This window comes from Adiantum capillus-veneris, chromosome 16 (assembly GCF_014529385.1).
Source record: "Adiantum capillus-veneris isolate H3 chromosome 16, ASM1452938v2, whole genome shotgun sequence".
NCBI lineage: Eukaryota > Viridiplantae > Streptophyta > Polypodiopsida > Polypodiales > Pteridaceae > Adiantum > Adiantum capillus-veneris.
This window is the reverse complement of record NC_140946.1, coordinates 133,494,304-133,566,392: the sequence shown is the minus strand read 5'-3', so window position 1 is coordinate 133,566,392 and position 72,089 is coordinate 133,494,304. Positions and strand designations below refer to the sequence as shown.

The 72,089-nt window shown below is 43.7% G+C and overlaps 1 protein-coding gene across 3 annotated transcripts; it reads right to left on the bottom strand.

The window, feature by feature from the left end:
- Positions 1-17,369: 17,369 nt before the first annotated feature.
- LOC147439899 (Cobalamin biosynthesis CobW-like protein) lies at positions 17,370-66,936 on the bottom strand. Of its 3 annotated transcripts, none has more exons than XM_086485621.1 (9): positions 66,644-66,936; positions 29,419-29,636; positions 28,556-28,670; positions 28,357-28,446; positions 18,961-19,140; positions 18,762-18,878; positions 18,574-18,681; positions 17,896-17,968; positions 17,370-17,813 (listed from the first exon to the last, which is right to left on the bottom strand). In XM_086485621.1, the coding sequence occupies exons 1-9, from the start codon at positions 66,782-66,784 to the stop codon at positions 17,731-17,733; spliced, it is 1,125 nt and encodes a 374-aa protein (XP_086341747.1). In that variant the 5' UTR covers positions 66,785-66,936; the 3' UTR covers positions 17,370-17,730. The 3 variants fall into 3 exon arrangements, with proteins under 3 accessions (XP_086341747.1, XP_086341746.1, XP_086341748.1); XM_086485620.1 differs by having other exon boundaries at positions 17,896-17,977; positions 66,644-66,931; XM_086485622.1 differs by lacking the exon at positions 28,357-28,446 and having other exon boundaries at positions 17,896-17,977; positions 66,644-66,931.
- Between the last annotated feature and the right edge of the window lie 5,153 nt (positions 66,937-72,089).

Below are 72,089 nucleotides of genomic sequence, written 5' to 3'. Positions count from 1 at the left end.
GAGTCGCCATTGTATATGTGTGTGTACTGAGAGAAGAAGAAGAAGAAGAAGAGTATTTTAACGTCGTAGGAAACTATCCCAAGAGACCTCAAAGATCTATCCAGAGAGAGAGAGAGAGAGAGAGAGAGAAAGAGATAAGAGATCAGTCACCATATCAAGTGCTCAAAAAGGCCATGCCAAAGATGTGTGTGTGTGTGTGTGTGTGTGTGTGTGTGAGAGAGAGAGAGAGAGAGAGAGTCGCCCCCACTGTATATGTGTGTGTATTGAGAGAGAGAGAGAGAGAGAGAGACAGAGAGAGAGCAATTTGGCGGGAGGGGGGGGGGGGTAGTGTGTTGTTGTTTTTGGACACCACATCTAATGGATCCTTGACTTGAGCAATCCACCAGACAATCGCCTGCATCCATCTTCACATTCGCAGAAGAAATGGGATTGTGCGGGCTGTGCTTCAGGCTGCTCATAGGTCGGCCATGCACATTGCATGAGAGAGAGAGAGAAAGAGAGAGAGAGAGAGAGAGAGAGAGAGAGAGAGAGACAGAGAGAGAGAGAGAGAGATGAAATGTTATACTAACGTCTTCAAAAGGAAAACTGGAATGTTGAGGGGGAGAGAGAGAGAGAGAGAGAGAGAGAGAGAGAGAGAGAGAGATGAAATGTCAAATTAACGTCTTCAAACGGCCAAAGGACCTATAAGATTTAAAAAAAAGGCCAAATGACCTATGAGATCAAAACGTATAAACAAACCCCCCCCCCCTTCCCCCCTTTCTCTCATCTCTCTCTTGGGATAGTTCCTACGACGTTAAAACTCTCTTCTTCTTCTTCTTCTTCTTCTTCTTCTTCTTCTTCTTCTTCTTCTCTCTCTCTCTCTCTCTCTCTCTCTCTCTCTCACATTAAATAGTAGGGTGGCATTGATTGGATCAAGATAGGTTTGGGAAGGCTACCTAGCTAGCGGGGCGTTGAATCAAGGTCGATAATATGAAAGAGATTAGAGGAAATTACAGGAGGTCGCACAACAAGTAGCTTATTACGAAATGGTCGATCGAGGGGATTGACCTTGATAGCTGCAAAGGTCGAGGTAGGAGCATGTTGGTCATGCTGATAAGCATTGTTTCTAGGGAGAGAGCAGCTTTGCCAGCTTCATAAAGCATTGTAGTATACTTTGATCAGTCGAGCGCAATTCCATGGCAGCCAAACCGGCAAATGGTGTGTGTTGAGAGAGAGAGAGAGAGAGAGAGAGAGAGAGAGAGAGAGAGAGAGAGAGAGAGAAGCCTTTAAACGCTCACATTTTTTTGTTTTAAAAGCTTAGGTTGGGTGATATCCTGCAAGCAAGATAATGCACACCTTTGGTGGCACTCAAAGACTGCAAAAGAGGTACATGGTATAATATCATTAGATAAAATTACAAAGGGGAAATGGAGAATGTCCAAAAAAAAGAAGTATACATCTATATCTATACATAGATAATGGGGTGCAGCTTCGACGACACAACATGCGACTGAGAGAGAGAGAGAGAGAGTGAGAGGTGGCAGCGTCTTGAGCCATGTCATTGGGCCGCTTTGAATACGACGTCTCGAGCCATGCCGTAAGGGCGCATTGACTCGCAGCAATGCAATAATTCACACACACACACACACACACACACACACACACACACACACACACACACAGAGAGAGAGAGAGAGAGAGAGAGAGAGAGAGATAGTTCTACTATCATCCTCGGAGGTCAAATATGACCTATGGGACCAAATGAACATGTCACGTGGTGTGAGTGGAGGTCATAAGTGACTCTTGATGCTCAAAAATGGCTAAAATGAGTGTCGCAATAGAGAGTCCACATCTTGGTTGGGAGAGGAAGGTATGTAGAGAGAGCTCATGGTTGAATATATGGAGAAAAGAGGACCTAATGTGGTCAAAAGCTGAGCACTCAAGTAGTGTGTGGTACTCACTCTCTCGCACTTGACAAGAACATAAGGTGCAAAGTCGATGAGACTCCTCGCGAGTGCCCCAACGTCCTATCTCGCAACGTGAAGAATGGTGGCTAAGACGAATGGAGGCAATGGTGCACATCGCACTCAATGGGATGGGCTCAAGGACGTAGGGATGGGTTCGGTTACCGCGTTCAGAGAACAAGAGAGATTTGTAGTTTGGGGCAATGTATGTGGTGTAATGGCTGAAGCAAGAACCTCCAGATTTCTCCCAAGCCGTGATACATTGGCATTGTAAGAAGTCCTCATTAACATGGGAGTCGATCGACACGTCCTTGAACAAGTGACATGCATCCCATCTTCCAAACCATTTCTTGATGTCAAGCATCCACCCCGAACTTAGTATTTTTCTCTTGCATGTCGTTTGGACCTTTTGACTTGCTTCATATGCGATTCTAGGAAGTCCATACAAAGGGCTACGTTGTGTCTTAAGCATGTACTCCACAACCCTTTGCATGACGAAGACCTCAATGGGAAGCGATCCAGACTCAAGAAGTAAGAGCGTGTAGGGTGTTTGTGTCTTGACTTGGAGAAAGTTGGTGAGAAAATGTTTTTGGACATTCTCAAACTCTTTCCAAGTAGACTTCCCGATGCTACCACCTCACACCTCCACTCCATAAAGGAGCACCGGTGTCACCAATGTGTCAAAGAGGTACTTTTTGAGAGCCCAACACTTTATCTCTCCAGCATTTCACATGTTCTCAAATGTATAATAAGCCCTCTTTCCGACCTCCAAGCGACGCATTGCGCAATCCTTCCATCTATGATTGGATAGAACCTCAAGGCCAAGGTATATATATATATATATATATATATATATATATATATATATATATATATATATATATATATATATATATATATAATATACATATATATACATAGATATATATATATATATCTATATATATATATGTATATTTATTTATTTATTTATATAATATATACATACATACATATATATATAATATGTATATAGATATATATAATATATTATGTGTGCTATTATATATATATAATATATAATATATCTATATAGCTGTTTTTTGGCTATTCGAAATTGTCATAGTGAGCTACCTCACCCTATCAAATCACTCAAACACTGTGGTTATCTTCACCCTTTCACTGTACATAGTTGTGTGTGAGTTAAGAGACTTTCCCCATATCTTCTTTAAAAACCCTCAATTAGCTAGTCACTATACTAGTTGAGCTACCCTCACCCTCGAGAAACAAAAAATTGATTTCTACTTTCTTAGTCACGTTTATTATATTATTTTCATTTACTTGCATACCTTTTTCTCTTTCACCCAATATAATACAAAAGAGGGACCGTATCATATGATTTCAATATCTTTTTTCATATCCATATTTTTTTCATTATATACTCATATTTCTAACACCATATGCTCATTGAGCTAAAATCCATGAATGGTCCATACACTAGTCCCACCATGCATATATTTCTTATTTCATCAATAATCCTCCTCCATGCATGTGTAAACATAACTTGGATGCTTTGTATCATGATATGACAAAAGAGGGGCTTACTCTTGGATGCATTGTGCAAATTCAACAAAAGAGTGGGCCACTAAAAGACTTTTGCAGCATAAAAAATGGTTTTTTTGTGAGATTTTTGGCACCTATCTCCACTCGGAATTTGAAGATGTGGTCAACAGAGAAAATGTAGCCCATAATCTGAATAATCATCTCAAATGTTTTCATGATTTTTGGAGCTACCACCGGTGAGATAGGATTTTTTGAGTGGACCCCAGTCTGCCCACTTTTCTCACAAAGTAACCCATAGTCTTCTCTCACCTCCTTTCCCACTTCCACACACACACACACACTCATTCCTCTCAATCCCTCACTCAAACCTGCACCTTCCATGGTTTCTCTCACTTTCTTCACCATTAACCTCCCCTCTTACTTCCATAGCTCTCATATGAGCTCTACATGTAAATACACCATCTCTATGCCTCTCTCTATTACTTCCAAAGTACAATTCCATCTTACCCCTCTCTATATACATAAAATTCAGCATGTAAACCATGCTTAACCTCTACAAATTGAGAGATTTTATCAACTTAATTTCTATTTTCATCGCGATAATCAACCTTGACGACGGTGGCATAAAGAAGAGAAGAAGACGAAGAGGATCGATAGTCATTTTGAGAACCTACACAATTACAAAATTACGTTATTCCCTAGTTCCCGAAATTGTCTTGGCCGAATGGCCGAATTTGGACTTGTCTTATGGTTATTAACACATATCTTGTGGGCTTTCATAGCCAGACGTCATGTGGAAAAAATCCCAATACTTGAAATGGGCTCGACAATAGCTTCCCCCAAAGCCTACCGAGGATACCCACAAGGTTGAGCTGGACGCCTTGGTGGATCCAATCCACTTGGCAAGGGATGTAGAAGTGATTATGCCAACCATCAGGTTACGAACCTTACATAGGGAAAGGGTGCTCTGGTAGGGGTCTGTAGTATGAAGATCTTGTCTGCCTAGAATTAGAAGGGAGATGTGTCCATGGGTTCCCGGAAGAGGCGAAAGACTAGGATTCTAGAGGCCTAGTAATGGTAAATGTACATATGCAAGATACTAAATTCATGAAAAGTATGTAGGAGAGTGTACATTGGTTTTCAATTGTTTGCTATTAAGAAAGTGTCTTAATGTAAAAAGTTTTAAGGGTTTAATAAAGGAACCTGCTTTTACATGTGAATAACATGGTAGTAATTAGTTAAGAATAATGGATCGAAGGAAAGTGGGAGAACGGTCGCCCTAATAGCCCCGTTCTAAGGCACGGTGGACCCGATCAGTCAGGTAAACTTTTCAATATTTACTTTTTCTATTAGATAGATTATACCTCACCTTAGGGGAAGAAACTCTCGGCCCATTTCAATGAGAAAAAATGTGACGAGTTTTGTGAACTAAGGTAGACCTTAAGGGAAGGAGTTCACAGTCGTGCCCTCTCATCTAGGAAAAATAATGAGAGCTCTATGAACCAAGGGTCACTTACGGGATATTTGACTATCTTGTGACCATAAGGCTACTAGGTTTCAATGTTTCCTCTATGATAAACTCACACATCCTTTTTATCGGACACCACATGGGAGAGCACATTGGATTGTTGGTATAGAGGAGCATTGTTTGCAATAAGAGAGTGAAGCTAGCAAAGGCACTAAAGATGATTCGACCTATAGTATTTGAGAAGACCAAGGATCCTGAGGCTACAGTGATAGTGAATGGCCAATCGATTTCCCAGAATTGGTGGGTCTATGACGATTTCTTACCTCCTAAGCATATATGCCAGTGGGATGACTCTATTCCAGGATAACCTCCATCACCAAAGGTCTTTTGGTTGCTAGAGAACTTGGAAGGAGCACCCCACTTCAAGGAGCTTAAGTCCTTAAGGATCTTGAGTAGTAGGAAAGAGTTGGGCAAGTACTTCATATAGATCCTTCCTATAGGTACCTATGTTTTCATCTAGTTGTCTTATTTGAAGTGATGGTTGAATTAGGTGTTCTCTGGACAATGTTCACAAGGTGTGAAATACCTTATAGTGTTGGTATTGTGTTTGCCTACAAATCAAATAACGGTTACTCCTAGTGTTTACATGAAAATTCCACTTAGAGCCGATGATAATTACAAACCCTACATGTTGTTTTATATATTCAAGATTATGTTTTTCCAAGCTTGTCAATCCACAAATGTGTTGTTCCAACAGAGTGTGATGAGTATTGTTAATAAGTGATTTCATTCTTTCTATAACATGGCAGGTATGGAATAAGCTTATTATGATCTATGTCCAATGGGAGACTACATTGAGATCTATGTAGATCATCTAACAAATCTCCAAATTGACCTGAAGAGGATCAAGATTGTTGAGAAGCTAAAAATGATTTGTCTTTATTGGTTCAAGAGAATAGCAGATCCAAATGCTCAAGTTCCTATGGATGGAAAGCTAGTATCTCACAATAAGTGGATATATGATCAAGGTAGAGAGAGAGAGAGAGAGAGAGAGAGAGAGAGAGAACTAAACTGAGTCTTGAGGCTTGACCATGCAGTGGTGTAGGCCACCGCCACCTCCGGACTCCGGAATTCAAAAGGAAGGAGGGGGGCGGGGGGAGAGAGAGAGAGAGAGAGAGAGAGAGAGAGAGAGAGAGAGAGAAAGAGAGAGACTCTCTCTTTGTCGCTGTCAATCGCCTACTATGTCACTGGCTGCAGTGCTTCCTGGATTGAAGATAAAGTGCAAGGCTTTAGAAGATGAAAATCCAAAATTTTGAACTACCATTTAATCTTTGAATCTAGGCAGATTTATCCCCATTTCTTTTTCTCTGAATTGTCATTTTTGAATGTGAAAGTGACTCAATCGTATGTTTCATGGGGATACTTTTTCTCATACCAAGGGAGAAGGAGACATATAAAATTCATTTCCTTGAATTTGCCAAAAGGAAATTTATTTTGCCGGTTGTTATACTATTCTTCTCTATTTTGGGGGGCAATTTCTTCTTTTTCCCTTGCCCTCAACCAACACTTTTGAAATTGAAATGGCACAAAATTAAGCTCCAGATGCAATCACATACACTCTAGGATATACAAAGGAAGGGTGTCTCTCTAGATGCAATGTTGTCTCAAGGTGTGCATTGATTACTGGAGATGACCAACATGGTTAGGTTAGCAAGAGAGAGTTGTTTTCAGTTGATGCAGAGAGAGAGTATCTCTCCAAATGCAATCATGTACACTTGGACCTTGAAGGCATGTGGCGTTACAGAAGATGTTGATATGGGCAAAAGAATTCACTATGACATTGTTTGTTAGTGGTTGTTAAAACAAAACATCATGCTTGGCACTATCTTGGTATGCCAAATGTGGTACACTTCAAAAAGTGCTCAAAGAGCTTCCTGTCTAGGATGTTGTCTCTTGAAATGCACTCATTACGGGATATACCTAACTTGGGAAGGGCCAAGGAGCTCTCAGCTTTGTTCAACGGATGTGACGTTGTGCTTAGCACTGCCTCAACAAGCATTTTTGAATTTCAAAGTGGTGCAATTGTAGTCTAGCACACATTTTTCTCAAATATTGGTGAGTAGCCTTTGGCAAACAAGTAAATCTATGGAGCTTTGGGCACTTGAGGGGCTAGTTGAGGTTGGAGAGAGAGAGAGAGAGAGAGAGAGAGAGAGAGAGAGAGAGTCTTGTGTTGTGGTTTGCAGGTCGAGGCAGAGAGAGTGGTTGGCATACTATGTTTTAGAGTGGTGCTTATCAACTCACCCCATAGAGAGAGAGCTTGAGGTGCCGTGTGGTTTGTAGATATCGAGGCACATAGAGAAAGAGAGAGTGGTTGACCGTCGTCGAAGGCCTCACCGTTGTACCATTGGTAAGAGCGAGTACGACCCGCCGGTAGGGGTAGAGAGAAAAGGATAAATAGAGGTGTAGAGAGAGAAATAGGGATATGGATAAGAGAGAAATGAAGGGCAGGAGCGATAGATATGGTGGTATAGGGAAAGAGATAGAGAGAGAGACAGAGAGAGAGAGAGAGAGAGAGAGAGAGAGAGAGAGATTTGGTGAGTATGAGAAATAGAGAGGTAGATAGAAGAAAAAGAGATATAGAGAGGGGGATTCCTCCCCTGACATGCGGCGCTTTTAGGAGCATTTGGTGAGTGGGACGATTGTTAATGACCGCATTGGGTGAGAGTAAGAGTCGCAACCGGCAAGTGAAGTGAGAGAGGGAATTTATGGATAGAACTAATGATGGGCGGCGTTCAAATTTACTTTGCACGATTGCTTCAAGTATAGAGAGAGAGAGAGAGAGAGAGAGAGAGAGAGAGAGAGAAATTTTTTTACTCTACTTTTATGAAATTTTTCAAGGGCAAGGGGTTTGAGGGTAAGAGGGGCCATGCCACCGCCGAAGCGGCACCGTTTTACTAGTTTTCATTGTGTAGAAGACTCACTCTCTTTTTCGTCTTTGCACGTTCTCCCACAGTCGCCATGGTTCCCCGTCTTCATCCTCCATAGGCGTTTCTACAGAGCACAAGCAACATCTCAAGGTGCAAGTGTAGTGGATGTCGTCAACACCTTTCAAAACGCTGCCGTTTTGTGGCGGTGACAAGGTGGGCCATGGGCTCTATTGAATCGGACTAGCATTCTAAAACGCAGTCAAATTTGTAGGCAGTCCTAGGTGGCCAACTACGTATTCGATAGGCATCTCAAAACACCCTATAGGCAGTTGCATTCGATAAGATTATTAAAACGTTGCTCTTGGAGCAGAGAGTCCTATGCAGAGCTTCTCAAAATGCTCTAAATTGTAGCTATTGGTGGTGCCACTAAGCAATTTTTGCAAGGCATATCAAAACGCCTCTTTGCCAAGACATATTAAAACTCCTCTAAACGACAAGCAGTGGACGATGCTTGTGAGCAATTTTTTGCAGAGTAGAGGTTTTTTGAGTTTACCATAGCCTATCAAAAAACACTACAAAGAAGTTAATTGACAACGGTGCTGACAACTTATCACCACATCCTCCCTTTGACGTGCATGTGTTACTTGAAACAAAAACAAAGCTGTCAATGTGCCTTGTACTTGGTAAAAATCGAGTCTTAAAGTTTTGCAAGCCCTCTCAAAAGGCGACTTTCTATTTTACTTCAATATTGCGTTGAAAGTCGAGAAGTTCAACGGATCTCGCTTTCACACTTGGCAAATAAAGGTAAAGTGTTATTTGATGCGCAAAAATATATGGAACGTTGTAAAGCCCCTATCAACCGACGAAGCAGGCACATCGGCTACAGGTACCATGGCATTTTCTGCACATCAACAACACAAGGACAAACAAGCATTAGGTATTATTCTAACGTCTCTGGAAGACGACTTTATTGATTATTTGGATGATATCAATTCTTCTAGTGTTGCTGGATAGAGCTAGAGAAGCTTTTTGGTGAATACTCTATTATGAGTCTAAAAATGGAGTTATACTCTCTTACTATGCGTACTGAAGAAAATGTAACATCTTTAGCTAATAGACCGAGAGTATCAGAACTCAACTTTGCATACCGAAGTCCTAGTGCTAGATGAAGATTTTGTAAAAAAGCTTTCCGGATGAATTCCGTCAAATTGTCACTATTTTAAAAGAGAAAGATCCACTGCCCTCCTTGGATGGTATCATCAATTCATTGTAGGAAGAAGAAAAAAGAGTATCCCATACCAATTCTTCCATTATTCCTAGTGCATATGCAATATCCCCTACCAGTTCTTTTGATATTCCCAATGCGTATGCAGTCAGTGATTGTGCTTCTACCTTAGCTTCATCCATACCATCCACTGGTACTACCCGATCTTGTGCCATTTGCAGGGCGCAACAATCATCAGACGAAGGATTGTTTCATAAAAAATCCTTGTACTCATTGCAGTAAGACGAATCATCCCTCCAATAAATGCTTCAAAAAGAATAAAAATGAACTCCATGTGGTTGACGGTGATACAGAATCTCAAGCACTTTTAATTGTCAGTGACGTTCTTTAGATCAACTCCTTTTGTGTTTTTCCTAGTCAAAAAATTATTGTATGGGTTATAGACACTGCCATAGACACATAAGTGGTAAGACCTCCCAAGTTTTCAGTTTTTGTTCAAGTCCTGATTTTTTGTAAACCAATCCTCATGAGGTTATTGGGTAAACCCAAACCCAAGGTTTGGAAGTCAACCAAAAACTCAATTTGTTAGTGGCTAACTTTTTGACATATACTCTATCAATTCAAGGGGGGCTTCATTTGTCATAGCACCATGTTATGGGTGTACCAAAACCCTTGGTTGTGAGAGAACCTAAAACTTACGACTGACGAGTACACCAAAAACTCGAAGTATCATGAGAATGGTAAATCTAGTTCGGGCTTGAGGGAGGGGTTGTTGGGTTTCAAGCCCTCTAGCATACAGGAAGACCCATTTATTAGTGGAGTTTGCATGGCTACTTCTTCACTTATAAATATGTAAGCCTTTTTTTAGCAAATTAGAACAAGCATTATTTTCATTCTCTCTCTCTCTCTCGCTCTCTCTCTCTCTCTCTCGTTCATCTTTGTACATTCTCCTCAGTCACCATGGCTCCCCGTCTCCATCCTCCAAAGGCGTTTCTCCTTTCAGTCTGTGTCTTGGTTCCTCCATTGCATTAAAGAATCACCAATTTGCTTTTATGAGACAATGAGTTTTGTGCCCAAATAAGAGAAATGGCAATACCCGCAACCTAAGTATTTCCTACTTCTCTCTTCCCACAAGCAAGTTATCTTTGTACATCAAAGACGATTAGTGTGTCACACATATTCTTGCGACATTTGACATATTTCATCACACGGTAATAAAGCCATGTTTTCTTTCTTAAAAAAGGTTTGATATCCACCAACCAAACAAAAGAGAGCAATAACATAGAGAGAGAGAGAGAGAGAGAGAGAGAGAGAGAGAGTCTCTATGTGAGAGAGAGAGAATATTAATGATTTATCATCAGTAAAAACGATTAAAATTGCTATTGCAAAAGATCTTAGGTAGGTTTGATCTCTTTTGTGCAGTTATATGACCAATCCATAATCACAATAAGAAGCAATAAGTAAAAATACATTACAAAGAAAACAAGGTGAAGGATGTTAGGGTTTTGGGGTTTAACATATACTTGTGTGTAACACCTCTAGTCTACTCACATGCATAGGCGGCATAGAACCATGTGGTAGCATCTGGAAAAGGGACCTAAGGGGTGTGGATACCCATGGGGGTCATCACTACAGGGTGTCACCTAGAGATCGTTACGGGGCTCCTAAAGTGCCTTAAAAGTGTTAGGTTTCAAGCCCTACTCAAGGATTCTTCTACCTGTGGGAACTCTCCCCTATAGCATGCACTCCAGTTTGCATGTAGTTTGCATGGCCAAATCCTTATGTATGTAAGGCTTCAACACAAAATTAAAAAATATAGCATTGCTTTTATTTCATATTGTGTCGACTATCTCTCTCTCCATCTCGTTCTGTTCTCTTGCCTCTTCCTCTGCTCTTCCTCACTACGCCATGACCCTACTGCGGCTCCATCCACCATAGCTACACCCAACACTGGTATGAGAGCCAGCCTGATGCTCTTGGTGGCCTCGACTCGAGTCGATACGGTGCGGGAGTTGCCGCTTGTGGAAGGGACATGGAGCTCGTTGACTTGCACGGATCTTGTCATAGCCACCGTCATCAGCCTCGCCCTGACCTAAAAAGCAACCTTCGACACTACATCGTCTCCTAGTTCGGCCTCCTCAGCCCGTTGCGAGAAGAACTCTCCATCCACGCTATCATCTGTGCTACTGCCATTACAAAGTTTGAGTTTTCCACACTACTTATGAAGTATCAGAACTTGGTATAGAGAAGGCGATGATAAATCAAGGACAAGAAAGCAGTAATGTTGAAGAATGGATAGAACTGCCAAATGGTTGTGTGTGATGCAATGTAAAGCATAGCCTTGTGCAAGCGCTCAAGCATCTGGAAAAACGCCCAGAAAGATTTGATTACATCTTGTTGAAAACCACAAGATTGGCCAATCCTGGTAGTTTAGCTTCAATTCTATGGGTAGATGACCAGCTAGAGTCTATGATTCACCTCAACTCTATAATTACAGTTGTTGATGCAAAAAATATTGATCATCAACTACATGGACACAAGGAATGTGGAAAAGTTTCCGAAGCTTTTCTTCAAATTGCTTATGCGGATATTGTAATACTCAACAAGATCGATCATTTATGTAGTGTAATAGACAATTTCTCTAGCAAACCTATGATGTTGGAGAGTGATATATAATACTACCAACATTCAAAGATACAGATTGAAGACTATCTCTACCAGAAGGACCTTTATTTTCCCCTATGCGGTCTTGCAAAGAAGCCTGCAACGATGGCAGATGAAGCATGGATTTTCCTTGACCAAAAGGCACTGGGAACAATCAGGTTAAGCTTGGCGTCGACGGCGGCCTTTAATGTTTCGGAGATGAAAACCACGGAGGACTTGATGAAGTCACTTGATATGTTGAAAAAATAAACCCAATTAAGCTTGTCTTAAACCTTGTGGCTGCTCATGATTTAAATCTCGAGCAAATGGATGTAAATACGGCATTCCCTCACGATGACTTAGAGGAGGAAATTTACATGCTTCAACCAAAGGGGTATAAGGTAAGGGGTAAGGAGAAAATGGTTTGCAGATTAAAGAAGAGCTTGTATGGTTTAAAGCAAGCATCAAGACAGTGGTACTTGAAGTTTGATCGATGGATGTTGGATCATGGATTCACAAGATGCAACTCATATCACTGGTCTATACAAAGAATTTGGGAAATGGAAAGTTCATCATCCTAATGTTGTATGTTGATGACATGTTGATTGCAAGTGCTAACATGCAGGACATCAAAGACCTAAAAGAGGAGTTGTCTAAATCTTTTTCAATTGAAGATTTAGGTGCTGCAAAGAGGATACTTGGTATGAAGGTATCAAGGGACATGACGAAGGAGACAATAAAGCTATCTCAAGAGGATTACATCAAGACGGTACTAGAAAGGTTTGCAATGCAAACAAAGAACATGACGAAGAAGACAATAAAGCTATCTCAAGAGGTTTACATGAAGAAGGTACTAGAAAGGTTTTCCATGCAAAATGCAAAAGCAGTTTCTACACCTTTGGCTGGTCACTTTAAAGTAACCAAGGATATGTGTCCAAAGACACAAGAAGAGATAGCATATATGTCTAAAGTTCCATATGCTGCAGTGGTAGGTTCTCTTATGTATGCTATGGTCTGGACAAGGCCAAACATTGCACATGTAGTGGGAGTTGTAAGTAGGTTCATGGACAACCTAAGTAAAGAGCACTGGCAAGCTGTGAAGTGGATATTTAGGTATCTGAAAGAGACAACAACAAATACTTTGTATTTTGGAGGAACTAATATTTTTCTTCAAGGGTATGTTGATGCAGATATGGCAGGTGACAAAGATACTCGAAGGAGCACTACTCGCTATGTCTTCACGATTGGAGGCACAGCAGTAACCTGGGCTTCAAAGCTCTAGAAAATGGTCTCACTTTCTATCACGGAAGCAGAGTATGTAGCAATGAGAGAGGCAAGCAAAGAAATTATGTGGCTTCACAGATTCTTAGAAGAGCTTGGATTCAAATAAAACAATTGTGTGTTGTACAGTGATAGCCAAAGCGCTATCCATCTTGCAAAGAACTCAGCCTTCCATTCAAGGTAAAGCACATTGAGGTGAGATATCACTTCATACGCGCTCTTTTGGAAGAGAGACAGCTAAAGCTAGGAAAGGTGCATACAAGTGAAAATCTTGCAGACAAGTTTACAAAGGTGGTCGACAAGGAGAAGTTGAGCTTTTTCTCATCTTCAATCGGCATTCAAGGATAAGAAGCCAGGATGGAAAGCAATCACAGGTATATTTTGCAGATCAGTCTCCAAGTGGGAGATTGTTAAGTATGGGACCTGATTTACCCCTTGTAATTTTCTGCATAAAAAACGTACATTTGTGAGGCCCCCGTTATGAGGAGAAGCCATCGTGCCCTTTGAAACCTACTTTTTGTTTGAAGTACTGAAACCATTAAGTGACTGCTTTCTCGTGGATGTAGCCCACATTGGATGAACCACGTATATCGTGCTCTCTCTCTCTTTCTCTCTCTCTCTCTCTCTCTCTCTCTCTCTCTCTAATCTCTCGTGTGTGAAAATTTCTCTCTTTCCATTAAGTAAGCTACTCAAATATCTATTTAGCTACGTCATATTTTCTAACAGTAAAGAGGTGGTTGGAGTAGCTATTGTGGGAGCAACAAGATTTCAAAATTCTTGGAGCACTAGGTACATCAACAACACATCATACAAAAAGTGTTTTTCCTTTATTTTTAATTTGGTATGTTGTTAATATCAAGGTCAAAAGCTTTATTTTATCCTATCATTTATCAGTTACTGCCATGACACATTTGTATGGGTTAGACACTACCACACATGAATGGTAAGACCTCCCAAAAACATTTGTTCTCAACCCATTTTTTTTATGCTTCTCATGAGGTTGCTGGGTACACGTTAAAACCCAAGGTTTGGCAGTGAACCAAAAACTCCATTTGTTGGTAGCTAATTTTCAACCTACACCCTATTTGTTCAAGGGGGGGTTTACTATCATAGCACCAAGTTAAAGATACACCAAAATATTTGATTGTGAGAGAACCTAAAACTCACAATTGCCGAGTATACCAAAAACTCGAGATATCATGAGAGTGATGTAGTTCGAGCTTGAGGGGGGGATTGCTAGGTTTCAAGCCCTACTCAAGGATTTGTCTACACGTGGGAACTCTCCCCTATAACATGCACTCCAGTTTTCATATTGTTTGCATGGCCAAATCCTTATATATATAAGGCTTCAACACAAAAATCTTTGGTTGTGAGAGAACCTAAAACTCATGATTACCGAGTATACCAAAAACTCGAGATATCATGAGAGTGATGTAGTTCGAGCTTGGGGGGGGGATTGTTAGGTTTCAAGCCTTACTCAAGGATTTCTCTACACATGGGAATTCTCCGCTTTAACATGCACTCCAATTTTCATGTTGTTTGCATGGCCAAATCCTTATATATATATAAGGCTTCAACACAAAATTAAAAAATATTACGTTGCTTTTGTTTCATAGTGTGTCGACTATCGCTCTCTCCATCTCGTTCTACTCTCTCATCTCCTCCTCTGCTCTTCCTCACCACGCCATGGCCCTACTACAGTTGCATCCACCCTAGCTGCACCCCACAAAAAGGTCACCCACAAGTTTGCAAGATGGTTGGATTGATTTGACACCTATGTCATGCAATATGCTAGAGGAGATGCCTACATTAGCTCTATATAATGAGCCTCTTTGTACACACTTTCGCTTAATCAATCAACTTGTGTCTACATTCTACTCTACTCCCATTCAAGTGTCATTTTATCATGCAAACGCCATGAATGGTTCTCTAATGTACCCTCACTAAACCTATCATAAGGTAATAGAGCTTGCACGAGATTAACATCTCCCTAATCTCTTAGGTCCTAAGCATTTCTCCATACTAGGGCATCTTGCTCCTCGCCATTGTAATTGAATCAACCTCATTTGCATCACATTTAGGTTACATTTGCATTCACCCACTAAGTACTCATTGTGATGAGATATGCATACTCATGTGTGCCACTACTCACGCTATGAAACTAATTAGTGAAAGGGATTTCATAAAAAGAAATCTTTGTTTTGGATTGATTGAATGCATGCGCTTTTAGCTTCTACAATAGCTCCTGGATGAGTCATTAATCACTAAATTCCAAGGTTATTAACCCCCTAACCTTTGCCTAAGTTTGGATATGTGTATAGCTTTTCTCTCTCCCAAGAAAAAATGAAATAATCTAACTTCAAGTGCTCTCTACAAGCATTTTATGTGAAGACAAGTAGCCTACGATACTTCAAATGGGATATTGAGTCCTTCACAAGGTCAAGGGTTCAATATTTGACTCCATTTTGTGTGAGGAACATGGATGAATTTGAATTTTATGCCAAGGCGTAGTTAATTTGTATTTCAGGTTCATGACTGCATGGTGATCATTTGGTATTGATTGGCCGACCTCGGACTGCTGTCAACTCTCCTTTTCCGGCCACAAACCCTACAAGGGGTTAGTTCCCGCGAGGAGACTGTTGCAAAAGGCGCCGACTTAAGTGTCCTTTCTTGCCAAGGCTTCAAGTGCCTCTTTTTCGCACCAATTTAAAGGAGCAAGTAAGGGGTATTTCTTGCAGCAAGGGAGACTTTAAGGACCAAAGCGAGTCAAAGAAAAATCAAAGCGTGAAGAGCGAATTCAGCCCAAGTGAAGAGGTACTTCACATCTCTCTCTCTCTCTCTCTCTCTCTCTCTCTACCATTTTGTATCAAAGAATTGCATCTTTACACAACACAAATTTATTACTTGAGTTATAATACTCTTGTGAAAGAGGTAGACACTAGTGCTTGCAAAGTCTCCAAACACCAAGACCCCTTCGATCTTGCACAATGGACAAGGAAAGACTTAAAAAATTTAACAAAAAGGACTTTCACACTTGGCAAACCACGTTGAAAGGGTACGTCATGTAAAACGGCAAGCTAGCTATTAATAACCCCTCATCTAGTGACAGAGCACACGTACATACACGGGCTATGAACACTCATAACCAAGCAAAAGACAAACAAGCATTAGGAATCATAATCATCGCACTACACAACTACTATATACATTTCACTGATGATTATGAAACCTCATCACCCGCATAAGAGGCACTAGGGAAACACTTCACAACTAGAAAAAGAAAAAGCAAAAAGTGGAACCTATCGAGCTGAAGGAAGAATCCTCTACTTTAGAGGGAGAAGCTTTTACAATAAGTTCTAACAATAAAACTTGTTTGAAGTGTGACAAAAAAGGACACATAACAAAAGATTGCCTAGCATCAAAAATTTACAACATTTGCAAGAAGAGTCGCCCTCCTTTCAAGCGCTTCAAGAAAGACAAAGATAGCACCAAGAACAATCCCAACCCCAGTACCTTAGTCTATCTTTTGACAAAAGAAGACGAAGATGAAGATGAGAAAGAAACCACAGCAACCTCCTAATCTCTTGTGCCTATGACTATGACGTCATTCTCTAAATTTTATTTTTGCCTCTCAATGTATTTTGTTTGGAGATAGCTAAGATTAGCTTGGTCCCAATCTCTATACATCGGATTAGTCTCCTAGATTGCAGTCTCCTAGATTGTGAATGGTCTCTTGGATTAGAGATGTTCTTTTGATCTTGGATTGGAATGTGTAAGAGATTGCAATTTTCATAGTTTAAACCTAGATTGAGAATGGTCTCTTGGATTAGAGATGTTCTTTTGATCGTGGATTGGAGTGTGTAAGAGAGATCAAATTTCATAGTTTAAACCCCAAGGGTTGTTGAGATTTTGTACTTCAGTTTATGCTCGTCTACAACACCTCTTGCCTACTAGGATACATAGGTGACATAGAACCATGTGGGGGCATGTAAAAAAAGCACCTCAAAGGTATGGGAGCCTATGGGAGTCATTACTGGAGGTGTGGACTCATTTAGAGATAGTTAAAAGGGCTTCCTAAAAAGCCTTGAAAGGTCACCCGCGAGTTTGTGGAGCCTCTATGATGTCATGCATGATGTCAAATGAGATGCTTACACTAACTCTATATAATGAACCTCTTTGTATACACTTTTGCTTAATAAATCAACGAAGTTAGTGTCTACATTTTACTCTCCTCCCATTGTGTATGCAAGCGTCATCTTATTATGCGCATGCCATGAATGGTTCTCTAATCTACCCTATCGAAGGCTCATTTTTTGGAAACTCAGAAACAAAATGACAAAAAAAACTCAATGAAGCCCTTAAATAAACTCTAATAGTGCAGCCAAGATTTATGCCAAAATTTAAAGTACTTACCTGGATATATATATATATATATATATATATATATATATGCCCAATTCTGGAGCTTGAAAATTAAGGGCAAATAAATTTACAACCAGGCACTTCCATTTTTGAACCAGGAATTTTACACTACAAACCGGGATATGTGACTGGAACTTCAACTTTTAGTATGCCAAAAAGAGGAGCGACCTCGCCTTTGCGACTGGGAATAAAGACAACCCCCTCTTCTCTTTATAATTCAGCATGCATGCACAAGACTTCACGGCTGGTTGTTCCTCGCAAGTGCACAATCGAAACAATTCAACAGGACTTCACGGCTGGTTGTTCTTCACAAGTGCACAATCGAAACGCCATGGCCAAATTCTCTTCATTCAGATTCTTACCTGAGCCGAAAAAAAGAGATGAAAATAATGAGAATTCAAAATACTCTAAGAACCATGAACAATCCATAGAAAGCTGCCATACCGATGAAGACAATCTTATTGCTCCGTACATCATGCTCTTCCCAGGCATAAACAGGTGTAATCTCGTACACATCCTGAACAGCCTGCCAAAAGAGTAATCAATATGAACTAGAAGAGTTGTAAACCAAAAGCAAAGGCTTTTGCAAGGCGATAGCTTGCAGGATGACAAACCCGAATGATTCTTCCCTTCGTGTATAAAGAATGCCCTAACCAAATCGATCTACCTATTTTACATGATTCGGTTGGTTACGTGTTTTTCATAGCATAATGAACCATACAAGGTTGAGGTCCATCAACCTCTACGACTTAGCCTATTGCTCTCTCGTAGGCCATCATGGCACCCGAAACTTGTTCTGTAGCTCTCAAGGTACTTCGGTTGCTTCAGATTCACCAACAACGATGCCAAAAAGCAAAATGGCAATCCAATATGAAAATTTAGAGAGGGGAGATTATAAAAAATACTATATGTGCTTGGAGAATAAGTTTTCTTGCATGGAAAATAGTCACTTAATTTGTGGATTATCTGTATGTAATTGGTTAAATTTTCAGGTTATCCATTTTTTAACTGGAACTCGAGAAATAACATAATTATAGGATTATGTGTATGAAAGGAACATCTTCAGCTATCAATAACTATCCACCCACAAGACAAAAGCACTGGATGTTGAAAATTCCGAACCTGGAGCATGTGTGAGAATTCTGAACCTCCAATATTTAGAACTCCTTTTGCTCGAAGAATTTTGAAATCTTGTTGCTCCCACAGTAGCTGCTCCAACCACCTCTTTACCTGCAGATACTTCTCGATAACCAACAAAAGCATTGAAACGAAGGCCTACAGATACAGACAGCAGGCAAGACATCAAATACCTCATCAAGACAAACTGGGCGATTCTCCGTGACACACACAGTGGATACTTCTAGATCATGACAAAGTGACAAGGTCTTTGTGTTCACCAAATCTGAAAGCATTTTCCTACTAGCAAACTGCAGCAGAAAGTCATCAGAAAGTAATAAGGCCCCAGTTACTGGTTGCTTGTTTCAATATATAGCATTTATGTGATACAACCTTAGTCTCATACGCTCTGCAATGAAGAACATCATCCAGATCAACACTGCAATACTCTGACCGAACGATTTTTGCTAGAGAGTTGATTTGATGTATATCACTCTCCAACATCACAAGTTTGCTGGAGAAATTGTCCACTACACTACATAACTGATCGATTTTGTTGAGAATCACAACATCCTGCCACATAGACCAAAGCGCTCTCTCTCTCTCTCTCTCTCTCTCTCTCTCTCTCTCTCTCTCTCTCTCTCTCTGTGTGTGTGTGTGTGTGTGTGTGTGTGTGTGTGTGTGTGTGCGCTAATAAAAGGAGGAAAATGGTATAACCTTTCTATCACCCAAGTGTGGTAGATTGGTTATGCCATTTCCCTCTTGAATAACAGGTCTTGAGTTCAACTCTTCTCGTCATATAAGGTCTCATGGGATAGTTTCCTGCGACGTTAAAATATCCTTCTTCCCGGGTGTGTGTGTGGATGTGTGGGTGTGTGCTACTAAAAGGAGGAAAATGGTATAACCTTTCTATCACCCAAGTGTGGTAGATTGGTTATGCCATTTCCCTCTAGACTAACAGGTCTTGAGTTCAACTCTTCTCGTCAGATAGATCTTTAAGGTCTCTTGGGATAGTTTCCTACGACGTTAAAATACTCTTCTTCTTCTTCTTCTCTCTCTCTCTCTCTCTCTCCCCCCCCCCCCCCCCCCCCCCCCCCCCTCGGTTATGCCATTTCCCTTTGAATAACAGGTCTTGAGTTCAACTCTCCTCGTCGGATAGATCTTTAAGGTCTCTTGGGATAGTTTCCTAGACGTTAAAATTCTCTTCTTCTTCTTCTCTCTCTCTCTCTCTCTCTCTCTCTCTCTCTCTCTCTCTCTCTCAAGTGTGGTGGCTTGGTTATACCATTTCCCTCTTGAATAACAGGTCTTGAGTTCAACTCTCCTCGTCGGATAGATCTTTAAGGTCTCTTGGGATAGTTTCCTCAGTGTAACAAGGAATGGGCGGAACACAACCCAAACGACGAGTCCCGTTCCCAAAACGGAGTCGGAATGGAACGTCGTTCCGGAACGAAGTGTTTCGGAACGGAGGGAACATGAGGCGGAACGGCGAAACGCGGGCGGAACAGTCAAAAGTAGGCACTTGGGGGTAAAAAAGTAGGCTTTTCGGGTTGTTTGGGTAACATATTTGGTGCCCTTTGAGGGCAGGTTTGAAGGCAGATTTGGGGGCAGTTTTTGGGTTGTTTAGGAGTTTATTTGGGACTAAGCTGAATGCAGGTAGTTCAAGCCTTACTTTAGCCGACCGTTCCGGCCCCCCCTCCTCCCCGTTCCCGTCGCGTTCTGGACCCTCCCGTTCCCGTTCCCATTCCGTTTAACTATGAGTTTCCTACGACATTAAATTTCTCTTCTTCTTCTTCTTCTTCTTCTTCTTCTTTCTCTCTCTCTCTCTCTCTCTCTCTCTCTCTCTCCCCACACCATCTTCTCCGGACGATAGATGATGGGTTTATCTCACACCCCAAGTATATGGACACCCACCTATCTCATGGCATTAGATGTGTTATTGGTCAACGACGCACCTCATCTCACCAGTTGGAGATAGAGACTCGCCGATACAGAGGTATATCCCTAGAGGAGAGATTATGCTAGGTTTGCCAAGGAGAGCCAGAGAGAGAGGAGCACTATATCTACAAATGCAGAGCATACTACGAGATCTGTGGGCTTTGGCCCCTTTCACACATCATGGATTACTATGATCAGAGGTTCCTAGGTCTCTTCTTGATGGAGATCCATACTCACAGAGACTACCCTTAGGAGCAAAGGACCCACAAATAGAGGATCCATACAGAGCCAGATCATTTCTTTTTACAGAGGGACTACTTGGGATAGCCCACCACAGGTTATCCAATCACACCCTCATCGGGGCAGACTTGTTGATCGAGCCATCCAACTTGGCCCCTCACAACACCTGAGGATGCGAAGATCTTCACACCGTAAACGAGGTCTACATCGGGGGCTATGGAGCATCATTGAGCGACATCGAGACTCCCCCCCCCCCCCCCCCCGAGAGTTGACCATGGAGGACATTGAGGCCATACTACAGAGACCCATGAGAGAGCTCATGGGATGCCATTGTCTACTTCCCCCGCTAAGCACCTCATGTGATTGTACCCCCCCCCATATGTTTTGAGCTAATGTATTATGTGATGAGGACATTGATGATGATGAGGATGTGGGTTAGGCTCACATACCTACCCACTCTAGGTACCCTCATTTATCTTTATCTTATGTTCCCTTGACATTGTACTAGAGTCGCACATGGTTGTAACTTTGGCCTTATAAAGACGTTAATATAACATTTCACATCTCTCTCTCTCTCTCTCTTAGAAAGTGAATCAGATAATGCGGTGCGTATAGGTCACTCTCTCCTCTCTCTTAGAAAGTGAATCAGATAAGTGAAACAAAAAGGCAAGAAGAATGGCGGCGCACTACATGGTCACAAGCAAGAGGATGATTGCCATTGAAAAGGAGTTGAAAGAATGCAAAGCCCACATGGATGAGTGGAAGAAAGAGAAGAATTTAATTCTTGAATGGAAAAAGAGGGAGGAACAGGCGAGGGAACTAGAACGCAAGGAGTTCCGGGATGAAATTCAAGCTCTAAAAGGTAGCATCTCAGCCCTTAGGAAGGAACTCGACGAAACCAAAGAGGGAGGACGCCTTGAAGATGGAGAAATTCAGCCATCAATGATGGATGAGCTGAATAGTATACGAGCACAAGTCAAAGAAATAAAGGAGGAAGGAGAAAAGAAGACCTCATGGGTGGAGGTTCTCTCCAAAACGCAAAAGAAGATGGATGAGGCTGAAAAATGGATTGAAGTTGTCAAGAAGGGAAAGGGCAAGGAAATCCCGACTACACCCGACATCATCAACAAGACACTTGAAGAGGAACAACGAAGAAGGGTACGCGCTCTACACGTGAGAGTGACCGGCCTAAAAGATTCAGATAAGGTGGACCAAGAGGTGAAGAGCCTCATGTCCATGATGGGGGTGGAGAAGCCCTCACACACACAAGCTTGGAGAGTGGGCAAGATGAGTGAAGGTAATGGGGAGAGTTCAAAAGAGCGGGCTCTCATTTTGTGTTGTCCCTCCATGGAAGAAAAGAAAGACGTTTTAAAGAAGAGGCCAACCCTCAAGAAAACAAGTATCTTTTTAGGAGATGATCTTACACTCTCACAGCTTGCACATATGAGAGAGGTCATGCCAGAGATTATAGCAGCAAGGGAGAAGGGAAAGTTAGCTTTTTACAGAAATGGACGAGTAGTAATTACAGAGCACCGCTCTACATGACATTGCGAGACCTATGGGACCACTCTCAAGATGGCGGTTTGGAACTGTAATGGTTCGTATAGACTTGATGTGGGGGCCTTTGCGGACAGCTTCAGAGACAGACATTGTTTTCTACTCAAAGACTCATCAGGCTCCAGGACAGTTGATGCCGCACATGTCAGGATACAGATGGGAGACAGCTTGCCGGACATGCACCAGATCTACGCATGGGACTAGAGGATCAGGAGGTGTAGCAGTTCTTTTCAGAGAGGAGCTCCAACCACTACTGCACATAGTTCGGAGAGATGATCAGGCCAGATACTTGTGGGTGAGGCTGAGGGCAGAGACTAGACGTTTCTTGTACATCGCCATATGCTACTTTCCTCCCAGCACTTCAGTATATGCTTCACCCAGAGGACAGTCTCCTTACTCTGTACTTGATGATGATATCTGGGAGTTCTCCAGAGATGGAGACATCATACTCCTAGGGGATTTCAATGCCCGTACAAGCAGCTCACAGACGGTCTTCTATGACACCTCAGAGGAGATGCTTAGAGAGTTAGAGCCAGAGGAGATGGGACTTGAGAGATGCTCACATGACAGAGAGCATACAGAGTATGGGAGATACCTCAGGGAGATGACGACTACTCACAGTTTAGCCATACTGAATGGCTTACCGACCTTCCCATTGTCTACAGGTTTTACTTGTTTTCCATATAGACATGGGTCCAGCACTGTAGACTATGTTCTCACACATCCGAGCTTTATCTCTCACATTCAGGATTTCACAGTGGGGCCCAGGCCTGTAGGGATAGCAGTAGATCATGCACTTTTGACATTATCAGTCTCCTTTGAGTACAGTACATCTCAGGCCTCACGAGGTGGTAGACATCCACGCTATACTTTTACACCAGAGACTGACTCAGTCTATGCAGAGGAGATACGTAGGCTTTTATGCACATCAGAGCCAGTATACACAGTGGAGGAGATCACATCTATGCTGACAGTGACATTAAATGGAGCAGCGACAGAGACATACCCACACACTCAGCCTGGTCAAAGACGTCGTTCTGGGCACATGCCTCAGAACAACTGGTATGATGAGGAGTGTCGACAGAGTAGAGCTCAGATACAGCGGGAGCTTACATTGGGAGTGATCACCTATAGACAGTCTCGTATTGCTACACGACGACTAGTGCGACGGAAGAAGCGAGCTTTCTTGGTCCAGATGGAGCAAGATTTATATCAGCTCTTCCTTAGTAGAGATTCAGGAGAGGCTTGGTGTCTATTCCATGAGCAATCTCCCCCACCAGTGATTACTTCTACAAAGATATGGGGGCAGTATGCAGCATCTTTATACACTGTACCTGGACAACCACCACTACCAGATCCACCACAGCCATGTCTGGCTACGAGCACCTTCTTTACCACTGAGATGGTAAAGGAGGCCATTGACAGGATGAAGACCAGACGGGCACAGGATCATGAGGGTTTGGTAGCAGAGCACATTATACATGTTGGGGATTTGCTGGCAGAGATGCTTGCACGGTTATTCAACCGTGTCATGTGTGAGGGCTTCCCTGAGTCTTGGAGATTATCTACTATTGTACCTATCTTCAAGACAGGAGACCCCACAATACCGGGGAATTACCGTACTATCATGGTAGGACACACATTGGCACGGTTATATGCATCCATCCTTGAGCATAGGCTGAGCAGTTGGGCAGAGATTATGGGCATACGGGCACCTGGGCAGGCTGGTTTCAGGAGGGGTTTCTCCACACTAGATCATGTCTTTACACTCAGAGCTATCATTGAGGAGGGTCGAGCACATGGTAGACGGATATACTGCAGCTTGTGGATTTCCGCAAAGCTTTTGACACAGTACCGAGGGCCAGATTGATGCACCGGCTTATAGAATTGGGGGTACCCACAGAGCTGATATGGGAGATTATGGCATTGTACAGTTCACTGATGGGTCATGTACGCACATCAGAGGGGATATCTGACATAGTTCACTCCACTATCGGAGTGAAACAGGGATGCCCAATGTCCTCTACTTTATTTGGTATGTATGTTGATGAAGTCTCTGATTATATTGACAGAGGAGGAGATAGAGGTGCTCAGCTTGCGGGGACATGGATCCCTCTTTTATTATATGCTGACGATATTGTGTTGATATCAGACTAACCAGAGGGTATGCAGAGACATTTGGACGCATTGCATAGTTTTGCAGAGGATAGTGGATTGTCTGTCAACCTTGGTAAAACCAAGGTCATGGTATTTAATACCACGCCACAGTGGGTTAGGAGATCAGCACCTACTTCCACATATGGGCAGGACAATATGGAGTACACTGATGCATACACATATCTTGGGGTGGTCTTTAGTGGACCGAGGTTCACGTTGAAAGTGGCAGCAGACACTAGATTGACTCGTGCCTATGCAGCCCTAGGCGGTTTAGAGAGAATTTGTTTGCAAGTTCAGTTCCAGGAACCCCGAACAAAGCTTTGGCTTTTCGACACTTTGGTCGCTTCAGTTATGCACTACGGGGTTCATGTTTGGGGACCGTCTGTTGACAGTGCTGGATGGAGTAATATGGAGAGACCCTTGATATCTATGATTTCTAGGCTGATTAGAGCCAAGGCCTCAGTCCCACATGACATCATACGAGCGGAGCTAGCTGCCCCACCTATGGAGGTTGAGGCTCTCACCAGATCAGTATCATTTGTACACAGCTTATGGGACACCACCAGGGACAGGTATGCCAGGCTTGCTCTTGAGTCATCTAGACAGTTGGCATTACAAGGAAATACATCATGTTGGTATGCACAGATGAGCTCATGGTTTCAGAGGCATGGTTTCAGCATGGACAGGCTGCCCCCTTTCCAGTATTCTCTTGATGCACCATCTTTGGCTCTTACACGGATGGAGACTACTAGACTCATTCGGCAGGATCTTATCCAGCTTGATAACAAGAGGACATGGATAGAGCCATCACGGGAGTTGGGTACGAAGAGGGTTTTCTATAGAGAGCATCTTCTCCAACTCACGACAGATGGATTTGTCACACGGCCCGGTTACATGGACACACATCTATCTCACGGGTTACGATGTGCTCTAGGCCAGATTCGCACATCTTCACACCAGCTTGGGATTGAGACAGGTAGATTCAGAGGCATACCAACAGACAGTAGGATATGTCAGTTATGCCATGCAGAGCCAGAGACAGAGCTTCACTACATATGTCGCTACACAGTCTACTATGAGATACGGGGACGCTTTCATTGTTTATTCACAGATGGTTTTGACTCGTTAGATAGAGTCATGAGATATCAGGATCAAAGATGTCTCGGATTATTCCTACTTGAGATACAGAGACATAGAGATGAGTGGGCAAAGACAGAGACAGTCTCAGAGACGCATCTCAGATTTCTTCAGCCTGAGTACCACAGAGGCAGAGGGGACACCACCATCACAGAGCTCGGTTCCCACCCATACACACACCAGCGGTACTCTCATTGATCGAGCTATAGAGTTAGGGAGATCAAGACGACCGCGACTGAGGAGGGGAGCCACGTAGCACCGGCGGAGATTGCGGCAGAGGATCCACAGGATTCTAGCACGACACCCAGAGTGTCGATCAGGATAGGCTTCATGCTACTGCTATATTGTATCATGGTGACACTTATCCCCACTTTGTACCTTTATGGCATGATACCATTGATCAGCCTACCAGCCACCCATAGGAGTCAGTAGCACTCCTATCAGTTTCTTTGTTTGTAGTTTTCTTTGTTTGTACCCAGACTTGGTACTAGACTCATCATTGTAATCAGTTGGTCTCATAGGTCATTTTGGCCTTTTGTAGACGTTAATATATCATTTCATTTCATTTCTCTCTCTCTCTCTCTCTCTCTCTCTCTCTCTCTCTCTCTCTCTCTCTCTCTCTCTCTCTCTCTCTCTCTCTCTCTCTCTTTTTTTTTTTGAAAAATCAGGGCTGTATATTACTGAGTACAATTTAATCCCCAACGGATGCCAAAATAGCCTGTCACGTGGGGTATACAAGCTGAATGTAAGGATGAGAGCCACTATAGTGACAACTCGACTAGTACAATCTCATGGTGGTCTGTGTGATGAGTGGAGGAGAAACCACTCAAGGGGGGCATAATGCCATATAATCTGACCACCTGTAAGTGTGAAAAAGAGTGGAGCTCGGGCCCAACGCCGAAGAAAGGCAAATCGTCGAGCCTCGGCTGCTCTAGATGTACCTGAGGAAGAATCCCACTCCCAAATCAGGGTGTGAATGATGTCCAACCAAATGGCAATAAGGGTATCTTGAAGGAGCTGTGGAGCCGCACTGAGAATGTGAAGACAACGAGCTCTCCAAATATTCCATAGTGTAATGCTAGTGATGACTGAAAAAACTTCATCACGTGTCTGAGGATCCCCCTGCCATGCGATCTGTGGTAGCATAGCCAAAGTTCCTCGCCGATAACCAGTCGAGGTAAGCATAAGAGCTGGATCTGTGTCTGAGCCCTCGTAGAAAAGATGCGGTCCGGGCATCGGCATCAACCATGAGACAGAGGGTAGGATGTGCGGGGTGCATGATTTCGTGACACTCTCTCTCTCTCTCTCTCTCTCTCTCTCTCTCTCTCTCTCTCTCTCTCTCTCTCTCTCTCTCTCTCTCTCTCTCTCTCTCTCTCTCTCTCTCTCTCTCTCTCTCTCGGACATGGCTTCAGCATGGACAGCTTACCTCCCTTCCAGTACCCCCTTGATGCACCATCGTTGTCTCTTACACGGGTGGAGATTACTAGACTCATTTGTCAGGACCTGACCAAGTTGGAGACCAGGAAGACATGGATAGACCGACACAAGAGTTGGGCACGAAGGCTTTCTATAAAGAGCATCTTCTCCACCTCACAGGGGATGGGCTTGTGATTTGACCCAGCTATATGGATACACATCTATCTCATGGGTTACGGTGTGCCATTGGTCAAATACGGACATCTTCATACCAGCTTGAGATTGAGACCGGTAGATTCAGAGGCATACCAGCAGCCAGCACGATATGCCGCATATCCCATACAGAGCCAGAGACGGGGATGCATTATATATGTCGGTGCACAGGGTATTACGAGATACGGGGTCGCTTCCACCGTCTATTCAGAGAAGGCCTCAAACCCTTTTCCAGTGTCATGAGCTATCAGGACCAGAGATGTCTTGGACTATTCTACTTGAGTTACACAGACACAAGGACAGTGTACCGAGGAGAACTGAAGAGAGACAATCACAGAGACACATTACTGATTTCTTCACACCAGACAATGGACAGATAGAAGAGCAGCCACCACTACAAAGCTCAGCTCATACTCACACCCGCGTTACTCGCATTGACCGAGCATTGGAGCTTAGGGAGATCGAGACACCTGTGACTGAGGAGAGGAGCAAATTTACAGAGGCAGATTCACAGTGATAGATAGAAAAATATGAGGGGTATTTGGGGAATTTTTAAAATTTGAGGCGTATTTTGGTAATTTTCACAGACATACACACAGATATATATATTGTGTTTGTTGACTAATAGTAGCACATGAATTTATCAAGTTCATATAAGGGTGGGTTCAGATTGGCACGGTGGAAGTGCCGCACCTTTCCACCACTTCCAGGCAGAACACAGATATGCTCAGCTCTGCCGCCGCCCAGCGTTCACACAAGACAGTAGCCGCCCTGGGTCCCTTTGCTTGCATGGCGCGGCTCCATTGGAGAAAGGCATCAGGGTGGAAGTGCTCACGGGCAGGGGGGGGGGGGGGGGGGGGGGGGGGGGGGGGGGGGGGGAAGAGGGCAGGGTGGAAGAGAAAAAGGGTAATTCTTCCTTAACGTGGCAGCCCAGTCAGCACCTTCCACCGCCTTATGTGAACAAGGCAGCAAGCGAGGGCGATTTTGATTGGCTCGCAGAGAATTGGCTGCTCTTCCGCCGGGCGATGTGAACCCAGCCTAAGTTTTATATTGTGAACTGCAATAAAGGCTGCAGTTCATATAAGTTTTATATTGTGAACTGCAATAAAGACTATAAGATATGGCTGCACCAACCGCATAAGCAATTTGAAGAAAAGCTTCAGAAACTTTTCCACATTCCTTGTGTTCATGTAGTTGATGATCAATATTTTTTGCATCAACAACCTGGATAAAATGCACAGAAACCCCACTTTGTAAAGCATATATCGTCTGCCACAAGAAGGAAATGCACGGCTTCTCTTGTGAGAAGTACAACAAGCAAAAGAGTCCTTACTGTAATCACAGAGTTGAGATGGATCATAGACTCCAGCTCGTCATCTACCCATAGAACTGAAGCTAAACTACCAGGATTGGCCAGTCCTGTGGTTTCCAACAAGATGTAATCAAATCTGTAACCACCAAGATCATCCACACAAATACAGTGGTTCGACAAGATTTGAAAAGGGAAATAACAAAGCAATGAGTGCACTGATTGCAGAAAGTTTCAAGGAGAATAATTGACTTGCAAACCTTCCAAGATTAACGTAATAAGTTGCTCTTTATGTTTAAAAATCCATGTTTTTAAAACGTCCTTTCGGCTACACCTCCATACACATAATAAAAGTTCTAGCCAAATCCCTCACATGCTAACACAGATTCAAGGGAGACCATCATTCTGACCTTGCATGGGTCAGATATCTACATAGCCACAAGAAACGCTTGATCCATTTTTTGCTAGTTGTTTTGAGATGTTTTGTTTTTATTAGATTAGATGTAGGAAAAAGGCAAACAGGTTTCATGGGGTTGTAGGACACATCAATTAAAAAGTGTTGCAGATGATAACAACTTAACACGTCAGAGAACTCCATTATTAGAAAGCTAATAGAATCAATTACTCGTATTGAACTACCACATATATTGGGTGTGTCTGTGCCATATGATTGTATGTGCATGTGAACAGTTCGTAAAAAATTGGGTGTCACGTCCAAAATTCCATGAAAGATAAAGAGTTAAATACTAAAAGCTAGCATGTGAGAAGGTAGATGCTACTCCATGAGGCCGTATTTGTAGCTAACATGCTATGTCGGAAAGGCACAAACTGCTTAGGAGCTCCAGCCATGAGAATCAGACCACCAAAAGAAGGAAGCAAGGTCATACCTTTCTGGGCGTTCTGCCAGCTGCTCGAGCGCCTGCACAAGGCTATGCTTTACACTGCAGCACACACAACCATTTGGCAGTTCTATCCACTCTTCAACAAGACTGCTTTCTAGCCCTTGATTTATCATCGCCTTCTCTATACCAAGCTCTTCCCCAAACTCATTGAGAATAACAGCGATCCGTTTCCCATGTTGAGATTTGAGGATGTAATTTACAAGCTACAGTCGCCAATCAAATAAAAAAACACCAAATCAGCTTAACTGGATAGCGACCCTCCATAAGGATCAAAAGTTCACATGTCCTAACGAGGAGGGAAACCAACTAATCAAACAAATGTTAGATACTATTTTATAAATGAAGCACATCCTGCAAGATCTTCTGCCTTACCCTCTACTAAGAAATGCAGTAAAAGTAAATACTTCTGGGCATGTCTCTCTCTTGTAAGAAATACATGTCACCTATTAAAAGAGAAAATACTTGTGGGAATACCTATTTCTCATATCAATATGCCTAGCATTTAGGAAACATTCTACTTGCTGTAATTTAGAAAAACCTGCTCTACCTATTTGTATAAAAAAATAACATCACCAATAATGTTTCAGAAATGTGAAGTAGCACTAATATAAGAGCATATACCTTCAGAAGGTTAGAAAAGTCTGAACTTACGATTTATAAGATTGGCTAAAACACTTGCACAAAACACAAAAGCAAGGCTGAAGGCTTACAAAAAAACAGATAAAGAAGTAAACTTAATCATCTTATTTGTTTCTCAACAAAAGAAGACCAAAAAACCAATATTCTTGAAAATGCGTCTAAAAAAGGCTTAGGCAAAAGATGTGAGAGAAGCTTACTTGCCTGAAAGTTTTTAAGACGGCACAAAAACTTTTTTCTACATTTTAGACTCCATATGACAACAAGACAAAAGGGAAAATCCTTATATCCTAATGTAAGCTAAAGACTAAAACGAGGATCTGCCACGAACCAACCTAGAAGAGGCAAATCAAAACTTGACAACATGCAACCTTAGCAGTAATATACAAGCATCAGCAGAAAAGGGTGAATTGGGTGATGATCTTGTCTACAACCGCAAGCAAACACGACACATCTCCTCGTAGACGGCCTCCTATCGCATACCGCTCACCGAATGGGAATGGGTAGCAACCTGCAAATGGGAATCTGCAACTAGGGGCTCAACACAGAGAGAATAGCAGAACTAGAGAGAGAGATGATGATGATGTTGTATTTACGTCCTCGGGGGGCCAAAATGACCCATGGGACCACAAAAAAATCTACAAGATGCTCCCCTAATGTGTGTAGAGGGGGTAGTGTGCTAGTAGCTTTCTTGTGTGTTAGTGTTGTGTGATGATCCAATACTTTGGCAAAGTAGATGCCTAAAGCTACTGGGGAGGGGTGTGTCCGAGAGAGAAGCTCCTCAAAGGTGACATCCCCTTGCAATAGCAGTGGGAAATCAGCACGGATGTGTGCGTATGCTGGGCACTCGATGGTGACATGGGCCTCGCTTTCCACTTTGTTTAAATTACATTGTGTGCATGTCCTTCTATTTTCCTTAATATTCAGCCACCCTCCCGTTTCAATCTTGAGCATGTGTGATCGCGTCCGCATCAAAGTAATGGCCCGTCTTGCCCGGTGGGACATAGGTGTCCTGATATGCATCTGGCTGTGTCCCCAGTCTTCTAGGTCTCCCAATATCGTGTATTGATGTGTTTGCCGTAGTATTCAAATTTGGACCTGTGTACTGTTGTACTCCATCTAGTGTGTAGGGCTTCAAGTATGCTTCTGTCAAAATTTCAGCCCATGCTCATGTTCAGTGCCTTCTTCTATATGCATGTCCACATGGTCTCCCACATTCCATCTAGACAACCATTTCCGTATGTCATCTACGAGACTGGATGTGAGAGATTTACTCCTGTAATTCTTTTGCGGTTTACATCTGCTTGCCGTGCCATGTGGGGTAGACGGCTCTCCGGCATCCTCTTAACTTTCATGAGGTATCTGTGTACCCTCTGTAAGGCTTGCATTTCCAACGGTCTCTTGCCTGTCTCCAAAAGCATTACTGAGTATGGGGTGGTAGTTTTGATCCCCATGTGTCTACATAGGAATCTTTTCAATGTCATTCCAAGTGCTAGCGAGGATACTCCCCCCCCCCATACCTCTACACCGTAAAGTATTGTTTGAACCACGCATACATCAAATGCCATAGACTTGATTTCCCATCGCTTTGTGACACTTTGCTTGCATATATTCTCAAATTCATAGTATTTCGCTTGTCTTGCATCAAATCTGTTTTGCGCGCAACTTCCCCATGCATGGTTTGCAGGTACATAGATGCCCAAGTACTTGAACCTCTCAACCGCTTGGAGTGTTTGCCCGTCATACGTGATGATGGGCTGATTCTCATTTCTACATGTGTGGACTGACATAACCTTTGTTTTGGCTACATTGACTGACAAGCCCGTTACATTGCAAAATGCATGTACTGCATCCAAAAGTTTCTGTAGAAAGAGGGCCTTGTAGGCAAAGAGAACCACATCATCGGCATATATGAGGAGAAGAAGTGTGAAAGTACCAATGCTAGGGTGATCTCCCCCCTCTCCCATAGCCTTGTTAATGAAATCATCAAGCTCATCTATGCATAGTCCAAAAAGTGTAGGTGACAAAGGGCATCCTTGTTTAACTCCCATAGTGCTCCTGAACTCTTGTGAGAAACCTGTGTTTGTCTTGAGTTTACATCTGACCTCTTGGTAGAGGCGTCCCACTGCTGCCCGGATATGCATAGGAACTCCTAGAGTTTCCATACGTGACCATAGCCCTTGACGAGGTACTGTGTCAAACGCTTTCTTGAAGTCCACAAAACAACAATACAAGGTTTTGCCTTTTAGCCTGGCTTCATCCATCAAGACCCGGAGTGTGATAAGGTGGTCTATCGTGCTGTGCCGGGCCCTAAATCCTGCTTGTCCAATGGCATGTTTCCCGTTATTTTCAGCCCATGTGCTAAGATCTTTCTCAATAATGCTTCCAAAAAGTTTTGCCATACATGAGCTCACCATGATGGTGCGATAATTAGTGAGCAAATTGCGGTCACCTCCTTTAAAGAGCGCTTTCACCCAGTTTTCTTGCCAATCTTGGGGTAAGTATTGGTTGATTGCTTGACTCATCATATGGTGTATCCATTTCTTAGCCTCAATACCTGACCATTTCAGCATTTCAGAGGTAAGATATAATGTGTCAGCTGCTTTCCCATTCGCCAAGCTTTTGAGGCCTTTAATGATTGCCTGGAAGGTGGTGGGCTTCGGATGTTCGGCCTGAGCCCCTGTGTATATCGCCTCTTGAGTCCCCGACGGGGCATACAAAGTTTGTACATAAGCATGCATTTCGTTTAGGCTGAAATCTCCTATCACATCCCCTTTCTTCCCCTTCATGTTACGCCAAGCCTTCTTTGGCTCTTTCTTGAACCTGCTCAAGTCTAGTTGTTCTTTTGAGAGTTCATACATGCGTCTCTTTTTCCTCTTGAGTGTATTGTATTCTCTAGCAGCCCATTCCCATTCATTTGAGTGTTGTGATAAGCCTCTCATCTTACGTTTGGCCTCCTTGCATTCTGCATCAAACCAAGGATTATGAGGTAAACCCTTCCTAGTCTGTTTACCACTTTGATACTTGCCCATAGTAATTTTTGCCGCTTCCTCCATTGCATGTCAGAAGATCTTCCACGTCTCTTCAATGTCACAAGGCATGTTCCGGTCAAACAGTAAGCTATCTAAGGGACTAGAATAGTCCTCTTTCTTCGTGAGTTGCATTTTGTATGACCAATTCGGTGTATTCATTGTGTTGACAATAGGCATACTGGGCATGTGTAGGCATATATGGATTGGTGTATGGTCTGAGGTTGGTAGCTTGTTACCCACTTCAAAACTATGGACCAAGTCCAATGCATGGTATCTCACCAAGGCATAATCATTTGTACTCCTCCCATGATTTGCCGTGTAGCAAGTGTATGATCCAGAGTGTACGAACTTATCCGCACCATTCATGGCTACAAGCTGCATTGAGTTCATCATACTTATCATGGCTGACCCTGTGCATTCATGATGTTATCACTTGAACATCTATCCCACATAGAACCAAGTATAAGTTCCCCATTCTTATTCGCAGGGTGCAGTGAATGGTCTGTCAATTGTACCTATGTGTTTCCAATCCAAGCATTTAAATCCCCAAGAAGGACAACTCCTCCCTCTTGTGCATACATTGCAATGTCTGTACATAGGTCAGCAAAGGGGTCATTTTTGGTTAGCTGGTTTGTGTCATAAAAAGGTGACTCTCGATGCGGGATATAGCATCCTATGACAAAGATCAATCCTTTTGATGAGGAAACCTTAACCCATATATAGTGCTTATGGTTATCAATCTTGCATACCTCAACCATCTTTTGAAGCTCTTCCTTATACATTACAGCTACACCTCCTTGTCCTCGCATTTTTTGGTGCCATTCCACCATACGGAGTGCTTGATATATCCACTAATGTCCAGCAGCCTGCATGTGTTTTGTTCCCATGTTTCCAATAAGAAGAGTATGTCAGCTTGTGGTAGAATATCCACCAGCCCTTCTCCCTTATGCCATGGGAAACCTCTACAATTCCAACTTGTAACCTGTATGGTCGTGATCCCATGGGTCGCGTGCCCCTATGCATTTTTAGGCGGTGATGCTGGTTTTTTCTCCTTGAGAAGTTCCTCATATGCTTTCCTTCTTGCTGCCTGTTGTGTCGGTGTTCTATCTTCACTTACATAGTACTGAGTGCCTTTCAAGTAGAAGCGTGCAGTTTCCAAAATTATGGTCCTTTTGCAAGCATCCAACATTGTGCATACAACTGCCCTATGAGCATCATCTTCTTCTGGCCCACTCTATGTGCCCCATATACCCCTGCATCTTGCATATCAAGCTTTTCTGCTAACAAGGTGGTAACATCTACGTTCAATGAATGACTGTTTCCCCCTCAAGTTCTGGCATGCCTCGTATCGCAATGTTTTGGGATCTTTTCTCCCTTTCCTTGTATTCGGTAGCATCCTCATGCGTATACATACTCTCATACGTATACATCTCTCCTGTCTTGTGTCCCATGGTCCTCTCTTGTTTCACTATCTGTGCCCAAGATGGAGGAGACCCCTCGCGTGCATCGGTTACATTATTGGTGACCTGTGTTATGTGACTTCCTTGTTCCAACACTTGAGCTTGCAGCGTTTTCAAGGTGTCTTCTTGTTGCTGAAGCTTCAGAGCTTGCAGTGCAATGGTATCATCCAACTCTTGGTTGCGTAGTGTCAGGTTTTTGACGTCTTCATTTTGACGTGAAATAACCTCATTCTGTTGTCGTACTTGTTCTTGGATAGACGGTAGCAGTCCCCAGATGTCCTGTGTAGTACATGTGATCGTCATGTCCCTTGAATCCTTGGGGGGCGTCTCCTTCGGCATTGATTTGATAGGTGATGAGCTCACTGTTCGACCGCTTCTGGATACTCTTTGATTAATGTGCGCTGATTGCATAGGTGGGGAATCATGCAATACCTGTCAGCACTGTTGCTGTCGGGCTGTCACGACAGTGAAGGGAGTACCTTGGCAGCCATGGTGTACAGGCAGGCAGGTGCGCAAGTTAATGCGTCAGCTGACTGAGGTACGCAGGCAGGCGCACGCGGGCGCAGATGCAGGCGCAGGTGCAGGTGCGCAGGTTAGTGTGCCAGCGGGCGAGCGCAAGTGCAGCACAGGTGCAAGTGCACGCGCGCGCGAGAGAGAGAGAGAGAGAGAGAGAGAGAGAGAGGAGAGAGAGAGAGAGAGAGAGAGAGAGAGAGAGAGAGTGCCCAAAAGACCGGAAGCTTTGCTCACTAATCACAACATGCCAATACGAGGGGTAGGGTGAGGGGTTCTGCATATCTAGGGCAATAGGGAAATTGCACTACCCAACATAAAAGCCACCCCACGAACCTAATAAATGGCAAAATGCTAATAAATGTATAACTCACTAGAAATGACTTGCAATACACATTTAGTAGCACAAATGCAAAACACCGGAAACTCTGACCTCGGGTAACTGTCACAATCTTTGACACCCCAAAGTCGGGAATCCAACACGCCACACGAGAGAATCGCTTAAAATACTTCACAACTCTAAAAACTTGAGTCGACACGGCTTGGCGTAGTTCCGTGCCCAAAGGTATTGGCCTCAACACCCGGTGCCCCTTTCGGTATTTCTTTATTATATTAATGCTTGAGCTGTCACGTGACACATCCAACCCTATGTGTCCGTGGACAAGCTACAGCATGATCAGGGTTCAGTCAGTCCAGTCAGTCTAGATTAGAAGTGATCTGGCACTTTTGTGAGTCTATTCGTAGACCGTGCATGCCCAGTCACTTAGCATAGATGCATATCCTCTGGTTGCACACAGCATGATCATCAATATTCCCATCAGAATCCATTAGAATCAATTAGGAGAATTTTCCAGTGCTTTTAGCCTATTTCCCCTATTTTTGACATTTTTCACTTATTAATTTAAGTGACTTCCCAACAAAAGTAGGTAGGGCAATTTGGGTAAGAAAATATATAAGCAAACCAAAGCTAGCACTCTTTGGCAGATGAGCAAGGAGCACAACGGGCCACCAAGCAGCAGGTACTCCTTCTCTCTCAGCAAGAACCCCACAGCACCCCTAACCTTGGAGTTTTCCATCCCCTACAGCCTAGCGTTTTGGTAACATCTTCCCCAAGCTGGCGTTTTCAGCCTTGCAGTCATCGCCCACATTCCCAGACACCCAGCGTTTTTACTAACGCTATCAAGAGCTGCCAGCGTTTTCCATTTTCAGCCCTTCATTGAAGCAGAAGAATATCGTTTTCAGCAATTAAGGACAGCAGTCAATTCAGCCCTAGACATTGCAGAAGATCATCATTTTCAGCATCTTAAAACGCAGCCAAATCAGCGTTTTCAACCGCCCCGATTCAGTCCCAGATTTTCAGCCATTGCGTTTTTATGGACAGCAGATAGAAGGCCGCAGATTTCAGCCCTCAAGTCGTCGTCACCATCCCCGTGTCGCCACCGACATAGTCCCAAGTTGCATCAGTTTTCATGCATCGTCATTGTACCACTTTGTGTAATCAATAGTACCACTCTCGCCGACGAGAGTGGGGCCTTCGGAGGAGGGTTTACGTCTCTGGTGTCGTATTTCTCTTCTCTCTCTATCTCTCAGTCTCATACACTTGCACGCACAGTGTCCATTCACTTTGTTTGTGATCATAGCATCTCATTAAGAATGGAGGGCTCTACCTTCCATAAGAACAAAAGGAACCTTGAGCACAGTTCGGAACACTCATCTTGAGCAAAGCGAAAACATTCATTCCGCTGCATCTAACATTGGTATCAGAGCTTTGGCAGTGTTCTGTAACACTCAAGGAAAGAACCAAAAGACCACAGAATTTTTTTTGCTTGTTGTGGTCGCACGAACCCAAGTCCTCTTGCGTGTGTCGATTCCTAATCGTGTTTTTGAAGAGTGACAGGAAACCCAAGAAAGAAGGGCTTGTTCAGCCTCCCCTTGTGCCTCTTTTCACTCATTGAGAGCCGACCGTGCACTTAGCGGCCGGCCAATTGACGTGAGGTGGGAAAAAGCAACCTTGGTGTGAGCGCAAGGCCGCCAAGGGGTACGCCCGCAGAAAAGAATAGAACTCGGGTGAAGAGAAGATCCTTCTCAAACACAGATTGCAAGCGAAAGAAAACCTCAAGAACCTCAAGACCCTCAAGAACCCAAGTTCCTCGTGAGCTTAAGAACCCAAGACCACAAGAACCCACGACTTCAGTGGATGGTCATCACTCAAAGCGGAATGGATACTTCGCTTGGAGGTGATGAGCATGAGAGAGGCGAAGAAGAATTTTCCCCACCATGAGGGTTTTTCCGACCCTCCCCCTTCCCCATCTACGTCAAGGATTGCACTCACTCCTATGGAGGCTTTAGACCAAATGTTTATGAAAAGGAAGTTAGAACGCGAAGCAAGAAATGCAGAAAGAATGGCAGAATTTGATCGTGAATGCAAAGAAAGAAAAGCAAAAATGGATCGCAGACACGCAGAAAGCAGAGCAAAAAGAAAAGCAGAAATGGAACGCAAACACCAAGAAAGAATGGCAGCAGCCAAAGCGAGACAAGAACAGAGCGACAGAGATTCAGAAGACGGAGACTCTCTCAGTCTCTTCTTCTCCACAGCATGATACACAAGATTTGCATGATTCTGAGAAGCATGATGATTTGAATGACAATGATTTGCATGATGATTTGGATGACATTGACAAGCATGATGATTTGCATGATCAAGATGTGATTTCTCCCAAGCATGATGTGTTAGGTGCAGCGGAATGAATGTTTGCGCTTTGCTCAGGGTGAGTGCTCCGAACTGTGCTCAAGGTTCCTTTTAGTTCTTATGGAAGGGAGAGCCTTCCGTTCTTCATGGAAAGTGCTATGATCACAAACAAAGTGAATGGACACTATGCGTGCAAGTGTATGAGACTGAGAGATAGAGAGAGAAGAGAGATACGACACCACAGTCGACGTAAAACCCTCCTCCGAAGACCCCACTCTCATCGGCGAGAGTGGTCTACTTATGATTGCACAATCTGGTACAAATGGTATGCAATGAGACTGATGCAAGTCTAGGCTATGTCGATGATGACGACGGTGATGACGAGATCGACCTAAGGGCTGAAATCTGCAATCTTTCTACTGCTGTCCAAAAACGCTATGGGCTGAAATCTGCTAATCTTTTATCTGCTGAATTCTGACTCTATGTCGATGACGACAATGCGACGAAGACGCGCTGAAAACTGTGGTCTTCTATCTGCTGAAAATCGGGGCTGTTTCGGTGGCTGAAAATGACTGTTTTGGCTGCGTTTTCGAGGGCTGAAAATGGGGGTCTTCTGCAATGGCTAGGGCTGAATCTGCTGCTATCCACGAAGGCTGAAAACGCTCACCATCTGCTACGGAAAGGCTGAGAATAGAAAACGCTGAGCTGCTTGGGAAGCGTTAGTGAAAACGGTGGCTGATCTGGTACTACGGCGACACTGCTACTGAAAACGCCAGGGACTGTGGAAGGTGTGGCGATGAAGGAAACCAAAAACGATAGGGCTTGGAGAGGAAAATCGCCAAGGCTTGAGGGGTACTACGGGTTCTTGCTAAGAAGGTGCTTGTTGAGCGGGGAGCTCCTGCTGCCTCTTCTCCATTTAGTGCTAACTTGGGTTTGCTTATATACAAACTTAGCAAAATTGCCCTACCTACTTTTGTTCGAAAGTCACTTAAAAATAATAAGTGAAAAATGTCAAAAATAGGGAAAATAGGCTAAATGCACTGGAAAATTCCCCTAACTGATTCTGATGGATTCTGAAGGGAATACTGATGATCATGTTGTGTGCAACCAGAGGATATGCATCTATGCTAAGTGACTGGGCATGCACGGTCTACGAATAGACTCACAAAAGTGCCAGATCACTTCTAATCTAGACTGATTGGACCCTGATCATGCTGTAGCTTGTCCACGGACATAGGGTTGGATGTGTCACATGACATCACCTCCTTTTCAAAATGAGGTACTGGTACCGAACTGTATGACGTCGAGGGAGATCGCCAATAACATCCGGAATCCTGGAAGGGACTCTGCACCGGCCCACTCTGATGTGTGGGTCGTGCAGTACTTGAATTTCATAAAGGTCTGCAACGCTTGCTTCTTTGGGCCGCGCCGAAAGTGACACCAAGTCTTCTGAGTTTCCTTCGATGCTTCAACTTCGTCGAGAGTCATGCTTCTTTCTTCTTCAAGGATCTCCACGGCTGAAAATTCCCAAAACCACTTCCAACTCAAAAACATGAACATACCTATTCCATGTAAAGTGAGTGGAAAAAATCTTGTCTTCCTCAAAGACTGTGCATGCAATGTAGATGAACAAAGAGACGGAGTGCAAACCGTTCACCACACACACGCAAACAATGAGATCGAATATTTCTTTTTTGATCTAAAGCAATCAACTGTGGCAATTCACAACGGAAATGCCCATGCTTGTGCTCATACTTTTATGTGCTCTTTCTTCAAATGTGTCGTACCAAGGAAGAGACATGGAATGTGACTTCCTTACATACATACTTTTTAGCTTTTCATGAAAAATCCACATACATTCGTGCTCATTCATGAGTAAAACGTGCTCAACGTACAATATGTCATACCTAGGAGAAGGGATCACATAAAGATGCTGACTAAAATACAGAAAACGATCACGAATGAAACACTCGAACAATGCGTGCGTATAATTCATGCGAACACATAATACTTCTTGTGAGGGTCCTTTGGAACTAAGCTCGAGAGCCAAGATCGCTTCTTCTTGAATGATCGAATCGTCCTGTGGGGGTTCTTTGAGCCCCGACTTGAAAGCCAAGATCGGTTCTTCGTGATTGATCAAATCTACAACGAGGTTAGCTTCGCTAGAAAAAGCATCCACTAACACATCATCCTTGTGAACAATCACACCTTCTTCATGCAACTCATCATGCTCGTGATTAGCATCCAAATCATCATGCTTAGAAATATCATTCAAATCATCATGCTTATCTTTGTCATCCAAATCATCATGCTTCTCATAATCATCCAAAACATCATGCTTATCATCATGCAAATCATTGTCATTCAAATCCTGTGTGTTGTGTGTCATGCATGGGAGAAGAAGGTGAGGCAAGCTTTTCCATGCATGGGAACCCTCCCATATATCTTTGCCCTTTTACCAAAATATTTCCTATTATATAAGTTACTTTTGATTTTTTCTTCCCTTTTTCACAAAAGTTTTAGCCTTTATTAAATAAATAAGACTTATGCTAATCAATCACGATGTAGTATAAATAAGTAAACTTTCTTTGTTGATATCTCTTTTGACCTTAAATATTAAATATATATATTCTAAATTACATTATATAGTTTAGTATTTTCTAATATATTTTTCATGTATATATATTATTCCACCCTACCAAATATTTTATTCACTAGTTTTCATTTTCAAACCTCAACCCCACTTTCAAATTTCAATAATACCTCCATCTAGATGATTGACAATCTTTTCAAAACTCTAGGTCATGTTTTCATACACATGAAGGAGCTTACACTTGAAGGCAAGAGAGAAGTCCACTCAAAGGGGACCACCAAAAGACCTTTGCAGCCACAAATAATACATTATTTGGCTGAATTTTTTAAGTAGAGAAGAACCCCGAATCTGAAGGAGCGTTCAACATGAAAGATGTAGCTCGTGATCTCAACTTTTAGCTCAATTTTTTTCAGAATTTTTGGAGTTATGAACACGGAGATATGATTTTTGTAGTGGACCCCAGTTTTCTTGTGTAATGGTGACACAGGCCATCCCCAATTTTCTTCCCTCTAGAATGGCTATAGTTCTACAAGTCTTCAAGCATGATTACAAGAGACAAGGCTCTTTTAATGAGGTCTTGGCAAATCTAGAGTGATTCTATCACCATTTTTGGAGGATCCATCCTCATCAACAACTATCCACCTTTGACAATCTCTCTTGTAGATTTCTTACCTCTCTCTTCTCTCCCTAATAAGCTTATGTCTAGCCAAAGCTAGACTATTGTAAATATCTCTTATCCTCTACATCCTACCTACATTCTCTCATCTTCTCTCTCTATTGACTCTGGTATTTTAAATAATGAGGAGACAAGATGGGAGCCACAGTCACATGCACCCCATTTTCCTAGTCACCAAAGTGGGACACTCACCTCAAATAGAAATATTGCTAAATCCTCCCCTCCTTCCCTATATAAGGAGGCCATGAGAGCTCACTTTAAAAAAAAAAAGCACACACACATACACACACACACACCTATCCATACACACTCTTGTGCTACATGCTTGTAGCATGAACCCTAATCACATAATCACAACACCATCATCATCACCATCACCATGCACAAAAGATGAGCACCACACCTCCACACCACTTGTAATTAAGGGTTGAAGGCACAATTTCAAGAAGAAGAAGGGTGGACACACTCATGATATTCCTCGCCATCAACTCCCATCTCTCCATTATGCCTCCTATGATCTTGTCCCCTTCTCATTTTCCTGCCATACGCTACCTATTGTATTCATCTTTTGCAAGCAATCAACACACTCCATCTTGGTGCCATACTTTACATCGCTTTGGATACATCTCATTGTGAGTATGGTATATGCTTGTTCCTTGCCTTTTTTCTGCTTATGTAAAGGTGTGCGGATTCGCCACCATACACACACACTCTCTCTCTCCCTCTCATATTCCTATCATCTTGCTACTTCCATCTTGAGGTGTGCGGATTCGCCACCTCTTGTATGATAAGTGAGCATACTCGCAAGCTTCCCCTACCTCATTATCTTCCTTACTAACATGCACGAGTAGCAAGCCCATTCTCACTCATTCACCACTCCTCTCACCTTATTCTCCGACCACCCCATTCCACATTTGGGCGTGGATCTTGAAATTGTTTTCCATGGCATGCTTCATTGTGTATATGTATGCGTCCTAGCCGCATATCTTGCTAGGTGGTGCCCCTATTGTGTATCCCCCATGATGAAGCCATTGTGCATAGTCTTGGTGTAGAGGCCACCGGGTCTATTTTTTCACTTCCGCCTCTCAAAGGGACTGAGAGAGTCTCCTTTTCTTGATTCTCTTGCATCTGTGCCTGAACTTGAGAAAAGAGTCGCAAGAACTCTTGCATTCTTGCTTTGTTCTCGCGCACAAATTCTGCTTGTCTTGCTTTGTTCTCGCGAACAAATTTTGCTTCTCTTTCTTTGTTCTTGCGATCAAATTTTGCTTCTCTTGCTTTGGCTTCCAAGCGTGCTTGCTCGCTCTCATGCGCTATGGTTGCCATTCTTTCTTGGTATTTGCACTCTATGGCTGGTATTCTTTCTTCGCTTTCTATGTTCATGTCCATCATCCTCTTGTCGAAAGCCTCCATAGGAGGTAGTGCAATCCTTGACGTAGATGTGGAAAGGGGAGCGTCGGAAAAACCTCTTGGTGGGGAAAATTCTTCTTCGCCTCTCTCATGCTCATCACCTCCAAGCTAAGTATCCATTCCGCTTCGAGTGATGACCATTCTGAAGTCGTGGGTTCTTGTGGGTCTGAGGGTCTTGAGGTTCTTAAGTTCACGAGGAACTTGGGTTCTTGGGGTTCTGTTTTGACTTGTTGCAGGTTCATCTGTGTGAGAGTACGCGTGTGCGGAAGCGTGAGAGAGAGCGAGAGAGAGAGAGAGAGAGAGAGAGACACAAACGCCAGAGATGGTGAAGACGGGGCGATCAACCCCCCATGACTACCATGAGCAAAAGACCCAATACAATCAGATGTGTTATCTCTGTGAGATGAGATATGGAAGTGGGTACCCCCCTGGCCCCATAAATAGGTGCCCAAGGGGAGGTAGAGCAATGCCTGGAAAAATCCCCCACGACCCAACAAGAAAGAAATGATATATGGAAATATATGTGGACGCCCGGACAAAAGTGGACGACCGACCCAAACTCGAGCGGCCGAACCAGGTACAACCTAAACTATGGGTGGCCAGCCCGCAGACATACTAGCCCGGAGACATACTAGCCGTACAAGTATGCCCTAGACCTGTGAAGCAGCAGAGTGGTGTAAATTTTTTTGTTTTGTTTTGTTTTCGGAGTCGGGTAGGGCACGCCCGACCGCTCTCCTCATACACCAAAAAAGTGCACAAGAAGAACGACCAAGACTATGCACCCAGAAACCGAAGGCAGACGCTTTTGTCACTAGTTTCCTCTGGACTACGAGAGGCCAGAATTATCTACATTGTTGCTAAATTGGCTTTATCTGACATAAAAATAATTCTAAATGAATTATTGGATTTATAAGTGAAAGGGTTTTCTCGCTTGGAACACCAAGAAAAATAATTCTAAATGAATTCTTGGAATTTTAAGTGAGGATTTTTCTCACTGGGAACATCCGAGTATGGAGTATCCCTAGTGCGTCATTCAAAGTAATGACAGGAGCACTGTGAAGGGAATATCTGTAAGGCCACCAGGAACGGGTACTTCTGATGCGTCACAACGGATGGGTGAAGGGAGCATCAGTAAGAAGTATTTGACCATCCGGAACGGACATCTCTGATGCGTCATAGGATGGGTGACATAGAGCATCGTGAAGGAGATTGTACCGTAAGTTCGGTAGGAAAGGACTAGGTGATGGGTATTCCTGATGCGTCACAAGGTGGGTGTGTTGCTAATTGGACTATTTTCTTATTTTTAATGATTAATTTCTTTTTTAGGATATTTTATTATGTGCACTAAGAACTGTTAAAAGATTGTAGCTACAAGAACTGCCATCAGGAACGGACAACTCTGATGTGTCATTTGATGGGTGACGGTAAACATCGCGAAGGAGTTTCCGTACGTTCGGTGGAAAGGGCCGGGTTACGAGTGCCCCTGATGCGTCACATGATGGGTGACGGGTGCATCAGTAAGGGGGCATCCCGTACGCTAAGGAGGAAATCCGAACTGAGTAAGAAAATACGCGTAAGAACGCAAGCACAAGAATAAAGATGGGTTCAATGAAGCTTTTTACGAAAAGCAGGAACAATCGCGGGAAGGCAGACGCTTTCCCGCGAGCAATCTATGTTTGCATTGCATTCGTGCATGTGGTTGCATCCAGGGACGCCTGGGAAGTGTTGTGAAATGCATTGGTTTTAACTTATAAGGTTTTATTGAGTTTTTGGGCAGGTTCAGACCAATTTTAAAATATGCCGGCCACCCACTTAATAAGTGGGCAGCCACTTAGAAGATAAAGCAACAAAACCAGCCAGCAAATTCTCTCTCCCTATTTCAGGTAGAACAAAAAAAAAAAAAAAAAAAAACGGCCGCGATCTCTACACGAGCAGCTATTCGTGCCGTGGCCAGGGAGCTATAAAAGCACCACATGCCCTCACTCAAAGGGGGTACCAACGTCAGCAAGAGAAGACTCAGCCGCAAGAGATCGCGAGACTACGAAGCACGGAAGTCGCTTTTTCCCGCGCAAGAGCGACAGGTATCTATTGTGGATTCGCCATACGAATTGTTGTCGCGTGTTTGTGTGGTTTGTTTTGCAGGAATCTCCCGTCTTACGGGAAGTACGGCTTCACGCCTAAGTCCCTTACGGAAAAGTGCGGCTTCACGCCTAAGTCCCTTACGGGAAAGTACGGCTTCGCGCCTAAGTCCCTTACGGGGAGGAACGGCCTTGTGCCCAAGCCCTTTACGGGAAAGCACGACCTTCGGGTCTAAGATTACAGAACGGAGGGGTTTCCTCGGGTTCTCGTGCTTGTATAAGAATTCTCCCTGAATAAAAGAATACTCTTAACGGGGGGGGACCAGCCCATCTTCTGGTCCCCAATACTGTGTCGATCTTCTCCCTTCTCTCATGTTTTCAAAGAATTATAATTTTCAGATTTTCTAAGTGCTCGTGTACGCTCCCGTTTTGTGACAGTGGTATCAGAGCTCGGACTCCTCTCTTTCTCTGCAAAGAAGGACGATTCCGAGAAGAACGGGAAGAACCGTGTCGAGCCAAGGGAGAAGCAATGAAGAGGAGCTTCAACAAGTGCAAGCTCAGCTTGCGGAGTTGCAACAAATCTTACTGTTGCCAGACGTCCAAAAACTTTTGGGCGGAATGAAGAAAACGAATGGAACTGATGCAGCCAAGCATCCAGACAACACTGTTGGCGTGAGACCACAGGAGGCAAGAGAAGAAGAACGTGCCAAGACGCACAAAGAATCTTCGGATCGGAATGAACGGCCTACTTCAAGGAAAGGCTAGGAAAAAGCGCTCTCTTTGCTAGACGAGAGCAAGGACATCTCTATCTCATCTCCATCTTACTCTCTTGATTATACTTCTACTTCTCGATCATCTCGTCTGAAGAAGGAAGCAGCTACTACTGCCACTACCCTACATCGACCTAAAGATAAATCTCAATTCAAGAAGCATGGTCGCAAGTCTCAACATCGCATGAGAGTCTTTAAATCGGGCGACAAGGACATCAAGTTCGAAACCTACAACGGACGGAGAGACATCTCCAAAGCACTGTCCTTCATCAGACAATTTGAAGTCGCCTTTACCAATGGGCACTTCACAGAAAAATCCAAATTACGCCATGTGGGGATGCACCTCAAGGAAACGGCAAGTAATTGGTGGCTAGCCAAGATTCTGGAAGGTTCTCAGGCCAGAACTTGGGAGAGCTTCAAATCTGAATTTTATGAACAATTTCTTCCGCCTGACTTCGAGCAAAACATACAGAAGGAATGGGACTGGCTTGCCCAGAAGGAACATGAAAGTGTAACGACCTATGTGGACAAGTATTGGTCGGTTCTTCTGAAGGTCACTCCCTTCATGAAGATTGCCGATGAGGAAAAGAAACGAAAGTCCGAAGCGGGTCTCCAACCGCAACTTCGAAAGAGTATGAAGGTGTATCCGCATGATACTCTTCAGAGGATGATGGAGTCAACAATCATTGCTGAGGATTTGCACTCAACTGGGACGCCCAGAAAGATGGAGCATAGCACTTACCGTGCAAGACAAAGAGGGGTCTACGATGACCAAAGGGGCCAAGGAAGAAAGCGTCCTCCATCTAGAGACGATGATCATTCTAAGAAGCCAGAGGGCAATGGCAAGCGAACTCAGTACCTTTCTCCTACTCAACTTCAAACTTTCAGAGAGGAAGGAAGATGCTTCTACTGCGGCGAGAAAGGACATATGAAACCGGACTGCCCGCTAAAGCTGTAACAAACTGCTGACGTGTCGACCTACTGAAGAACGGAGCTACCGGCCGAGGGGCCTAAACCCTAAAAGGAACAAGCAACAGAAGAAGTGTCACAGAGTGATGACGTGGTTGACCGAGAGCAGAAACCCTAACCCTAATTTATGCCAAAAACCCTAACTGCTGAAACCCTAATTCTGGAAACCCTAACCCTAAAACCTGCAAACCCTAATTCTGAAAACCCTAACCCTAAAACCTGCAAACCCTAATTTCTGCCAGAAACCCTAACTGCTGAACCCTAATTCTGGAAACCCTAACCCTAAAACCTGCTAACCCTAATTCTGCTGCCAGAAACCCTAAAACTGCAGAAACCCTAACCCTAACCCTAAGGACAGATTTCTGCGTTTTGCGATGTGGCAGGCTGTACGGATTTCCATGATTTACGCTGGCAGTTTTTTGGCTTTGCTTTTGAACTAGAAGCTTTTGAGTTTTAAAGGCTTTTTACTATAACTGCTTTTCAGGCCAAGGGCCTTTAAATATGAGGCTAGGGCTCATTCTCTGGCATGCTTCAGTACGAAGGTGCAGAGTCTGGAGTACCGGCTTGTACTGTGTTGATGCAATATAAAGAAATACCGAAAGGGGCGCCAAGGTTTGGGGCCAATACTCTCTGGGGTGGAATTCCGCCACTCCGTGTCGCGTGTCGTCTCTCTCTCCATTTCAGTTCAGTTGTTATTTGAAGTGCTTAAAGTTGTTCAGTCTGTTCTTTTCTATTGGCACGTGGTGCCCGCCTTGTGACAAAAGCAGCAACGGCAAGAGCAAGCCTCTACGAGGCAAGAGAAAGCAGGGAAGGAACCCGCACCACCAAGCTCGAACTCAATTCCAGATGTTCAAGGAAACACAGAAATGGAGAAAGGGAAGCGTCAACTTCTGAAGGGCTGGGGGTCTTTGAACAACCAACGAGTACTGATTCTTTATGATCCAGGATCCAAGGATAACTTCATCTCCCTTGATACTGCGGAACGTTTGTGCCTCACACCGGCTCAGCTTGGCACACCGGTTACATCCGGATCGGCATTCGAGGGGTTGACAACCAATGCAACTCCCGTGCAAGGACAGCTCAATCTTCGGATTGGCGAGTACAAGGACCGCGAATCATTTTTGATGGCACCTATCGAGGGATGTGATATTATCTTGGGTATGCCATGGCACTTTCACATGACACCTATTCCCGATTATGTGGAAAAGACCCTCACTTTTGATCATGGGGGTAAGAAAATAAAGATTCAAGCTGATGCAGGAGATTGGCAGTTCCCAATTGTAAGCCATATCTCCATTAAGAAAGAAATGAAGAAATGTGTTTCTGCTTACTTGATTTTTGCAAAGGATAAAACTAGTAGAGACTCTCTCTCTAGTCTGGAAATCAAGCGTCTTCAATTTATTGAAAAGTACAAGGATTGTTTCACGGAAACACTTCCTGATGAACTCCCTCCGGTACGCCCGGAAGATCATCGCATAGATCTCATACCGGGTAGCTTGCCTCCCAATCAACCCCCTTATCGGGTAAGTCTTGCTCAGCAAGAGGAAATTTTGAAGCAAGTCAATGAGCTTCTAGAGAAAGGGTTAGTACGGCCAAGTGCTTCACCCTACTGCTCTCCAGTTCTACTAGTGGAGAAGAAAGATGGCACGTTTCGAATGTGCATAGACTATCGGACTTTAAACAAGATCACAATCAAGAATCGCTTTCCGATCCCTCGGATTGATGATATACTTGATAAGTTGCAGGGTGCAAGTGTCTTTAGTCGCATAGACTTAAAGAGTGGCCCCTGAGGATGTCCATAAGACTGCTTTCCGCACAACCTTTGGACTATATGAATTCTTGGTAATGCCTTTCGGCTTGACCAATGCTCCTGCGACGTTCAATCGCATGATGGACCGCATTTTCAGCCCGTATCGAGCTTTTACAAGAGTATTCTTTGACGACATACTCATCTTCTCTAAGTCGGAAGAGGAACATCGGAAGCACTTGGACTTAGTGTTTCAAGAATTGCGAAAGCATGAGTTGCATGTGAATGCAAAGAAGAGCGAGTTCTTTCTCTCTGAGATACACTATCTCGGCCATATAGTCTCTCACAATAAAGTGAGTATGGATCCTGCCAAGATCCGAGTAGTAGAAGATTGGCCTATTCCCACTACGGTACATGATGTACGTAGCTTCCTGGGATTATGTTCATATTATCGAAGGTTTGTCCGAGGATTTGCTCATGTAGCAGGACCACTTCATGATTTGACAAAGAAGAAGATTCCTTTCAGATGGGGATCGAGACAACAAGGAGCTTTTGATCGGCTCAAGTACTTGCTAAGCCATGGACCTATTTTGATAGTGCCTGACTTAAGGAAACCATTTGAGGTTCACTGCGATGCTTCAAGTGATTGCATCGGAGCAGTGTTAAACCAAGACGGCCATGCAGTGGCTTATGAAAGCAGACGGCTTAAGGATGCAGAGTTGCATGCATCAATCTACGAAAAGGAACTCACGGCTGTGATTCACGCCTTATCCAACTGGAAGCACTATCTTCTAGGAGCGGATTTTGTGATCAAGACTGATCACCAGAGTTTGCGGTATTTTCTTACTATCTGAGAAGCAGATGAGGTGGGCAAACTTTTTGTCTATGTTTCACTTACAGATCCTTCACACGGCTGGGAGTAAGAATGTAGTCGCAGACGCACTGTTTAGGCGGCCAAGGGTGAATGCTATCACTTCGGTGTATCACCAAGAATTAGAAGCACTACCGGATTTATATCCGAATGATCCAGACTTCTCCACCATCTGGGGAAAGCTACATTGTGGAGAGAATGAGTTTCCCTATTCCATTCGGGACGGTTATCTCTACCACCATCAGGCCATATGTGTGGCGGAACCATTAAGAAAGAAGATCATGGATGAAGCACACGCTTCGCCTTATGCGGGTCATCGGGGTATTCTCTCTACGACCTTAGCAATGGAAAGATATTTCTTTTGGCCTAGCCTTAAAGCAGACATTGATAAGTATGTCAGGGAATGCTTGGTTTGCCAAAAAGTGAAGTATGATCGGCATAAGACGCCTGGGTTGCTACAACCTTTGCCTGTGCCTAATGAACCTTGGGAAAGTATTGCCATGGACTTCATCATGGACCTCCCTAGAACTCAGACTGGAAATGACGCGATCTGGACCATTGTGGACAGGTTTAGCAAGCAAGCACACTTCATACCAGTCAAGAAAACGATCAAAGCAGATCATATGGCTAGGGTCTTTCTAGCACAGATCTTTAAGCATCATGGAATGCCTAAGTCTATTGTGAGCGATCGAGATCCTCACATGACAGGAAATTTTTGGCGTGCCTTGATGGATAATCTTGGTACAAAGCTGAATTTTTCATCTGCCTACCATCCTCAAACGGACGGGCAAAGTGAGATAGCCAATTCCACAGTATTGGATATGTTAAAAGCTTATGTGTCAGACCGGCAATCTAACTGGGAGAAATATTTGCCTCTTGTCAAGTATGCGTATAACAATACCATACACTCATCGACGGGGAAAGCACCTTTTGAGATTCTCTATGGTAAGCCTTTGCTTCCACCCATCCTTTTAACTAAGGATAAGATCTTTGCAGCAGATGAGTTTGCCCGGGATTTGGACACCGCCTACGAGCAAGTTAGGAGAGCTATTCTACACTCTCAAGAAAAGCATAAGAAAGCTGCAGACAAGCACAGAAGGAATCTAGACTTAACAGTCGGACAGTTAGTCTTACTCAAGTTTGAGAAGGCAAGACTTAAGAAACAAGCGTCTCATAAGGGGAAGGTGGTAAAACTTTCTACCCGTTACTATGGGCCGTTTAAGATCACTGAGCGAGTGAATGATGTTACATTCCGATTAGAGCTACCGCCTAATTGGAGGATCCACTATGCTTTCCATGTCAGTTTACTCCGGCCGTATATGGGACCGCCTCCGAGTCAACCAAGTGCTAAGGAACCTCCTGAGGTTGAGGAAACAGAAGAAATACTCCACCCGGAGCAAATTGTAAGTCATCACGAGCGGCCCCTTAAGTACGGAAAGATAACACGGAAGTATTTGGTTAAGTTCAAGAATTCTTCGAACTTAGATGCTCAATGGATGACTCAAGAGGAATTAGCAGCTTATCCCGAGATATTGGAGGTATATGTCCAAGCACTACAGTTGAGGTAACTGTTTAGAAGCTAGAGGGATGTTGCTAATTGGACTATTTTCTTATTTTTAATGATTAATTTCTTTTTTAGGATATTTTATTATGTGCACTAAGAACTGTTAAAAGATTGTAGCTACAAGAACTACCATCAGGAACGGACAACTCTGATGTGTCATTTGATGGGTGACGGTAAACATCACGAAGGAGTTTTCGTACGTTCGGTGGAAAGGGCCGGGTTACAAGTGCCCCTGATGCGTCACATGATGGGTGACGGGTGCATCAGTAAGGGGGCATCCCGTACGCTAAGGAGGAAATCCGAACTGAGTAAGAAAATACGCGTAAGAACGCAAGCACAAGAATAAAGATGGGTTCAATGAAGCTTTTTACGAAAAGCAGCAACAATCGCGAGAAGGCAAACGCTTTCCCGCGAGGAATCTATGTTTGCATTGCATTTGTGCATGTGGTTGCATCCAGGGACGCCTGGGAAGTGTTGTGAAATGCATTGGTTTTAACTTATACGGTTTTATTGAGTTTTTGGGCAGGTTCAGACCAATTTTAAAATATGCCGACCGCCCACTTAATAAGTGGGCAGCCACTTAGAAGATAAAGCAACAAAACCAGCCAACGAATTCTCTCTCCCTATTTCGGGTAGAACAGCGGGAAAAAAAAAAAAAAAAAACAACCGCGATCTCTACGCGAGCAGCTATTCGTGTCGTGGCCAGGGAGCTATAAAAGCACCACATGCCCTCACTCAAAGGGAGTACCAACGTCAGCAAGAGAAGACTCAACCGCAAGAGATCGCGAGACTACGAAGCACGGAAGTCGCTTTTTCCCGCGCAAGAGCGACAGGTATCTATTGTGGATTCGCCATATGAATTGTTGTCGCGTGTTTGTGTGGTTTGTTTTGCAAGAATCTCCCGTCTTACGGGAAGGCCCTTAACGGGAAGTACGGCTTCACGCCTAAGTCTCTTACGGGAAAGTGCGGCTTCGCACCTAAGTCCCTTACGGGAAGGAACGGCCTTGTGCCCAAGCCCTTTACGGGAAAGCACGACCTTCGGGTCTAAGATTACAGATCGGAGGGGTTTCCTCAGGTTCTCATGCTTGTATAAGAATTCTCCCTGAATAAAAGAATACTCTTAACGGGGGGGGACCAGCCCATCTTCTGGTCCCCAATACTGTGTCGATCTTCTCCCTTCTCTCATGTTTTCAAAGAATTATAATTTTCAGATATTCTAAGTGCTCGTGTACGCTCCCGTTTTGTGACAAGGTGACGGGTGCATCGGAAAGGGGATATCCATAGTCGAGAGGAAATCCGAACTAGAAAGAGGAATATGCGTAAAGACGCAAGCACAAGAATAAAGATGGGTTCTGAGAAGCTTTTCTTAAAAAGCGAAATATTTTAACGAGTTTTCCGGGAAGAGCAGACACTTTCCCGCGAGGAATCTATGTTTGCATTGCATTTGTGCATGTGGTCGCATCCAAGGACGCCTCGAAAGTGCTGTGAAAGGCATTTTTTTAACTCATAAGGTTTTATTGAGTTTTTGGGTAGGCTCATACCAATTTTAAAAGATGTCGGCCGCCCACTTAATAAGTGGGCAGCCACTTAGAAAATAAAGCAACAAAACCAGCCAGCGAATTCTCTCTATTTCGGGTAGAACAACAACAAAAAAAAAAAAAAACGCCGCGATCTCTACGCGAGCAGACCAACGCTCAGCTATTCTTGTCGTGGCCAAGGAGATATAAAAGCATCACCGCCCTCTCTCAGAGGAGGTTGTTGCCAACGCCAACAAGAGAAGACTTTGTCGCCAGAAGACGCAAGAGATCGCGAGACTGCGAAGTACAGAAGTCGCTTTTCCCACGCAAGAGCGACAGGTATCTATTGTGGATTCGCCACACGAATTGTTATCCCGTGTTTGAGTGTGTGTTTGCAGATACTTCATCGCGAAGGAGAAGCAGGAAGGCTTCGACCTACGCGTGGGAATTCTGGGAAAGGAATTCGAAAATTGTCTGCGGAGTTTCGACTCCGAGTATAGACGGAAAAAGGATTGAGAGCTCATCTCTCGGATTTCCCTTACAAGAAGGAACGACCATCGAGTCAGAGAATTAGAACGAAGGGGTTTTCCCCGGTTCTTGAGCTTGCAAAAAAAAAAGGATTGTCCTTAATAAAGGATTCTCTTTAAGGGGGGAGACCAACCCATCTTCTGGTCCCCAATACTGTGTCGATCCTCTCACTCTCTATCTCTCTCTCTATTTATTTCTCTCTATATCCTCTGGCTTCAATATTAAGTGATAAATTTTATTTATCCGAGTATATTTTATATTGTTATGCGCTCCCGTTTGTGACACACTCTTAGGGCCATGACTATTCCCTTGAGAGACCCATTTCGCCAACTTGATTTGGGCGTGACAGCGACCAAGTACCTCTGTTCAGAGGCTCAGGTACTGTGGGACTTGCTTCGGTCTTCCTTTTGGAGTTTGCCTCAACACCAACGGAGCCGACGCCCGCACCAACAGTCGACAGAACCCCAGCACCACCTCCAGCTAAGAGAACTAGACCTGCTATTGAACTAGTACCTGATATCTATGGCATACGCCTTGAAACTACAAATGAGTTGTGTCGAGCATATGGCAAAGTTAACGGCTTCAAAGCCCTAATTTTCTATGACCCAGGAGCTGCAGAGAACTTCATCTATCCACAATTCTTGAAGCAGATGCACTTTGATTATGATGCAGAGGGTGGAGAAATTGAAGCTGAGCTAGCCACGAGGCAAACTCAGAAAGTGGTACCGCTCATTGGTGCTCTTCCAATGACTATCCAAGATTATCATGGAAAAGCCGATTTCAACATTATGAAGTTGGGCATTGCGACGTTCTCTTGGGCATGCCTCGGCACGACAAGAATGATGCGACTCTCCACATTCGAAACCGAACTATTACCCTCATGCAAAAGGACAAGCCAGTCGTCCCTCGGCTGTCCGAACAAAAACTTGAATGAATTTTCTAGTTGTTTTGTAGTTAGATACTTTTGAACTCTGTTTGAGGAAATATTGTGTTAAAATGGATGGTTTCAATTTTAAACATGTCTTGGTGCCAATTTGAATTGTTTGACTCTAGTTTTAATACTGGTTTCATTGATTGGTGATTTCACTCCTCGATGGAGTAGTGAGAAATGTTGTTTTGGTTTTGTGTCACAAATGGGTGACGTGGCATATTTATTATGGGCAGTAGATACACACACCTCGGCTGGCCGGAAAATAGCCCGCTGAAATTGCTGACGTGGCAGTGTACGGACTCCCGTGAATTGCGGCGCAATTTCCTCTGACAGGCAGACGTGGCTGAGCGTACGAAATTCCGAGATTTGCGGCAGCTGTACGCAGTTTGCTTTTCTGCACAAGGGACTCCTACGCAAGGCTGAAATTAGAAGCTTTTTGAGCATTGCTTTATTTTAAGTTGATTTTAAAAGAAGCTTTTGATTTTGAAGCTTTTGGGGCTCTCCTTTTGGCATCCATTGTAAACCTTTAAATAAGTGGTTGGGCTCCCACTCTGCAAAGCATCTGGACGCAGAGTCTAAGAGCAGAGGTTCTTGCGGGAGTTGTACTTTGCCCAGAGATTAATATAAAACCCTCGAAAATTTTTGAGCTAACTTGAGTTGTTTTGCAGATATATGGTAATCGCACACGATTACTTTCTTTCAAGAAGGGAAGATGTCACAAACTACTGACATGTCAAGCCACTGAAGAACGCAGCCACCCTCCAGATCCCGACCGAGAATGTCACGTGACACATCCCAACCCTATGTGTCCGTGGACAAGCTACACCATAGTAGGGTTCCCGTCAGTCAAGTCAAGTCTAGATTAGCAGTGATCTTGCACTTTTGTGAGTCTATTCGTAGACTGTGCATGCCCAGTCACTTAGCATAGATGCATATCCTCCGGTTACACACAGTATGATCATCGAAATTCCCATCAAAATCCATTAGCATCAGTTAGGGGAATTTTCCAGTGCATTTAGCCTATTTTCCTATTTATTGGTTATTTTCACTTATTATTTTTAAGTGACTTTTCAACAAAAGTAGGTAGGGCAATTTTGCTAAGTTAATATATAAGCAAACCCAAGTTAGCACTTTCTGGCAGAAGAGGCAGCAGGAGTTTCCCGCTCAACAGGCAACTTCTCAGCAGTACCCCCCCTCAACATCCGATCCATCGCCATCACCACCCCTCCCTTGGCGTTTTTCTCCCTACAGCCAGCCCTCGCCATAAGCCTCCCATTCTTGGCGCTTGTTCCCCCTTCAGGCAGCCCAAGAGCCAGCGTTTTGACAGTTGCATAACATCAGCAGCCATAGCGTTTTGGTGTCAGCTTTTCAGCCTCAAAAATGCAGCAAGACATCAGCAACTCTCAGCGTTTTTTCAGCAAACACTAACGCTAGGGAAGCCAGCAAGACCTCAGCAGTTTGTAGCGTTTTCTGGCAAGGAAAAGACTGCAGCAACCGGCGTTTTTCAGCCTTCAAGCAACAGCAGAAACTCAGCCCAAAAAGGTACAGATCTTCAGCGTTTTACTCTCAGCATGACCCCCGAACAAAACAGTCATTTTCAGCCATGAAAACAGCCCCGGCCCTAGAAGATCACAGATACCAGCCTTAGCCGTCGTCATCACCGTCGTCGTCATCGGCATAGTCCCATTGCATCAGTCCATTGCATTCGCATTGTACACCTTTGTGCAATCAAGTAGACCACTCTCGCCGACGAGAGTGGGGCCTTCGGAGGAGGGTTTTACAACCTCTCGGTGTCGTATCTCTTCTCTCTCCTTCTCTCAGTCTCATTCACTTGCACGCACAATATCCACTCACTTTGTTCTTCCTCTTCCTATGTTAGGTGCTGTCTGCCCTCTATTCTTTGGATTATACCAACAGCTAGCAGTACTATGTCCATCCCTTTCACAAATGTGACAATACACTTTTTCTTTAGGTGCTACAACAGAATAACCAAACTTTTTAAGTTTGCCTACCAAATCTTGCTCAATACTCTGCTTTTGCTTGACTTTCTTCTTCTTACTGCTCTGTTTCTTCTTTCTTTTTTCTGTTTCCTCATCACTGTCTGATGGTGAGTCTGAATCTGAGTTCCCACTGGAATCTGTGTCTTCAGATGCTTCTTCTGAATCTGAGTCACTGTCTTCTTTTCCTTTTGCTTTGGTCATGCCAAGTCTCTTCTCCACCCTTGCAGCAGCAGTAACAAGGTCATCCAGACCTCCAGCAATATCAATGCTAGCTACTGCTCCCTTTAAGCTGCTTCTCAATCCTTTCAAAAAATAACCTGCTAACATTTCATTAGTGGGTCTTTCATTCCCCTGCAATCTTTCTACTAAAATTCTGAACTTCTGTGCATAGTCTTCAACCAGCATCTTATTTTGCTTAATGTCTCTGAGTTTTCTGAGGACATCAGTCGGAGTCTTCTCCTTTCTAAATCTCTGTAGAAATGCCTGCTTCAAAGCATTATAAGTAGCAAAATGTGCAATGCCATATTGGCTGAACCAACTCATGGCCTTTCCTTCCAATGTGGCAGCAAACTGTTCCATCTTTACTCCATCAGCATACATCACCTGATAGCCACTTGCCTGCCACTTAGTTTCAAACTGTGCCACATGACAGTCAGCATCTTCCTTACTCCCTGCTGTAAACTTGGCTGCCTTGACCTTTGGGTTGGGTGGTGGTTGAGCCATTGGAATGGGTTGTGGTGGTCTCCTAGGTCTTTGCCTGGTAGCCCCCTGAAGTGGGTCAAACTGGATCCTTCTCCTGGTGGTTCTTCTTGCCAGGAATAAAGCTCCAATAAATTGCCTCACTCTCTCTTCTCCTGCTGCTCCTGATCCTACCCCTCCTTGGTCTACAGGTTGCTGCCCCTGAGCATCGGGTGATTGCTGATTGTCATGATCATAGTTAAATGGATCAATGTTTCCAGCCTGTGCTTGAGCCCTTGTGTAGTACACTCTTCCTACTCTCCTGTCTCCCTCTGACATGCATCATTACTTGAAAATAAACGTTAACCCAGCAAGATTGCCAAATGTGTTGTGGGTTAGGTCAACACATGAACATCAATAAAGATCACTAATCTTGAGAAAATACAACATTCATTCCGCTGCACCTTACATTGGTATCAAAACTTTGGAAGTGTTTTGCATTACTCAAGGAAAGAACCACAAGAACCACAAGAAGTTTTTTTTGCTTGTTGCGATCGCACAAACCCAAGTTTACTTGGGCGTGGCCATTCCTAATCGTGTTTTGTTGAAGAGTGACAGGAATCCCAAGAAAGAAGGGCTTGTCCAGCCTCCCCTTGTGTCTCTTTTCACTCATTGAGAGCGGACCGTGCACTTAGCGGCCGGCCAATCGACGTGAGGTGGAAAAAAGCAACCTTGGTGTGAGCGCAAGGCCGCCAAGGGGTGCGCCCGCAGAAAGGAGTAGAACTCGGGTGAAGAGAAGATCCTTCTCAACGCGATTTGCAAGCGAAAGAAAATCTCAAGAACCCAAGATTCTCACGAATCAAGAACCTCAAGACCCTCAAGAACCCAAGTTCCTCGCGAGCTTAAGATCCCAAGATCATAGTGCATGGTCGTCACCCGAAGCGGCATGGATACTTCGCATTCAGGTGATGAGCATGAGAGAGGCGACGAAGGATTCTCCCCACCAAGAGATTTTTCCAACCCTCCCCCTTTGCCATCTACGCCAGACCCTATGGAGGCAATAATGAAGCAGATGATGGCCATGACGGATAGACAGGAAGACAAGCGCCTTGCTTTAGAACGCGAGCGCGACGCAAGAAAAGAAAGAAAAGAAATAAGGAAGGAAGAAGCGGCAGCACGAAACACAGCATTGGAGGCCGATCGTGCCGCTCATAGATTGGCTTTGGAGACCGAGCGTGAAGCTCGTAGATTGGCTTTGGAGGCCGAGCGTGAAGCTCGACGAGAGCTACGCACTCAACAATTGATTGCCCAAGTCCTAGCCTCGAAGACCGACCCACCCAAAGATCGTGGGAATTCGTCAAGTGGAGCAAGCCACGACGCGGATTCCAGCCACCCAGTTACCAAAAAGTTGATTTTCAGTAAGTATGACGATAAGATGGATGCTACAGTTATTCATTCTTGGTTGCATCAATTTAATGCTTATTTTGCGACAGCTAAGAAGATAGGAAATAGCAAAGTTATGCTTATTTTGCGACAACTAAGAAGACAGGAAATAGCAAAGTTTTGACGACAGCTATGTACCTTGCCAGTGATGCCATCAATTGGTACCACGCATGGCAAGAGGCACAGCTAGCCGCGCACCTAGAGGCAACCGACGATTTCACGCCCCTCTTTTAGTTGGGCTGATTTCCAAGACAAGCTCAAGGCGCGGTTTATGCCACCTCAGTACCTCGCACGATTGAAGGACGATTGGCGCGCTCTCAAGCAAAATGCTCTACCGGTCATGTCTTTTTCTAATCGTGTTTTCCAGCTAGATACCCAACTACGCATGTCGGATGAAGAGCGCAAAGAGGCTTTTCTCTTTGGATTGGACAAGTATATTAAGTACGATGTCGAGGTACTCGATCCAATCGATCTCAACAAGGCGGTAGCGATTGCTCTCGCACAGGAGATGAAGCACAACAAAGGAAAGCCTAAGGAGAACAAGACTTCCACAAGTACCTCGCAGACTTCTTAGAACCCTCAGAACAGTAAGAATGGTAAGAATGATAACTCTTCTAACCAATCTTCCAACAGTATCTCAACAAAGAATTCTTCCAATGAATCTAAGGGTAAGGCTAACACAACTGCTAAACCTAAGCTTACTCCAGATGAAAAGGTAGCACAAGAAATTGTAGAAGGTTACATCACTTCGAAAGAATAAAGCACTTATTCTAAGAAAGGTCGTTGTTTTCATTGTCACATTAAGGGTCACATAAAAAGAACATGTCCTAAGCTTGAATCGAATGAATCTAAAGAACCCACAACACCCACTACATCTGTCAATGCAATGAATGATAACACGATTGTGCCCAAAGTTTCTCAGGACCCTCCCATTGATAATTCTCTCATTAAATGTTATGGTCGTACGTCGGGGCACCGTTTTGTCATATTGTTTGACCCAGGTAGTATGCATGATGTGATCAGCCCCTCTCTTGTTGAGAGAGCCCGCCTCGAAGTTAGTCCGAGATCTCCTATCGAGGTCTCTGGCTTTCGTCTTGGTATGGACGCTCTCATCATGAAGGAGTGCCTTGATGTGTTGTTTACAATTCAACAAACTGCCTTCACTAGAAGATTTGTTGTTTCTCCTCTCTCAGGATGCGATATGATTTTAGGCATGAAATGGTTTCGAGAAATAAACCCTCTCGTTGATTGGGAGGCTAGCACTTTAACTCTCAATGCCAAAAGTGATTCTCCTACTGTCTTTCATGGAGTGGACACTGTTCCTTCTCCATCTCTCATTGCTAATATGCAGGACAAGGTTGACAGGATTCAGGAGAAGGAGACTCTCTCAGTCTCTTTTTCTCCAAAGCATGACACACAGGATTTGCATGATTATGAGAAGCATGATGATTTGAATGATAATGATTTGCATGATGATTTGGATGACAAAGACAAGCATGATGACTTGCATAAAGAAGATGTGATTGTTCACCAAGATGAGGTGTTAGTGGATGCTTTTTCTAGCGAAGCTAACCTCGTTGCAGATTCGATCAATCACGAAGGATCGATCTTGGCTCTCGAGCCTAGGTCCCAAGAACCCCTTCAGGAAGAACCGATCTTGGCTCTCGAGCCTTGGTCCAAAGAACCCTCACAGGAAGTATTATGTGTTCGCATCATTGATACGCACGCATTGTTCGACTGTTTCATTCGTGAAGGTTTCCTGTATTTTAGTCGGCATCGTTATGTGATCCCTTTTCCTAGGCATGACATATTGTATGTTGAGCACGTTTCTCTCATGGATGAGCACGAATGTATGCGGATTTTTCGTGAAAAGCTAAAAAGTTTGTATGTGAGGAAGTCGCATTCCATGTCTCTTCCTTGGTATGACACAGTTTCCGAAAGAGCACATGATAGTATGAGCACCAAGCATGGGCATTTCCATTGTGATTTGCCACAGTTGATTGATTTTGATCAAACAGAAAAGATTCGATCTCATTGTTTGCATGTGTTTGATGAACGGGTTGTCACTCCGTCTCTATGTTCATCTACATTGCATACACAGTCTTTAGAGAAGACAAGATTTTTTTCCTTCACTTTACATGGAATGGGTATGTTCATGGTTTTGTGTTGGAGATGGTTTCAAGAATTTTCAGCCATGGAGATTCTTGAAGACGAAAGAAGCAGGACTCTAGACGAAGTTGAAGCATCAAAGGAGCCACAGAAGACTTTGAGTCGCTTTCGGCACGGCCCAAAGAAGCAAGCGTTGCATACCTTTATGAAGTTCAAGTACCGCTCGACCCACACAGCAGAGTGGGCGGGCGAAGAGTCCCTTCCAGGATTCCGGATGTTGTTGGCGATCTCCCTCGACGCCATACAGTTCGGTACCAGTACCTCACTTTGAAAAGGAGGGGATGTCACGTGACACATCTCAACCCTATGTGTCCGTGGAGAAGCTACACCATAGCAGGGTTCCCATCAGTCAAGTCAAGTCTAGATTAGCAGTGATCTTGCACTTTTGTGAGTCTATTCGTAGACTGTGCATGCCCAGTCACTTAGCATAGATGCATATCCTCCGATTGCACACAGCATGATCATCGAAATTCCCATCAGAATCCATTAGTATCAGTTAGGGGAATTTTCCAGTGCATTTAGCCTATTTTCCTATTTATTGGTTATTTTCACTTATTATTTTTAAGTGACTTTTTAACAAAAGTAGGTAGGGCAATTTTGCTAAGTTAATATATAAGCAAACCCAAGTTAGCACTTTCTGGCAGAAGAGGCAGCACGAGCTTCCCGCTCAACAGGCAACTTCTCAGCAGTACCCCCCCTCAACATCCGATCCATCGCCATCACCACCCCTCCCTTGGCGTTTTTCTCCCTACAGCCAGCCCTAGCCATAAGCCTCCCATTCTTGGCACTTGTTCCCCCTTCAGGCAGCCCAAGAGCCAGCGTTTTGACAGGAGCATAACATCAACAGCCATAGCGTTTTGGTCTCAGCTTTTCAGCCTCAAAAACGCAGCAAGACATCAGAAACTCTCAGCGTTTTTTCAGCAAACACTAACGCTAGGGAAGCCAGCAAGACCTCAGCAGTTTGTAGCGTTTTCTGGCAAGGAAAAGACTGCAGCAACCAGCGTTTTTCAGCCTTCAAGCAACAGCAGAAACTCAGCCCAAAAAGGTACAGATCTTCAGCGTTTTACTCTCAGCATGACCCCCGAACAAAACAGTCATTTTCAGCCATGAAAACAGCCCCGAATTCAGCCCTAGAAGATCACAGATTCCAGCCTTAGCCGTCGTCGTCATCGGCATAGTCCCATTGCATCAGTCCATTGCATTCGCATTGTACACCTTTGTGCAATCAAGTAGACCACTCTCGCCGACGAGAGTGGGTTGTTGCTAATTGGACTATTTTTCTTTTTTATGATTAATCTCTTTATTTTAGGATATTTTATTGTGTGCACTAAGAACTGTTAAAAGATTGTAGCTACAGGAACTACCATCAAGAACGGACAACTCTGATGTGTCATTTGATAGGTGACGATAAACATCGCGAAGGAGTTTCCGTAAGTTCGGTGGAAAGGGCCGGGTTACGAATGCCCCTGATGCGTCACATGATGGGTGACAGGTGCATCAATAAGAGGGCACTCCGTAGGCTAAGGAGGAAATCCGAACTGAGTAAGAAAATACGCGTAAGAACGCAAGCACAAGAATAAAGATGGGTTCAATGAATCTTTTTGCGAAAAGCACGAACAGTCGCGGGAGGACAGATGTTTTCCCGTGAGGAGTCTGTGTCTACATTGCATCTGTGTCATGTCCTGCACCCAGGGACGCCTGAAATGTGTTCGTGTAGCATTGTTTTCACTAACTGAGTGAGTTTTTAAAGTTTGAACAGGTTCACACTTTATTTTATAAAGTGGCCGGTCACTTTTAAGTGACCAGCCCTTTTATTAATATAATAAAGCAAGCAAGGCTCTTAAAAAAAGCCAGCGCTAATAGCTACGCAAGGGGCTGAATTTGTGATCTTTCTCTCTCCTCTCTCTAGGAGCGCCAAGCTCTGCTTTTTGGGCCCCTATTCCCGCCAGGTGCCAGGGCCTATAAAAGGACAGCCAGCGTTCAGTTTCTAAAGAAGCCGGGAGCAACACAAAGTACTAGCGCTAGGATTCTGGAGTAGAGACTGGCGACGGAAATTGCAAGTGTTCGCGTGACGACTGAGTACGGAGGTCGATTCTCCGAGCAAGGAGCGACAGGTATAAGGTGTTGATACGCATTGAGAATTGTTGCTTTGTGTGGTTTGTTTTGCAGGAATCTTCCGTCTTACGGGAAGGCCCTTCACAGGAAGTACGGCTTCACGCCTAAGTCCCTTACGGGAAAGTACAGCTTCGCGCCTAAGTCCCTTACGGGAAGGAACGGCCTTGTGCCCAAGCCCCTTTACGGGAAAGCACGACCTTCGGGTCTAAGATTACAGAACGGAGGGGTTTCCTTGGGTTCTCGTGCTTGTATAAGAATTCTCCCTGAATAAAAGAATACTCTTAACGGGGGGGGACCAGCCCATCTTCTGGTCCCCAATACTGTGTCGATCTTCTCCCTTCTCTCATGTTTGCAAAGTATTATAATTTTCAGATTTCTAAGTGCTCGTGTGCGCTCCCGTTTTGTGACACGGGCCTTCGGAGGAGGGTTTTACAACCTCTCGGTGTCGTACCTCTTCTCTCTCTTTCTCTCAGTCTCATTCACTTGCACGCACAATATCCACTCACTTTGTTCGTGATCACAGCACTCTCCATAAGACGGAAAGCTCTCTCTTTCCCTAAGAACTAAAAGGAACCTTGAGCAATAAAGATCACTAATCTTGAGAAAATACAACATTCATTCCGCTGCACCTTATAGAGAAGCCTAAACCCTAAGTAAAGAATGTCGCGTGCACATCTAACCGTGTGTATACGTGGACAAGCTACTTCATGACATGGGTTCAATTCAGTTAGATTAGGAAGTGTTCTAGCACTTTTGTGAGTCTGTTCGCAAACCGTGCATGTCCAGACACTTAGAGTAGATGCATATCCGCTGGTTGCACACAGCATGATCATCAGATTTCCATCAGGAGCATTTTTACAGTGCATAGATCTATTTTCCCTATTTTAGCCAATTTTTCACTTATTATTTTTAAGTGACTTTTGTTGGGAACTGGGTAAGGCAAATTCACTAAGCCAATACATAAAGAAACCTAGCGCTAGCAGTTTCTGGCAAAAGAGGCAGCAGGAACTTCGCATATAACAAGCACCTTCTCAACAAGAAGACCCCCCACCGGCGATAAACCTAGCGTTTTCAGCCAAGGACCAAGCCTAGCGTTTTTCAACATTGCAGAGGCTCTAGTGTTTTTGCATTGCAGATCAGCCTCAGCGACAGCAGATCAGCCCTAGCGTTAGCAGATTCTCCCCGCAGGACCCCAAATCAACCTAGAGTTTTTGGATTAGCAAGACTCCCAACGTTTTGCAGATTCATCGCGACAAAGTTAGCCTTTGCATCAGCGTTTTGCAATTTCAGCAGATAGACTCCGCAGAAGAACCCCCTAACCTCGCAAATCTCACCTTCCCACAGCAGATCCTCGCCGCACGGTCAGATCCAACGTAGTTTGCAGATCCAGCCTGGAAAACGCAGATTTCAACATCTGCGTTTTCAGCGCGTCATCGTTGCATCGTCATCATCGACATAGAGTCATAATTCAACAGATAAAGATATGCAAATTTCAGCCCAGTTGCTTTTGGGACCAGTTGCTTTTGAGTTTGACTGCTTTTCAAGGCCAGGGCCTTCAAATTTGTAAAGAGGCCCCATTCTTTGGCATGCTTTAGTGTGAAGGTGCAGTGATTGAAGTACCAGCATTGTACTCACTTGAAGCAATATAAAGAAATACCAAAAGGGGCGCCAACATTTGGGGCCAGTACTCTCTGGAGTACGGAGGAGTACTCCGTGTCGCGTATGCTCTCTCTCTCTTTCAGTTCAATTGTTATTGAAGTGCTAAAAGGTTGTTCATTCTGTTCTTTTCTATTGGCACGTGGTGTCCGTCTCGTGACAACTGTCAGCGCAAATCATGGAAGTCCGTACTATCTGTTCGTGCATTCTGCCACGTCAGCTTGCTGTCAGCACGAATTGCGAAAGGCCACGTCAGCATCTATACTGCCACGTCAGCCTCTCTGTCCGCATGTGGTCATGCCACGTCATCATTTTGTGACAGAAACTCTAGAAACAGGGATCCCGCCTCATGCTAGCCTACCGGGTGAGCAACACCGTAGAGTGTATCGCCAAGAAAATGAACTTCTACCTCAGATACGAGCGGGCACAGCCACAAAACAACCCTCACTTCCTAATCTGCTCCTGAGAGATATTGTAGCCACCACCGGACAAGAATTTGAACTCTTGAGTCTTAACACGCCTTCTCAGCTCCTAGATGGAAGACAAGTCCAAGGGAGCTGGCATGAGAGGATAACGTCCCTTCTGGAAGAGATTTGGTGAAGATACCAACAAAATTATCTGACGTCAGAATATACTCTAGTCGAATAGAGCCATCCTTGGTCTTCTCAGTGTATCGCCAAGAAAATGAACTTCTACCTCAGATACGAGCGGGCACAGCCAAAACAACCCTCACTTCCTAATCTGCTCCTGAGAGATACTGTAGCCACCACCGGACAAGAATTTGAACTCTTGAGTCTTAACACGCCTTCTCAGCTCCTAGATGGAAGACAAGTCCAAGGGAGCTGGCATGAGAGGATAACGTCCCTTCTGGAAGAGATTTGGTGAAGATACCAACAAAATTATCTGACGTCAGAATATACTCTAGTCGAATAGAGCCATCCTTGGTCTTCTCACAAAAAAAATGGTATTGTATCTCTATATGCTTGGTCCGTGCATGAAACACCAGATTCCTCGCAATGGCTATACAACTCTAGTTGTCAACGTACATCGTGGTCGTCTGCTAGGAAAATTCAATCTCTGAAAATAGCCTCCCGTAACCACACTGACTTACATGTAGCACTGCAAACAGCCTTGTACTCTACTTCTGTGGAAGATAAGGCAATTGTCGACTGTTTCTTGTTGCTCCATGAAATTGTTCTTGAGCCAAAAGAAAAGGTATAACTTATAGTCGACCGTCATTCATTTGGATCTCCACTGTAACCGGCCTGTTCAATCCAAAAAAGGCGGTAGACTTTACTTTAAACCTTGATTTAGCTTTCACCCATTATTAGTCGTCTATTTTACCTGTACTTTCAAGACACAACAAAGGGGAGAGGGATACAGGCTGCTAGATTGCACCTGTATGAGTAGACGGACACCAGATTGGCCCCTAACTTAGGCGCCCCTTTCGGTATTTCTTTATTGTTCAAAAGAGGGAATATACGCTGTGGTTCTCTACAAGCTGCCCCGCACAAACTCAGCTGAATTTCCACTGTTCCAGCCCGATTTCGGCAACATAACTGTACTAGAACCCTTCACGGTCAGTATTCCCACGCATTGACCGACTTTCCCGACGCCAGATCACCTGTACAGCGGTCCCCTCGCGTCCCCGAACCTCCTGGGGGTATTAGGGTCCGTTTAGGGCCAAAACCCTAAACCTGCAAAAATACACAGCAGGCTGTAATTTACTGTTTCGGGCTCCGTTTCGCGTGCCGGTCGCATCCGTAGCAAGTCCTCGAGCTCCCGCACTTGTAGGGCTACTTGCCCTTTGAATCGGACGAGATTTCTGGCGTGAAACCTCTCTGAATTCACCTGTACCTGCGGGGGGGATTAGCCGCTAGCTAATCCAGTACCTGTGCAAGAGGCTCTTGCCTCGGCAATCGCGCATGAACCCACACAACTGTACATTGGTCAAATGAAAAACCCACTAGAGGGGCATAACATACTGCCAAAGGGGAGAGAGAGGACAGTGCGTAGCGTGCAGGGCATCACTCCTGGCACCGCACTGTACATAGGAGGGAAAGCAAGCACTCCATAGCTCTTAACCTGTGACAAAATCTGAAAATGAGGCTCTCCCCTCTTCAAATTCAGCGCCACTTCTTGTTGCATGAGGCAAGTGCACCAGAATGTGCCACTTGGCACAGTTACAAGCATTTTCCTGTTTCGGGGTTGCCGCCTAAAAATATCCCAACCGGTTGCCCAGTTGACTTCACGGCAGAGTAAGAAAATGTTCCCTTTGTCATTCCGGAGGTAATGACGCCAACACATTTTCAGGTCCCAAAATAGCAGTTCCCTAAATTTTAGGAGATGCTGCCATTGTATCTTTCTAGGTCATCCGACCCTCTTTGTACATTGCGGCCACATCCAGAACTGATATGTAGCCTCTGTAGCAAAGGATTCCACTTTGGCTAGTCAATGACCCCACTTGGCTAACCATAGTCCTTGTCCAACCTTAGTGCTCTCTTGCCCTCAGGCCTGGACTCCCTCTACTCCCTCTGGACAGTTCCACACTAGCTATGCAATGCAGGGCAGTTAGATTTCCCGAGGGGTGTTTCCAAAAAGTGAAAGTAAATAGATAATAAGAGAGAAATCAACAAAAAGAATAGATAGTAGTCACACGCTGGTGACATCCACCCCAATCTGAATTACTCCATCCTTGTAGAATGATCTTGGAGTCTGTACCTCAAGCTACATAGTGAATGCCTAATGCCATGGTTGTCTTTAAATACCGCAAAGTCCAAAGGGCCTGCTCCAAATGTGACTTGGCAAGTCTGCGTGAAAGAACTGAGAAGTCCCGCCAAGAAACTAACATCAAATCGGGTATTGAGAACCCAAATAAGAGAACTGAACAGTTTTCGATACTAGAACCTTGCAGAGAATTGATGAAGTACTTTGGTATGAAATAAATGCTCCGTTATGTCATTCACCATGAACTTTCATCGAGTTGCAAACAGTCTGTGATAGTTCAGTGAGCCCATAGCTTTTTTCTTTTTGCAGCCACAAACCTATTCTAATTTGAAGAAATCTGTTATGTTGAGAGGTCTTTGTACAGACCTTGAGTTCGTCCTTGGACCCAGATCACTTCACGTAGCCATGAAATAAAAGAAAGAAAGAGCAGAGAAGGAGTCATACCGTGGTTTTGCCGGCACCCAAGTAACCAGTGATAACCGTAACGCCTGTTGAATCTGCCCTTTCTGGAGTGTGGCGATCCTCCACAAGAAGAGGGACAGCCAGAGGAACCTCATCATCCTTCTCATGCGGCTGCCCGTCCATCCTACAAGCTATGGGCGAACTAATACGTGTACCCTGAAATGGACGTCAGGATATGGGGAACAACCATGGGTCGGAGAGTAGGAGCCTTGAACTCAAGAAGTGATGGTACCGAAGAACCAAATGCAAGCAGTGGGATCGACGGCGTTTAAGTGAAGTAGACGTCGATGTGTGTGTGTGTGTGTGGGGGGGGGGGGGGGGGGGGGGGGGGATGAGGAAGAGAGTTGCAAGGTTTGACCAAGAGATTGTGTTTTTATTGTGCCAGTATGAGTAGGCCCAGTGGCAGTGCCCTCGTCTACTTTAGACGACCTTGTTAGAAGTGTTTTACTTATAGATTTTCATGCACAGTTCACGCATGACAAATAGTGCTTGGGAAGGATGAAAAAGTCTTAACGATCACTCGATATTTCCTTCTAGTCCTCTCCAAGAAGGCCTGACAATCCTTGACACGTTGTTGCACCATGACTCTCCATGTTCACCTTCAACCACAATGCACATCAAATATCTTCTTGCAGCACCCTGTAAAATCCACTTTGATTGTTTCCCATTTATTTCCAAACCACAAATGTTTAGCTATGATAGGCTCTGCATCTAATGAGTGTTGTCAACTAGCCTATTGGGATTTGGCCACAACTCCACACTCATGTGCAATGCTTTGCGTAAATCCTATCCACCCTCAAGCATTCTCCTCAAGACCAAGTGGTTGTGTGTGACGTGTACTACATTAAAAGAGCCTCAATGAGATTGCTAAAGCAAAACAAACAAGGTTTGTAAAAAATTTGAGATTAGGGGGTTCCTTAGGAATCCACCCTTGAGCTCCCACTCCTTGTATGTCGCTTATACGCCCTCTTATTGGGTCCTCATTAGAGTTTTAGCATTCCAAGACTCATAGAAGAGGGTAGGACCTTGAGCTCCTTGGGGTAGTACATTGGTGGCCGTTTGCACCTTCTAAAGGCAAGTCATGTAGCTCCCTCTCCCTCTTTGCAGTCAAAATCCATTGTGTATTGATGGTCACGTATAAAATAAACTAAAAATGAGAAAGCCAAAAGATCACACAGATAATGATATAGAAAACAAGAACCTTTAATGACTCGAACCAAGTTGTCATAAGAAAATTTCCTATACATGACAAATCTTATTCCAATTGCACAACCCTAGAGTCATAAGCTTTTTGTCTATTGTGGTTTTAAGAGAGTATATTGAGCCTATCAGAGTGCTCAAGTTCATATAATGTCCTTCACCTTGTGCTCTTAGGCCTTGGACAAAATCCAAGGAGCTCTAGGTCACTTTGTGGAGTTTTGCATACCATACAGAGTTTTCTACATGCAAGATCCAGCCCGGGTACGCACGCTCGTCTACCACACCGATACGATTTCATGTAGATCGACTGAGCAAGCCAGTGGGTGTAGCCTTTAATTGGGAGATTGTTGGGGTAAAGGCATCTATGCCTTGCCCAATCGCCCGCGATATGGGCATTCGCCATCTAACTAGCTTATTCTTGTACATATACCAAGAATAAGGAGTAGCTCATTTTGATCCCTACTCCACCCACACACGGTCTCTCCCTCTCCTCTTTTCGCACACACACATCGCACCACATTTGCACCGCACACGCACGCATCCGTACACACGCGCTCTTTAGTTCAACCGTGGTGGATAAAGCTATAGAACTCTTAGAGGCTCTATTACGAGCTTACAAGGCTAGATTGAAAAACCAATCAAACACTAGAGCAGAGATGGTTGACATATCCGCATTCGAAGATTGAGAAATGGAGACTCGAAATGTGCAAAAGGCTCATACAGATAGCTTAAATTCCAATAAAGTCTGAAAAAAAACATCCCTAATAAATAGGAAGTATTAATCCATAAGCGAGACAAGAAAATTGAGCACAAAGGAGACGAAATGAATGGTCACATGAGACCAAGGACAAAAACACCATTGGAAAATAGGATAGTGGCTAATACCACTGATGACTCAAACTCGCAAGTGATGATACCAATTCCTGAAGTGGAAGAACCATGGCCACAAGCCTTACGAAAAACAATAAGGAATAAAAAGAATGGTAGTGCAACTTTTAAGTATGCACCTATCACTAAGATTAACATGGATCACAAGCTTTACCCATGAGACATACAATCTCTATACGGTGATGCACGAATAGAAGCATCTGGGGAGCATCAACGTGAAACACTAAAAACTTTGCCATATTTCACAGGAGAACACGAAACAAAATCGGAGGTTAGGGTAGTGCCCTCACAATGGAAGGTAATTCCAAAGATGATGGACACCAAAAGCTTGCATGTACTAATTAACTCCTATACAATGCACGATAACTCTCTCTGAGTTATTACAGATTAGACCACATCTATGGGGTGAAGTGGGAAGTCTTTTAGAGAAGATGGGATTGAAGATTTCACTTCAAGACATTCCGTTAGATGACCAAATGGATAAATTGACATATAACAACCAAAGCCAAAACCAATACCTCTAAACAAGGTGGATGATTACTGTGAAAGAGAAGAGGGAATAGCATCCTACCAATGGAACATAAAGGAATAAAAATGATTGCCAGATGGTTATGTTGAGGATTATTGTAACCCCTTTGTGGGATAGAGTATGAACATACCTTTGCAATAATAGTTTTGGCAAGAGTAACAACTTTGATGTCACTTTGGGGAGACCATTTATGCGTCAACTTAGAATGGTACAAAATTGGGTCTTTAACCACATGTACTTGAAGCACAAAGAGATTATGATGAGGATCAATGTAAAAGATCACAACTACTGAGATGTGAGTCAAACTCCTGCAGAGGAATTAGACTTAGCAACGATCAATGAGTAAGATATACCTACATGGCTATAGAGTAAAGCACATCTTTGGATGTGTGGAGCTTCCAAGTGTAAGATCCTGACAAGAGAATATTGTATCCTAGAGAGACCAATAGAAGATAAGGATTATATTCCTGAACCATTTCTTGAGGAATTGTTTGAACCTTTTGTCTTGAATCAGATATTGGCTATGCTAGATGTATATCTTGGAATTGGGTCAGAGACTGAGGACCTAGATACACAAGGAGCTGTTGACTGTAAATGCATAGTTGATGAGATTTCCATTAGGGATCTGAGTGACGAAAATGACGGAGAGTTCCAAGATTCACAAGATGATGCTCTTCCAAAGATAGATGCAGATGATGAGCATTCAAATAGCTCTAAAATTGAAAGAAACTTAAAAGAAAAAGAGGCGATCTTCTACAATTTCCCTAACAAAAAATCCAAAAAACAAGAAAGATACTGCGCAAAATGACTGAGGAAACAAAAGCAAACAAGAGGAAAATCTATACCTCTTATGACAAATAAAACGCAGTATTTGATGCTCGTAGGAGCAATAGATTGTGTCAAGGAAAAGATCACACAAAGATTTACGAAACCTGCTTCAACAAAGACCAATACAAAGAAATGAAGCAAATAAAGACCAAAGACACAATTGAGAATGACGAAAATTGAGCGTGAACGTGAATATAAAAAATTGAAGTAAACCTTAGAAGAGGTTTGGACGACCGAGATGGAGAGTGAAGGGGGCTCAAACACCGATCAATTTGACGGACCCTCTCATCATAAGAGATATACAATACAGGATTGAAAGATCGTAGTTCACAACCAATACAGTAACTTAAAGAACTAGGGACATAGTACGATGGTCCTAAGAAAGCTGAGCACATATAATTAGCTGAACAAGGAGAGGAATCAATGCCGGCATACATTGCCATTGACCTAACGGAGGAGGAAGAGTAGCTCTTGATAGCTGTACTCAAAGAGTATAGAGATGTGTTTGTATAGTCCTATAAAGACCTTAAAGGAGTAGATCCAGAAATCTGTCAACACACGATTACCCTTAAGAATGATGCAAAACCTTGTAGACAATGTCCCTATACTTATAATGAAACTTTCCTGCTCTCCTTCATCTTCTCCATCTTCACATGCATTCCTATAGCCGTATTTCCAACAATGGGCATTAGAGTCGGCTTGGACATCCAAGGCAAGTTTTGTGAAAAAACTCGTAGACAATGTCCCTATACTTATAATGAAACTTTCTTGCTCTCCTTCATCTTCTTCATCTCCACATGCATTTCTATAGCCTTATTTCCAATAATGGACATTAGAGCGGGCTTTGATATCCAAGGCAAGTTTTGTGCAAGTTTATGCAAGTTTTGTTCTTTGACACTGCAAAACTCTATAAAATAAGCACCCTTTATTCTAATTAAGGGGAGGAGTATATGTCTAAAGAGTTCAATGAATTCCTAGCTAGTTTTGGGATAAAACACCAATGTACAAGGCCATATACCCCTCAGTAAAATTGCATTGCATAAAGGAAAAACAAGTCACTTATGGAATTGGAAACAAAAAGGCCAAGCTTTACCATGTTTGTTTAGCTTGAGTCTGTTGCATATGTACTAAATAGGTGTCCCACTAAATCATTGTAGTTTATTACTCCGTATGAGGTTTGGCATGGCAAGAAGCCATGCATTGATCACTTGAGTATGTTTGGTTGCTTGGCTTCTGCTTTATTGCGTGAGGAGAAACAATGCAAAAGATTAGTTGGTAAGGCTGTGATATGTATTTTTGTTAGTGACAATCTAAAAGCAAAGGTTATAGGTTGTATCATCCGCAAATGAAGCATATTTTGATTAGTCGAGATGTTGTTTTTGTGGAAGATGTAGTTCAACCCTTGTTAGCATGTACCACGGAGACAAATATGAACTCACAAAATGTATATGATATATCTTTGCCTCTATTTACTAGTAAAAGTACAAATGTAAGTTCTAATGAGGAACATGTGCAACCTATGTAGGTTTCAAATGATGTTACATATCTTCTAATGTAGTTATACAAGATATAATTGATGTGGATAGGGCTGAAAATGAGCAAACTAGAGGTATGTCAAGATGGCTGGTGTAAACCTTACATGATAGTAAATTGGGTGCCTTTTGTCTAGTTGTACTCATGTAGGTTTTTGCATCATTCTTATGCATCATGTTTTCACCCTCCACTATAGTATTTTTAGACTTAGATACCTCTTGTATTTGCATAGACTCGTAATGCATGATTTTCTTCTAAGTATTCAATAGGTAGGCTCACCAAGACAAGATAGTTGAGAACCATCTTCCACCTTTCCCTTCTATGTCTAAAAGGTATTTTATGTCCTTCCTTTTTGGTTTTCTCAAAGCTTGTGGCAGTTTGCAAAAATAAGATAGTATGTGGGATGAATATGGAGGTTTTGAGGAGGGAAAACTACACATATGCACACAC

Coding starts and splice junctions, on each gene's coding strand:
- LOC147439899 (XM_086485620.1), bottom strand. CDS start 66,784: ATGGACGGGCAGCCGCATGAGAAGGATGATGAGGTTCCTCTGGCTGTC. Junction 29,637..66,643: donor TGGGTGCCGGCAAAACCACG/GTATGACTCCTT, acceptor TGGCGACTGTAG/CTTGTAAATTACATCCTCAA. Junction 18,879..18,960: donor GCAGAGCGTATGAGACTAAG/GTTGTATCACAT, acceptor TTTCTGCTGCAG/TTTGCTAGTAGGAAAATGCT.